At 39.0% G+C, this 72089-nt stretch overlaps 1 protein-coding gene across 1 annotated transcript; it reads left to right on the top strand.

The window, feature by feature from the left end:
• The first annotated feature begins 20344 nt into the window (after window positions 1–20344).
• LOC145106037 (uncharacterized) lies at window positions 20345–21907 on the top strand. Its single transcript, XM_079043084.1, has 3 exons — window positions 20345–20700; window positions 20815–21263; window positions 21531–21907. Exons 1-3 carry the CDS (start codon window positions 20345–20347, stop codon window positions 21905–21907), a joined length of 1182 nt encoding a protein of 393 aa, XP_078899210.1.
• The last annotated feature ends 50182 nt before the right edge of the window (window positions 21908–72089 follow it).

Here is a 72089-nt window from a genome sequence, read left to right on the forward strand (position 1 = left end):
ACTTATTCTTTTATACAAATTGGGCCGTAAACTACCCTAAAGGCCCAATGGGCCGAAAACTTCTTTATGGACCTAATAATTTCGAACCAAGATAAGAAGTGGGCCAATTCAAATTACCTCCTTCCTCCTAGCCCAAATATCGGCCCAAGTATATATATAAAAAAAGGGAAAAGAAGTAATATGGGGAGAGTTGACTTTGGGAGGTGTCACCTCCATATTACCTTTCATATCTCCATGCATGATCGAACATACATCCACAATAGTCATTTCAATCCTTTATCTCCTCTCTCTTCTCTTATTCACGGCCGAAGGAAGGAACACACACACAAACCATTTCAAAACTCTCTCTAAGTATAACACATTCAAGAACACCCTCCCCTCTCATCAAGAATTTTCGAGAACTAGAAGCTTTTCAAGGAGGTTTCAACCAAAAATCACATCAAGTTGCACTCTAGTGGTAAGATCTCACAAATCTAAGTAGCATACTTTCTTTTGAACTCATTCATCCTTCTTACCACCCTAATTTCATGGTTATGCACTCTAGTAAACCCGTCCAAGTTCGAAATCCACACAAGGTGTTGCTAGGACCAAAAATCTTCTTCACGTCTTCTTCAAAACCGAAACAACTAAGCAAGGTATACCCCCTTGTTTTTTAGTTTTTACTTGTTTTTGGGGGAGAATACAAGTATTATGTGATGATCTATGTGTGTTTGCATGTTATATGTGGTTTCTTTAGTTTTTGGTTGTGATATTATGAAATGCTTGTTATATTTCGAGATCTAAAGTAAAAAGGGTGAAAGAATCATAAACAAAAACATAATAAACAACATACATCATAGATCTAAGGGTCCTTAAGTTTAAAAAGTGAAAAACAAAACCAAAGAACCTCACAAGTGTCATTTTTGCAAAAATAACAAAGATTGGGTGTAAATTGTAAATTGTCAGTTTTATGGGGGTTATAAGGTGTTTATTTGTATAAAAGCTGATTTTATGTAAATAATACTTTTCAAAGGGGTCAAAAACATAAATTTTAGCTTATTGGGCCTCACGAGTTTTGGGCCCAAGGTTGCGAAAAAATGAAGTTTTGAGGGGCTGAATTGGAAAACTTAACAAACTATGAGTCTAAAACGTAAATAAACTTTTTAAGGGGTTAAAAATGAGTTTATTACCAAATTGGACTAAAAATGCAAAGTTTTTGATTTTGGGATCAAAATTGTAAAACTTACGGAAATTGGGCCAAAACTGTAAAGTTTTTACAAATAAAGGCTGGAAATGACAACTAAAATAGTTTTGGACTGAAATTACTATTCAAATAAAGTTTGGGTGGAAAAATGTCAAGAAAAATGGTTTAAGGACCAAAAATGTCAATTTTCATAAAAAGGGACTAAAAGTGCCATTTTTAAAGAAAAAGGGGCCAAAATGGTCAATCTAAATATCTTTGGGCCAAATAAACAATTATGAATGTTTGGGTTAAAAATATAAAATTTATAACGCATGGCTTTAAAAATATATTTATATAACGAAAAGCTTCGTTATAAATCAAGCGTTAAGATATTTCTTTAACATTGCAAATAGACATTTAGCATACAACAAATACCAACAATACGAACTTAAACTCGATAAAATATAAGCGATTCAATGGTTGGGCCCAAATACCTTCTATTCATGCTATTGGGCCTTTGTGGCCCAATATCATGATTATTGGGCCCAATATAATTATACATGTTTATTGGGCCTCAGGTGACCCAATTACATGTCTAATGGACCCTCAATGGCTTTTATATGCTATTAGGCCGTAGTGGCCCATTTGCATTGCTAGTAAGGTCCAAATCAATCATAATGTGTGATGAGCTAATGTGTCCGTCGCATACTCGACAGCCTATAATAACATACGTGATTAATGGGCCCCCGTAGTCCTCTTCTCTTTGTCTGTTAGGCTTACCCTTTTATTCAAGTAAACATTAATCAGGTTGTTAATCAAGGTTATTCAATTTCATTGGATTTCGTGAGTAATAACGGGCGACACCAATAAGTGTCGGTCGTAGTCTGTAGTTATAATCAAAGTCTCCTGGAGGGAGAGCGAGAGTTTGTGTATAGATCTATACGGGGGTGACTCCCCCACACCTAAGCTGTTCGCTACAGTTAGACTCGGCCAGTCTAGGGTGACAAAATCTTAAATTCAATACCGGCTTTCACTAGAATGCCAAGACAGACGAAATAGTCATTATTATGCATGGTTATAACGACTCACATAGAGATGCAATACCCAATGATAACAATCAAGGAGTAGAAGGATCAGAAATGGTCCTGACCTTGGGTCAAGGCGAAGCAGCCCAAGACCCGACGGTTGTTACTGGTACGTTCCCACTTAACAACTCTTTCGCTTACCTCTTATTCAATAGTGAAGTTGAGCGAAGCTTCGTTAGTAACAAATTCGAGCACTTACTAAAACAATAACCCCAGAAGCTAAACGAAGCCTTTACAGTGGACATGGCTAATGGGAAAAACCGAATCAACCAAAGATATTTATGTAGGGTACACCATAACACTAAACAACCATTCATTTCAAATGGATTTAATGTCAATAAATATTAGGAGTTTTGACGTGATAATCGGCATGGATGGGTTAAGCCCCCACCATGCTGATGCTATGTGTCGCAAGAAGGCCGTTTGCCTTCACCTCTCCAATCACGAAACTCTAATAATCTATGGTGATAAACATGGCACCAAATCCTCGTCCTATCTCGTGCATCAAGGCATAGAAGTGCCTGCACCAGAAGAACTACGTTTTCCTCGCTCATGTTGTGGACAAGACCAAGGAAGAAGTAAGCATACAAGGTACTCCAGTAGCATGTGATTTTCCGGATGTATTTCCCGAAGAACTTTTGGGAATATCCCAGAGAGACAGGTCGAATTTCGAATCGACCTCATACCGGGAACCACATCAATTGCCAATTCACCCTATAGGTTGACTCCCGCCGAAATTCAGAAGTTATCCAGTCAATTAAGAAAATTTTTGAGAAAGGATCCATCGGACCAAACTTTTCGCCCTGGGAAGCTTCGGTCTTGTTCGTCAAGAAGACGGATCCTTCAGAAGGTGCAACGATTTTAGGAAATTGAATAAGCTCACTATCAAAAACCGATACCCACTTCCTTGGACCGACGACCTATTTGACCAGCCCCAAGGAGCTAGTTGCTTCTCCAAAATAGATTTAAGAACCGGTTATCATCAGCTCCGAGTCCGAGAAAAGGACATTCCAATAACTGCTTTCCAAATTCGTCACGACCATTTCAAAGTAGTCGTGATACCCTTCGGTCTAAAGAATGCTCCCACAGTATTCGTAAACCCTATGAACCGAGTTTTCCCCAATCATTCCTAGTCATCCTTTTTAATTATTTTCATCGATAGCATACTCATCTGCTCATGAAACAAGAACAAACACTGTCAACACCTACGACCGACTTTGGAGACATCAAAGCCGAAGAATATCGCGAAAGAAGCACTGCGTGGATCGAGATAACGAAATTACTCCAAGATTTTTACAGTCACTTTGGAAGGCTATAGGAATACAGCTAGTCATGAGCATTTCTTACCACCCTCAAACCAATAGCCAAAGCGAACGGACCATTCAACCACTCGAAGTCATGCTCCAAGTATGGGTGTTTGAATTCAGCAAGTCATGGGATACCCGGTTGCCCTTGATTAAATTCTCATACAATAACAGCTATTGTATGAGCATCAAGGTTGCTCCTTTCGAAGCTCTTTATGGTCGTAAATGCAGATCACTCGTCAGTACTCTCACGGGACCAGAAAACCATTCGCGAAACGACAGAGAAGATAATCCAAATCAGAACTCGACTTCAAGCATCACGAGACAGACAGAAGAGTTATGCTGACAAATAACGAAAACCTCTGGAATTCCAAGTCGGAGGTTGGGTACTATTGAAAGTCTTTCCCTAGAAAGGAATGATTAGCTTTAGGAAACGGGAAAACTGAACCAGCGATACATTGGACCGTTCGAGATTCTTGCCCGGATTGGTCCAATGGCTTATAGGCTGCAGCTGCTTGTAGAGCTCAACAACATACACCCCGTGTTCCACATCTCGAATTTGAAAAAGTGCTTATCAGATGAAATTCTCATGGTACCTTTGAAAGAGATTGAAGTAGACAAGAATCTCCTATTCGTCGAAGAACCAGTTGAGATAAAGGATCGGGAAGTGAAGTATACGAAGCAAAGCCGCATTCTGATTGTGAAGGTTCGATGGAACGCCAAGCGTAGATCGGAATTCACATGTGAACGCGAAGACCAGATGAAGCAGAAGTACCCTCACCTATTCTCTCATTCATGATCCTATCTTTCGAAAGAATTTCGGGACGAAATTCCCTCTAACTGGGGGATGATGTCACAACTGGCATTTTGCTAGGAAATTCTATTCCCATGTAAACATCATCCATTGTAAAATCCTATACTCTATTCTCGTTTAAATACGTCTCATATGTTCAAATAAGGGTTGGAAACCCTAGAAATCCCGACTCAAGTTCATTATGGACTAGGATTTCCTTATTGGGCCTAATGGACCAATAAGCTTCCAATTTGACTATTTTGGGCTTAGGACCCTTAAATGGGCTCTAATTGAACCGACCTTCATGAAACTTAACATTTTGGGCCATAATGGGCCTAAAATAAATTTTTTTAACCTTAATGGGCCATAAACCCACTCTTTTTACCATTTTGGGCCGTGAACCTTCCACAGGCCCAATAGGCCGAAAAATAATTATTTGGGCCACATGATTTCGAACAAAGGAAAGAAATGGGCCAAATTTTATTCACCTCTTTCCTTGTAGCCCATTTTCGGCCCATACTTGTGAAAAAAAAAGGGAAATGGATAATTAATCCTAACTTTGCCACCTCAATGTTGCATGGTGGTCATCCATGCACAATAACCACCATACAACAAGGTAAGTTCATGTATCTAGGCAAGAAAATCCTTTCTCCCTCTCCCCTCTTTAAGCTCACGTCCATAAGGCCTTTCCACCTTCACTCTTCATTTCCAAATCCAACATTTCCTCTTAAGACTCAAAGAAATCCTCCCAAAATTCTCTTCCAAATTTCATGAGTTGTATGTGTGTGATCAAGAACACTTCATCAAAGTTCCTCAATCTTGGTAAGTCTTTGCTTAAATCTATGGTTTTACTCCAAGATTACATCAATCTCTCCTTAAACCCATCTCATTTCGTGATCCATACTCTTAAAATTCATAGATTTCGAAAATCCCCTCAAGGAGTTGCTAAGGCCGAATTCTTCTCTTTAATCTTCATCAAAACCGAAATCCAAACCCAAGGTGAGTTCATACCCTTTTGTTTTCAGTTTTTACTTGTTTTTAGGGGAGAATACAAGTTGATTTGTGTAGATCTATGTGTATATGCATGATTATGTGTGTTTTCTTGAATCATTTGGTGATTATGTGTTGCTTACTTCATAAGTCTAAGAATATGTTAAGAATATGGAGTTTACCACTTGGATCTTCATAAGAACCTTGAGAAAAATATGTGTTATCACATATAATACATGTAAACTTGTAGATCTGGGATTTATACACTTAAAATAGCAAAAACAAGTGTTGTGAACAAACATGAATAACTTATACTAAAAAAATCAGCTTTGACAGGAAAGTTTTAGCCTAATCTCGAACTGTTTTGACCCTCTTAATGGAAGTATTTTTCAAAACTGTTTTACATGGATAAAGTTCAGATTTATACCTTTAAAATGACTACTCTCACGTTTTCATACGATTTTTCTACAATTGTTGGCGAATTTTACAAAACTGTCTATCATATTTGAAATAATTTCGGACCAGCCTGTGAAGGTGAGCAAATTCACACTTGTTAGAAGCCATCATAAATTATGAGAAACATTGTGAAAAAATTAGACAAAATTTCCAAACTTCCAGAATTTACGGATCCAAATTTCGACTGACGATGATTTTTCTACGAATTTTCCAACAACTAGGTCAGAAAAGCCCAAAACCAGAAAAATGTGTGTTTTCACAAAAATCAAGTCAAAAATGATATTTTTGACAAAAATGGGTTTAAAATGTTATTTTTACCACAAACTAGTCACCAACACAAGTTTTTAACAAAATGGAGACTAAAGTGTTATTCTTACAAAAATTGGGCCTTAATTGTAAATTTTTTGCTTATTGGGCCAAGAACGTCATTTTTACAAAAAGTGGGCTTTTATGCGATTTTAGTGAATACTTGAACCAAAACCAACGATAAACTAACAAACGAATTCATTTGATCATTTTCTAAGTTATTGGGCCTTAGTGGCCCATTTTTATGTGTGATAGGTCCTGTGTACTATTTATATGTTTATTGGGCCTCATTGACCCATTAACATGTGCGACGGACCTTGGATACTATTTGTGCGCTATTTGGGCATGTGAATACCTTACATGTGAAATGGGCCCTAGTTGTCCTTTCATATATATATATATATATATATATATATATATATATATATATATATATATATATATATATATATATATATATATATATATATATATATATATATATATATATATATATATTTCGGGCCCATGTTATATAATTTCATTCCAATTTGGGCCTTTAAATGATTTACATGTTTAGCGATGCCTTAGTGGTTCACTTACATGGTTCATTGGGCCTGGAATGAGATTATACCTTTCTTCGCGTAAATTCGATTAAGGATCTAGTGAGTTTTGTCGGTTGGCACCTATTAAGTGTACGATCGTAGCCTATAGTTATAACCAGAGTCTCTTGGAGGGAGAGTGGGGATTTGTGTATAGATCTATACGGGGATGACACCCCACACCTGAGCTGTTCGCTACAGTTAGACTAACTCAGTCTAGGGTGACGAAAACCTTATAATCAAAAATCAAAACCGGCGTCCAACAACGCCAAGACAGGCGAAATTGTCATTATTTAGTATGGTATGACGGCTCACTTAGAGGAATTAACGTTATGAAGTTTACGGAAGACCATTCACTTTTCTCTTGGATTACTCGGAAACATTCTCGTACTGGTACTCAACCTCGGGGGTTGGTTTGGCAGCTTTCTCTTTTACAGACAACATCGGGTTGCCTGGGAACATTCTCTTTACATGCTCTTTACATTCTCTCTACATTCTCTTTACCCTTTTAGTCAAATAAACAATAACATACATGCATTAGTACAAGATCTGACACAAACACACTAAACAGTTTGCAGAAAATATAGGATTTTCTGGTGGTTTTCAAAGTTATACAAATCATTTTCACAAACATGCTTATGAACTCACCAACATTTTTATGTTGACCGTTTTTCAAAATAACTTGTATTCTCAGGAAACCGTTGAAGCAGGATGAACGAAACAAACTAATGGATATTGTGTTATATTTTGTTTCATCATACTCTTACTATTTTGGCATGTAATATTCAAATACAATACTCGATGTAAACAATGAATGTTGTTATATTACATGTGTGATGATGATGATGTTATGTTTCATTGATATTCACTGTAATGATATTTCAAGATGAAGTCACGCACAAGCCCCCGGACGTTTCCGCCGTCTGGTTCGGGGGTGTGACACAGTCTAGGGTGACAAAATCTTAAATTCAATACCGGCTTTCACTAGAATGCCAAGACAGACGAAATATTCATTATTATGCATGGTTATAACGACTCACATAGAGATCCAATAGCATCTAAGTAATCATGGGAAATCATATTTATTCGTTGTGACGATACAATAATACAAAACGATCATACTATTTATATCGAAAAACATCGGGTTTTCCGGGGGAACAACATCATTCACTTTCACTTTCGATAACTATAATGCAAGAATTCATTATGAGAAACATATTACTTTTACACGTTCTGAAATCATTCACGCATATACTTATGGATCATCACACCTATTTCGTAAACAATTGTCTTTTCGGAAAATATCGGATTTTCTGGGTTTTACAAACTACACAGAACATTTTCATATCAAACCTGCTTATGAACTCACCAACATTATATATGTCGACCGTTTTCAAAATAACTTATATTCTCAGGTAACAGATAAGCTGAAGAAAATTACCAAGTGTGTTAGCATGTTATGTTTTGTGACTCTCAAACAGTTTATGCTATGGATTATGTAATGTAAACAATGTACTGGATGTGAACAATGACGATTGTAATGTATTAATGCATGGGGATGTTTATGTTATGTTTCATGTATATTCATTGTGATGATATTTCAATTTAAGTCACACGAGCCCTCGAACGTTTCCGCCGTCTGGTTCGGGGGTGTGACAGGTTGGTGTCAGAGCTCTGTTTATAGTGAACTGGCATATCTAACCACACATTGATATGCAACTATAAACCCAAAGAGGGACTAAATAACTATGAACAAAACAAATAAAATATACTAATAAACACTCTTACTTGTGCGACTTAGAAAAATGAGCATAATAACAAATCAAAGAAGATGATTGGGAAAACCTGACGTCTCGGTTAAGCCAGAACTGTTTACAGTGGTATTAGGGATAAATGTAGCCTGATCAACTGCATTTCTTTAGAATACAACTATCACATGCCCTGGGGCGATCCCGATGGTCAGTAAACCTAAGGCATACCCTCTTGCTAAACAAGAAGAGAACATCAATCCAACTTTATAACAACTAAAAATATCTTAGGAATAATGATAGTTTCTTTATATACCCTCCTTACATGTTCCTCATCACAGTCACCATGGAAGAGGAGCATCAAGGCATTCAGTTTCACCAGGTCTTGGTGGACCACGAAATGATTGAAAACGACCCCAAGGAAGGACAAAGGGCAGCTCACGACATTGGGGCCGACGAGTACACGGACACGGACTACGAGTTTGATGGGACCGATGATGACATGGAGGAGGAAAGGGACACAGACGAAGCCTCCATCACACCACCTACCGACGAGATACATCAGGACCACCCTGCCCCACCAGGAAATCCCGTGGGAGAGGATCGTTCTCCGGAGGCTGAGGCTGCCGCACTACGGCAACATCTATTTGCCATGGAAGCACGAGCAGTGCAGGCTAAACTGGAAAGGGATGAAGTCATTGGAGAGATGACTGAGATGGCCCAGTTGTTAGCACAACATTTCGGAATATAATTTCGCTACCACCGTTGGACGCCTCCTAGTGTGTTTAGGACCAGTTTTACCCTACTGGTGCTATGTTCTCTTATGCTTACCATGTTATGTACTACCGACTCCATGTTTAAGTGATTACACTACTCATAGAGTCGTTATGCTGCCGAACTTTGTACCCTTATGTATGCTCCTTAGAGCAAATCTTCATGTATCAAAGTGCGGATTTTATTAGTGGAAAATATTATGTGTTTTATCGTGATGTTGTTATCTGCTATGTGTTTTATACTCTTATTGCTTGGTATAAATATATGGAATCACTTAAATGCAAATTCGACTCACGAAATTCCCAACTTAATACAATACGTACTCAACATCTTTCTGTTCTATAACAGCAAGATGCCAAAAGACCAAACCGTAGAAACAATCAACCATCGACACCACCGGAAATCAACTCAGCTGTGTTTCAAGCAGCTGTATTTGCTGCAGTCACAGCAGCAATGGCGCAAATCCACAATGGGAACAATGGTGGAGGAAACGGGCAGGGGGCCGGAAGTTCAAACAACGGGATGAACCAAGGACCCACCAAGACATGCTCTTACAAAGATTTGACCAACGCCAAACCACGGACCTTTAATGGCACAGGGGGAATGATAAACCTGAAGAGATGGATTGAAAAGGTGGAATCGGTGTTCGAGATATGCGGATGCCCTGAAGAAGTCAAGGTGAAGTTTGCAGCATGTACATTTGTTGATCAAGCTCTCACCTGGTGGAATGGACATGTGGAGGCTATGACTCTTCCGGTGGCTAATGCCATGCCATGGACGGAATTAAAGGAAATGTTGATGGCTGAATACTGCCCGCGTGGCGAGGTTCAGAAAATGGAGCAAGAGTTATGGAACCTCACTATCCGAAACTCCGACATCGATGCCTACATATCAAGGTTTAGCGAACTATCTCTGTTGTGCCTTGGCATGATTACTTCGGAAGGGAAGAAAATCGAACAATTCATTTGGGGATTAACTTCCCCAATTCAAGGAAACGTGATTGCTGCGAATCCTAAAATCTTTGACAGTGCCAAGAGGTTGGCCAATAAGCTATACGACCACAACAACAAGAAGGCGAGAAGGTAGGGGAAACTGAAAGCAAGAAGGAGAGTGACAACAAGAAAGGAAAGAATAACAAGAAGAAGGGACGACAAGGCCCAGAGTCGTCAAAGAAACAACAAGCAGTGACAGTTCATGCTGCAACCACCCAAGTTCCCTCCGCACCACATGCTCCAGCCTCATCCACCCTAAGTGCCCCTAAGCAGTATTCTGGGAATCTCCCAAAGTGCAACAAGTGCAATCTCCATCACAATGGTGAATGCAGGGAGATACATTGTACTAGTTGCAACCGAAAGGGTAACACGACAAAATACTGTAGGACCTATCCTCCCCAGAACCAGCAACAAGGAAACAACAACGACAACCGCAACAACAACAACAACAACAACAACAACAACAACAAAACTAACAACAACGGCAACAATGCTGGGGCTAGCCACACCTGTTATGGATGTGGAAGGACTGGGCATTTCCGTCGAAACTGCCGCAATGTCAACAATCAAGGGAATGGAGGAGCAGGGAGAGTGCTGACCATGGGTCAAGGAGAAGCGGTTCAGGATCCCGCTGTTGTCACTGGTACGTTTCTCCTTAACCACACATATGCATGCATTCTGTTTGATACCGGGGCAGAGCGAAGTTTTGTAAGTAATAAATTCAAACATTTGCTAAAACAACAACCCCAGAAGCTTAATGAAACCTTTACGGTGGAAATGGCTAATGGGAAAACAAAATCAACTGGGGAGATCTACGTAGGATGTACCCTAACCTTAAATCACCACGCCTTTCAAATAAACTTGATGCATGTAACTATTAGGAGTTTTGATTTGATTATCGGCATGGATTGGTTGAGCCCCCATCATGCCAAAATTATGTGTCGCGAGAAGGTCGTTCGCCTTCATCTCCCTAACCACGAAACCCTAATTATATACGGAGACAAACCCAGTACGAACCTTCATATTATCTCGTGTATTAAGGCACATAAGTGCCTACAAAATAAGGACTTGGCGTTTCTGGCTCACATAGTGGATAAGTCCAAGGAAGAGGTCAATATTCGAGACATCCCAGTGGCTTGCGATTTCCCGGATGTCTTTCCTGAAGATCTTCCGGGGATACCCCCAGAAAGACAAGTCGAGTTCCGAATTGACCTTGTGCCAGGAGCTACACCCATTTCCAAATCACCCTATAGGTTGGCTCCTGCAGAGATGCAAGAACTGTCAAGCCAACTCAACGAACTCTTGAGCAAAGGATTCATCCGACCTAGCTTCTCACCCTGGGGAGCTCCGGTCCTCTTTGTTAAGAAAAAGGACGGATCCTTTAGGATGTGTATCGATTATAGAGAACTGAATAAGCTCACTATCAAGAATCGCTACCCACTTCCATGAATCGACGATCTATTCGACCAGCTTCAAGGAGCAAACTACTTCTCTAAGATCGATTTGCGATCCGGCTACCACCAACTCAAGGTCTGGGAAGAGGATATCCCCACAACCGCTTTCCGAACCTGCTATGGACATTATGAATTTGTTGTAATGCCCTTCAGTCCAACGAATGCCCCTGCCGCATTCATGGACCTGATGAATCGAGTCTGCCGACCATTCCTCGACAACTTTGTCATCGTTTTCATCGACGATATCCTGGTCTATTCACGAAGCGAAGAGGAACATAGTCGACTTCTCCGACAAATCCTAGAAACCCTGTGAGCTGAAAAGTTGTACGCAAAACTCTCTAAGTGTGAGTTCTGGCTCCGTAGCGTAAACTTTTTAGGGCATGTCGTCAGCCAAGAAGGGATACATCTGGACCCTTCTAAGATTAAAGCCATTGAAGGATGGGCAGTCCCAACGACACCCACAGAAATTCGTCAATTTATGGGTCTTGCAGGCTATTACAAAAGATTCATTCAGAACTTCTCCAGAACAGCCAAGCCACTTACCATGCTTACACAAAAAGGCGTACCATTTGAATGGACAGAAAAGCAGGAGGTTGCCTTCCGAACTCTGAAACGAGCTCTCTGTAGTGCACCAGTACTATCATTACCAGAGGGGACTGAGGACTTCGTAGTTTACTGCGATGCTTCGAATCAGGGTTTAGGCTGTGTACTCATGCAGTGTGGGAAGGTGATAGCTTATGCATCCCGACAACTAAAGACACATGAGGTGAATTATACCACCCATGATCTCAAATTGGGAGTCGTGGTCTTTGCTTTGAAGATTTGGAGGCACTACCTTTATGGTACGAAGTGCACCATTTTCACTGACCACAAGAGTCTCCAACACATTTTAAATCAAAAGGAGTTAAACATGAGGCAGCGAAGATGGGTTGAGCTGCTAAACAATTATGAGTGCGAAATCAAGTACCACCCAGGCAAGGCTAACGTGGTAGCTGATGCCTTGAGTCGAAAAGAATACTCAAATCGTCGGGTGAAAACTCTTTCAATAACCATTCAATCCCATCTGTCCTCACAAATCAAAGCAGCCCAGTTCGATGCCATGAAGACAGAATACAGAACAAGCGAAGCGTTACGTGGAATGGAAAAGAACTTCGAAGTCAAGAAGGATGGAACATATTATTTCATGAACCGAATTTGGGTCCCTAAACTTGGAGGATTCAGAGAGGTAGTCATGAATGAGGCTCATAAGACACGATACTCCATCCATCCGGGTTCAGATAAGATGTACCTGGATATCAAGCAATATTATTGGTGGCCAAACATGAAGGCAGAGATTGCCACTTACGTTAGTAAGTGCCTCACTTGTGCTAAAGTGAAGGTAGAGTACCAAAAGCCCTCGGGACTATTACAACAGCCGGTAATACCCGAGTGGAAATGGGAAAGGATTACCATGGACTTTGTGACCAAATTACCCAAGACAACCGATAGAATGGATGCCATATGGGTAATCGTTGATAGGTTGACAAAATCCCCCCATTTCCTGCCAACAAAGGAGACATACAAGATGAAGCAAAATTACCCTCACCTATTCTCGCATTCTCAAATCTAGCTCCAAAAAGAATTTCAGGACGAAATTCCCTCTAACGGGGGGATGATGTCACAACTAGCAAATTTGGCTAGGAAGTTCTATCCTTATGTAAGCATTATCAAGGGCAACAAGTGTAACCATGACTTGAAAACATGATGTTTATTCAATAACAACAAAATTCCATCAAACACTCTATACAAACACTTCAAATAGTCAACCAAAGATTGGAAACCCTAAAAATCCCGGTTTAAGTCCAATAAGGACTAGGATTTTCTTATTGGGCCTAATGGACCAATAAGTCTCCAATTTGACTAGTTTGGGCTTAGAACTCGTAATTGGTATCTAATTCAACCCACTTTCATGAAACTTAACATTTTGGACCATAATAGGCCTAAAATGGATTAGTTTACCTTTAATGGGCCTTGTTGGGCCATAACAAATCCAATAAGCCCTAATGGGCCATAAAACTCATTCTCTTATGCAAATTGGGCCGTAAACTACCTTAAAGGCCCAATGGGCCGAAAACTTCTTTATGGACCTAATAATTTCGAACCAAGATAAGAAGTGGGCCAAATCAAATTACCTCCTTCCTCCTAGCCAAAATATCGGCCCAAGTATATATATAAAAAAAGGGAAAAGAAGTAATATGGGGAGAGTTGACTTTGGGAGGTGCCACCTCCATATTACCCTTCATATCTCCATGCATGATCCAACATACATCCACAATAGTCATTTCAACCCTTTCTCTCCTCTCTTTTCTCTTATTCACGGCCGAAGGAAGGAACACACACACAAACCATTTCAAAACTCTCTCTAAGTATAACACATTCAAGAACACCCTCCCCTCTCATCAAGAATTTTCGAGAACTAGAAGCTTTTCAAGGAGGTTTCAACCAAAAATCATATCAAGTTGCACTCTAGTGGTAAGATCTCACAAATCTAAGTAGCATACTTTCTTTTGAACTCAATCATCCTTCTTACCACCCTAATTTCGTGGTTATGCACTCTAGTAAACCCATCCAAGTTCGAAATCCACACAAGGTGTTGCTAGGACCAAAAATCTTATTCACATCTTCTTCAAAACCGAAACAACTAAGCAAGGTGAGTTCATACCCCCTTGTTTTCGGTTTTTACTTGTTTTTGGGGGAGAATACAAGTATTATGATGATCTATGTGTGTTTGCATGTTATATGTGGTTTCTTTAGTTTTTGGTTGTGATATTATGAAATGCTTGTTATATTTCAAAATCTAAAGTAAAAAGGGGTGAAAGAATCATAAACAAAAACATAATAAACAACATACATCATAGATCTAAGGGTCCTTAAGTTTAAAAAGTGAAAAACAAAACCAAAGAACCTTACAAGTGTCATTTTTGCAAAAATAACAAAGATTGGGTGTAAATTGTAAATTGTCGGTTTTATGGGGGTTATAAGGTGTTTATTTGTATAAAAGCTGATTTTATGTAAATAATACTTTTCAAAGGGGTCAAAAACATAAATTTTAGCTTATTGGGCTTAAAATTGGGCCTCACGAGTTTTGGGCCCAAGGTTGCGAAAAAATGAAGTTTTGAGGGGCTGAATTGGAAAACTTAACAAACTATGAGTCTAAAACGTAAATAAACTTTTCCAAGGGTTAAAAATGAGTTTATTACCAAATTGGACTAAAAATGCAAAGTTTTTTATTTTCGGGTCAAAATTGTAAAACTTACGGAAATTGGGCCAAAACTGTAAAATTTTTACAAATAAAGGCTGGAAATGAGAACTAAAATAGTTTTGGACTGAAATTACTATTCAAATAAACTTTGGGTGGAAAAATGTCAAGAAAAATTGTTTAAGGACCAAAAATGTCAATTTTCATAAAAAGGGACTAAAAGTGCCATTTTTAAAGAAAAAGGGGCCAAAATGGTCAATCTAAATATCTCTGGGCCAAATAAACAATTATGAATGTTTGGGTTAAAAATATAAAATTTATAACGCATGGCTTTAAAAATATATTTATATAACGAAAAGCTTTGTTATAAATCAAGCGTTAAGATATTTCTTTAACATTGCAAATAGACATTTAACATACAACAAATACCAACAATACGAACTTAAACTCGATAAAACATAAGCGATTGAATGGTTGGGCCCAAATACCTTCTATTCGTGCTATTGGGCCAAAGGCCCAATATCATGATTATTGGGCCCAATATAATTATACATGTTTATTGGGCCTCAGGTGACCCAATTACATGCCTAATGGACCCTCAATGACTTTTACATGCTATCAGGCCGTAGTGGCCCATTTGCATTGCTAGTAAGGTCCAAATCAATCATAATGTGTGATGAGCTAACGTGTCCGTCGCATTCTCGACAGCCTATAATAACATACGTGATTAATGGCCCCCGTAGTCCTCTTCTCTTCGTCTGTTAGGCTTACCCTTTTATTCAAGTAAACATAAATCAGGTTGTTAATCAAGGTTATTCAATTTCATTGGATTTAGTGAGTAATAACGGGCGACACCAATAAGTGTCGGTCGTAGTCTGTAGTTATAATCAAAGTCTCCTGGAGGGAGAGCGAGAGTTTGTGTATAGATCTATACGGGGGTGACTCCCCCACACCTAAGCTGTTCGCTACAGTTAGACTCGGCCAGTCTAGGGTGACAAAATCTTAAATTCAATACCGGATTTCACTAGAATGCCAAGACAAACGAAATAGTCATTATTATGCATGGTTATAACGACTCACATAGAGATCCAATTCCATCTAAGTAATCATGAGAAATCATATTTATTCGTTGTGACGATACAATAATACAAAATGATCATACTATTTATATCGGAAAACATCGGGTTTTCCAGGGGAACAACATCATTTACTTTCACTTTCGATAACTATAATGCAGGAATTCATTATGAGAAACATATTACTTTTACACGTTCTGAAATCATTCACGCATATACTTATGGATCATCACACCTATTTCGTAAACAATTGTCTTTTCAGAAAATATCGGATTTTCTGGGTTTTACAAACTACACAAAACATTTTCATATCAAACCTGCTTATGAACTCACCAACATTATATATGTTGACCGTTTTCAAAATAACTTGTATTCTCAGGTAACAGATAAGCTGAAGAAAATTACCAAGTGTGTTAGGATGTTATGTTTTGTGACTCTCAAACAATTTATGCTATGGATTATGTAATGTAAACAATGTACTGGATGTGAACAATGACGATTGTAATGTATTAATGCATGTGGATGTTTATGTTATGTTTCATGTATATTCATTGTGATGATATTTCAATTTAAGTCACACGAGCCCTCAGACGTTTCCGCCGTCTGGTTCGGGGTATGACATTTAAACATGCCATTGAATTGTTCAATGAATCTCAAAGTATCTAGGAGTTTCAATTCACTTAAAACCTAAAACTCTTTTTCGTTTTTCATGGTGGAAATTGGTAAATCGTCATTTACCTACCTTCAAATATTTTGCAGTTTGGATTACGACATCCCTCTTCCAAATTGTAAAATATTGTGTTGGGTCCTAGCATTAATATTTCATTTGGGTGTTATATTAAGGACTTAAATCAACTAACTTGAATTTCTCCCGTGTAGATGTCTGGTTCAGACAACTATGGTCTACCCAATTCTTTTAAAACAAAATTTTCTCTCGAAGATGATACTTCACTTCCTCCACCTCCTCCAATCATTCTCCCTGACCCACAAGATCGAAGACTTGAAAAGTTCAGGATCACTCAATCCCTATTGGATAGTAAACACAAAGATGGAAAGCCTATATGTTCTCATGTCTTGGACATGAAGCGGCATATTGACATGCTAAGGATGTTGGGTGTCGTCTTCCCAAGGAAGTTGGCTATTGACTGGGTCCTTCAGTCACTTCCCGAGTCATATAGTGAGTTCGTTAAAGACTACTATGTGACAGATCACAACATGACCCTAATTGATCTTACCTATTTGCTAATTGCTGCCGAATCAGCAATGATTTGGCGCAATGGTCAAGCAAATCTGATTGGAAGGTCTACATCCCAAGCTGACATGGACATCCCAGAAAATATTCCTTCTCCTAAAGGAAAGGAATCGGGCATGGTCAAAAGTTTTGATCATAAGAGAAAGGCCAAATCTGAGACTGCTCCATGTGAGCCTGTGTGTTTCTATTGCCAAAGACAGGGACATTGGAATCAAAGCTGCCCAGACTACCTGAGTAGTTTAATCAGATTGTATGGTTCTGCTTCAGGTAAGTCTACTATCTAACTCTATTAAGTTCCTAATTGTTGATTCTTAATACATGATGTGACAAGGTTGCATTTTGATGTTTTGTAGGATCATGCAAAGGGAAGGAAGCTTAAAGGAAGAGTATGTTGAATCTGATCACGAAGATGGATTTCAATCGCATGGTTCGAAGATCGGATTTTTGAGCTGCTGCTTAGAGTTATGATAGATTGCTAGGAAATATGTAATAGCATAGTTTTCATTTGTAATTGCTTTGTAAGGAAAAGTTTTTTCCGCATTTTATAAATAAAGAAAAGTTTTTTATTTTTGTCTTATTTTAAGTTTCCTTACAATGGATTTTGTGAAATTTGTTGTTTATATGTTTCCATTGATAGCAATATTGGAAAATAGATTTGATTCTTTCATTTGTGGTAGTGTCAAAATTTACCAAATAAGGAAAGATTCTCATCACCCAAATTTCAGTTGGATAGAAACTTGGAATCATGCAAATTGAATTGTATGATGAATGAGAATTTTCATCTTTGGGAAATTAAGACTAATTCCTTGTTCACATGTATATGTGAGTCAAGTGAAGGACTAGGGAATCGAGTACACTGGGTGTGCGCTGGTCAAGATCCGCCACAAAGATCGATAAGACTATTCATCATGATTTACTAAAGTTTAGTAAACATGGTTATGCTTACAAGTTTAAGTATAATTCTGAAACATTGGAAAAAGGTTCAATGTATGGCAGAATGAATGAGAAGAATCAAATTAGGCAGAAAGATAAAAGTTTCTCCAATCTGAAAAGATGGGAGAGTACTTTAGTATCATGTTTGATGATCATCTTAATGGTTATGGAAAACCATATCACAATTGATTCTATAAGGACATCTTAGTGCATTTGCATGACTAAGAATCGTGAATTGTTGAAATGGTTAAATCAATTAAGGTGAATCATACTTCGTTCCAAAAACAAGTCTTAGAGTCATACTCCAAGATTGAGCCTTGAGTGACATCAAATTAAGAAAGGTTTAAAACACTCATCAAATGTAGAGTAAAATGTTTTCTACTCTTGTACATTTGAAATTGGTAAGTTGTGATGTTTTGGATAAAACAAAGACCAACTAAGGCCAATTGAGTGAAGTGTTTGTCTTGATAAGAATCCGCACTAACTCTTGAATATTCGATTTGTCAAGGAATGATTTATGACAAGAGAATCTTATATGTCAAGAGGTCAGTGGGAGTCTTAAAGATTTTGACAAGTTTCAAGAACTAATCAAGAATAAACCTATTGTTAAACACTAGCACACGACTTGAGGTTTGTGACCTATCGTGTTGACATATTCTTGTTTATGTGCTCATTCCAGTTAAAGTTCACTATGCATATGAGTTCTGAGAGTTCTTAATTGGTTGCATAACAACCTGGAAGCAATGGTAGGCCCTTGTGCTGCCAGGTGGCAAGAACTTAAGAATGAACAAGTTCAGTCCATATGAGTTTGGATTTGTCACTAACCTTGTCTTGTGATTATGGTATTGACAAATTCACGTGGATAGGAACACATACACCATAAAATGTAAGTGTCATAAGGTTTCTCTCCGATTCATGAAAATGATGGTGAGGAAACGCTTTCATTAAGTAGATTTTAAGTATTTAGCAATTTTGATACTTTCATTTCTCAAATTCGATTATGATTACGACATCCCTCTTCATAGTTCGAATTGTGAGAAATGGCAAAGGTCTAAACAATTGAGACTATGATTACGAAATACCTCTTCATAGTTCTAAAATTGTTTAGATACACATGTGAGCTATCTAAGAGAAGGTGTATGAGTTTAAGAAGTTTTGATAAAGTCTTATCAAAGCATCTCGTATCAGAAATCTGAACTTTGGTAAGAAATTCAATAACGTATTGATTTCTAGAAGTCCAGCTAATTTCTGGGTACATGTCAAAGCTAGTGGGAGCATAATTTTTATGCTAGTAAAATAATAATTATTATGCAAGTGGGAGCATATTCAATTATGGTAAGTATTGCAAGTTAGCAATGTTAATTATAGAAAACAAAAGTTTCAATTCGCTTTGAAAAGTTGTTTTGCTATAATTAAGGGAGAGGATTTTATACTTCATTCCAATTCTACAAGCTTAGTGATAGTTTATTTTATTTGCTTCTTTTCATAGTTTATTTTTTAGTAAAAATCTTCTCATTTTAGTTAATCTTCATGCATATTTTCTCTTTTTATTATTTTTCTCCTTTACCGGGTGCTTTCCAGTCTTTTGAGCTTATTTGCAGGATTTTTCAAAGACTAATTGTTATTGGAGATATGGAAGGAGTGAGGGACTTTTGGAGGCTTGCGGTTTGCTTGTGGACTTGTTTATTGTCATATTTACATTCTAGCTAGTTTTAATTTTGTCAAACAATCAAAAAGAATTAAACCCCCCTGTTTTACTTTTACTTTTGTTTTACAAGTACTTGAACGAGTGATTTACATAGAGATTTAAATCGAGCCAATCTCTGTGGATACGATCCCTTTACCACTGTACACTATTTTAGTGTGTAATATTTAGGGTTATTAATTTTGTTGGCCTCGACAACCACCAAATTTTGGCGCCGTTGTCGGGGATTGGTTTCTTTTTAATCAATTTGTTTCTCTATGCCCAGATCTCAACGTACAGGTGCTTTGATTTATAACCTGGAAATTGAAAGAAGCAAGGCGTTTGGCGAAGGCAAAACGAGTTGAACGTGGTCAAACTTCCAACCCTCACGGGAACCCGGAGGTTGAAACCGCTTCCTCAAGTGACACGGAACCCGATTCAAGTCCCGACTCTCGCCAAGAAATTCCCGAAACACCACCCCTACAACAAAATCCACCCATTATTGAACCAATTGCAATGGCGGACGGAGGGGAAGTTGCCGAGAGAACTTTGAGGCAAATGATGGAAACCGATGTTACCCAAACTCCAACCGGTATCAATTACCCCGTATTGGAAGGAGGCTCAGAATTGAAGTCAATTTTAGTCCATCACCTCCCAACTTTTCATGGATTGGAGAATGAAGACCCTCATAAGCATTTGAAGATGTTCCACATTATTTGCACTAGTATTAAGCCACAAAGTTTAACCGATGACCAAATCAAGCTAAGGGCATTCCCCTTTTCATTGGCCGATAGAGCAAAGGATTGGTTATTCTATCTTCCCCCGGGGTCGATCAACTCATGGACCGATATGGCAAGAGCTTTGCTTGACAAGTTCTATCCCGCTTCAAGAGTATCAAGACTTAGAAATGAGATTTGTGGAATCCGCCAAGGTCAAAATGAGACTTTTCATGATTATTGGGAGAGGTTCAACAACTTGTGCTATAGTTGCCCACAACACCAAATCCCAGAGAAACTCCTTATTCAACACTTCTATGAGGGATTGCTACCAATGGAGAGAAGACTAGTTGATGCCTCAAGTGGTGGAGATGTCTTTAGCAAAACTCCACAACAAACAAGACAACTCTTCAACACCATAGCCGCAAATTCACAACATTTTGGCGCGCGTCAAGATATGAAAAGAGACACACAACACAAATTCAATGAAGTGGGATCATCAAATCTCGAGTCTCAAATCAAAGATTTAACCTCCGTTGTCCAAAAGTTAGCCATGGGACAAACTCCACAAGTGATGGTTTGTGGGATATGTGCAACAATGGGACATCCTACGGATATGTGTCCCATTCTTCAAGAAGATGCGGAACATGTGAATGCCACGGGAGAGTTCCAAAACTACCACATCAAGCCATCCGGTTACCAAAATGCATATAATTCAAGTTGGAAGCCAAATCCCAATATGAGCTACAACCCAAGACCATTGCCTCAAAATGCATTGGTTAGACCTTCCTATCCACCACCACAACCTCATTACCAACATCCACAACCACACTATCAATCCAAACCACACCCTCCACATCACCAACAACCTCCTCAATCGCAACCAAGTAGCTCCGGAATGTCTCTTGAAGACATTGTCAAATCCCTAGCCACTAGTACCCAACAATTCCAAAAAGAGACAAGAACTAGTATCTCCAACCTTGAAGCACAAATGGGAGATATAGTTACATACATAAGCAAGTTGGAGTCCCGTGGAAAGTTGCCTTCTCAAACCGAAAAGAACCTAAATGTCAATGTGCTGACCTTGAGAAATGGTAAACAAGCCGGAGAAAGTAGTTCAAAGAAGAAGCCAAGGGATGAAGAGGAAGAAATAGAGGTCATTCCCATTGAAGATCCCATTGTCAAGAATGTCACACAAGCCGGAATTACAAAGAAGACTACCCCTCTAGTGACTCCAATAGCTACTCAACCGCCATTCCCCTCCCGACTTGCAACTTCAAAGAAGAATATGGAGGAGAAAGAGATTTTGGACACCTTTCGAAAGGTGGAAGTAAATATCCCTCTACTTGATGCAATCAAGTAAATCCCTAGGTATGCAAAGTTTTTTAAAGAATTTTGTACCAACAAGAGGAAGTTGAAAGGAAATGAAAAAATTTCGATGAATAAAAATGCATCCGCGGTTTTGCAAAGGAAGCTTCCACCTAAGTGCAAAGATACGGGAATGTTTACGGTTCCTTGCAAGATAGGAGATGTCACTTTTAGTAGTTCCATGCTTGATCTTGGTGCTTCTATTAATGTCATGCCCTATTCGGTATATCAATCATTGAATGTTGGCCCTTTAAGTGAAACCGGTGTCATAATCTCTTATGCAGATAAATCAAGTGTCTTTCCTAGAGGTGTTTTGGAAGATGTCTTAGTGCAAGTGAACCAATTGGTCTTCCCGGCGGATTTCTATGTGATTGATCTAGATGAGCAAGTGTCCTCCAAGTCGGCTCTAATTTTGCTTGGGAGACCATTTTTGAAGACGGCTAGAACAAAGATTGATGTGTATGCGGAAAGCTTAACGATGGAGTTTGATGGTGAAACAATAAGTTTTAATATCTACGATGCTATGAGATATCCTAGTGATGTTTCATCTTTGTGTTTTGTTGATGTTATTGAACCATTAACCCAAGAGTTGTTCGAGTTGTCTAATGGTGACATGTTGGAGATGATTTTAAGCAAAGGGTTTGATTGTGGAAAATTAGCCAAGAAGTTGAAGCTCTACTCACTAGACCCCGAAGTTGAAAGATTGGTTAACAATTTGGAGATCAAGGAAACCACTCAATATAGTGTGAAGCAAATTGAATTACCTCAAACTCATGCAAGATTTCCTCCCTCCCTCGTTCAACCCCCGGAATTGGAATTAAAGGTCCTTCCGCAACATTTGAAGTATGCGTACTTGGGAAACAACAAGACTCTTCCGGTCATCATTTCAACTCACTTAACCGAGTGTGAAGAAGAGAAACTCCTCAAAGTATTGAAGGAACATAAAGAAGCAATGGGTTGGATGATTGCGGATATCAAAGGATTGAGCCCCTCCACTTGCATGCACAAAATTTTGATGGAGGATGAATGCAAGACGAGCCGAGACGCGCAAAGAAGGTTGAACCCGCCTATGATGGAAGTTGTGAAGAAAGAGATTTTGAAGCTCCTTGATGAGGGGATGATCTATCCAATCTCGGATAGCAAATGGGTGAGCCCGGTGCAAGTCGTTCCAAAGAAGACAGGAATCACAGTTGTCAAGAACAACAAAGGTATGATGGTCCCCACCCGCGTGCAAAATGGGTGGAGAGTATGTATTGACTACCGCAAACTCAATACAAGCACAAGAAAATATCATTTTCCATTGCCTTTCATCGACCAAATGTTAGAAAGGTTGGCCGGGAAATCTCATTATTGTTGTCTAGACGGGTACTCCGGTTTTCACCAAATCCCGGTGGCACCGAAAGACCAAGAAAAGACAACATTTACATGTCCATTTGGCACTTTTGCATACCGGAGAATGCCATTTGGATTGTGTAACGCCCCTGCCACTTTCCAACGTTGCATGGTTAGTATCTTTTCCGAATATGTCGAAAACATAATTGAAGTTTTCATGGATGATTTTACAGTATATGGAAACTCCTTTCAAGAGTGTTTGACCAATCTCACCAAAATTTTAAAAAGATGCATTGAAACAAATTTGGTTTTAAACTTTGAAAAATGTCATTTTATGGTGAGTCAAGGTCTTATTTTGGGTCACATTGTGTCAAAGAAAGGTATTGAGGTAGATAAGGCCAAGATTGATGTTATTCAAAGCTTACCTTACCCGACTTGTGTTCGGGAAGTTCGTTCTTTTTTGGGCCATGCAGGTTTCTACCGGAGATTCATCAAAGATTTTTCAAAGATAACAAGACCAATGTGCCAACTCTTGTAAAAGGATGTTGATTTCGAGTTCAATGAGGCGTGCAAAGAAGCTTTCGACAAGCTCAAAGAGTTGCTTAGATCCGCCCCCATCATGCAAGCACCAAATTGGGATCTCCGATTTGAGATCATGTGTGATGCAAGCAACTATGCAATAGGCGTCGTTTTGGGTCAAAAGAATGGACGAGCCTCCCATGTGATCTACTATGCATCGAGAACACTAGACAATGCCCAAAGCAACTACTCTACTACGGAGAAGTAGCTATTGGCCATAGTGTTCGCCTTGGAGAAATTTAGACAATACCTACTTGGTACCAAGGTCATTGTGTATTCGGATCACCCAGCTCTTAAGTACTTGATGACGAAGAAAGATGCAAAGCCTAGACTCATCCGTTGGATTTTATTATTACAAGAATTTGATTTGGAAATCCGGGACAAGAGTGGATGTGAGAATCTTGTTGCCGACCACCTAAGCCGGATCACTTCAAATGAAACACCTTTCCCGTTGAGGGACGAGTTTCCGGATGAGCATCTCTTTTCCCTTACTCAATCTACTCCTTGGTATGCCGATATCGTTAACTTTTTGGTCACAAAGAGGTATCCCGACACATTTTCACGTGCTCAAAAAGACAAGTTGAAAAGTGATGCAAAATACTATGTGTGGGATGAACCTTATTTGTGGAAACATTGTCCCGATCAAATCATTAGGCGATGTGTGACCCAACAAGAGCATCAATGCATTTTACAATTATGTCATGAATTTGCTTGTGGCGGACACTTCGGACCTAGCCGGACCCTGAGAAAGGTCCTTGAATGTGGACTATTTTGGCCAACTATGTCACGCGATTGCTATATGTTTTGTAAAAGTTGTGAAAGGTGCCAAAGGACGGGAAACATTTCGCAAAAGAACCAAATGCCACAAAATCCAATCCTTGTTTGTGAAAATTTTGACGTATGGGGGATTGATTTCATGGGCCCATTTCCCATTTCGTTTGGCAACGTTTACATCTTGCTCGCGGTTGACTATGTTTCTAAGTGGGTTGAGGCCAAAGCCACAAGATCGGATGATGCCAAAACAGTTATTGACTTTTTAAAATCTAATGTCTTTATGAGATTTGGTGTGCCTACGGCTTTGATTAGTGATCGAGGGACTCATTTCTGCAACAAGATGATGAAGGCCTTGCTAAAAAAGTACAACATGACCCATCGTGTCTCTACCGCCTACCACCCTCAAACGAATGGTCAAGCAGAGGTTTCGAATCGCGAGGTGAAGAGTATTCTTGAGAAAACCGTGAATCCTTCAAGAAAAGATTGGAGTTCAAGGCTTGATGATGCATTGTGGGCCTATCGAACCGCGTATAAGACCCCGATAGGAATGTCTCCATTTAGGTTGGTTTTTAGAAAACCATGTCATCTTCCCGTGGAATTGGAACACCATGCATTTTGGGCGGTCAAGCAATGCAACTTCAACATCGATGAGGCGGGACGACATAGGAAGCTTCAACTTCAAGAGTTGGAGGAGTTAACAAATGACTCCTATGAGAACTCAATAATTTACAAGGAGAAAACGAAGCTTTTCCATGACAAGTCCATTACCCGCAAGCATTTTGAGCCGGGACATAGAGTTTTGCTTTACCACTCGAGATTGAAATTATTTCCCAGAAAGTTGAGGTCAAGATGGATGGGTCCATTTGTTGTGCTAAAAGTCTTTGAGCACGGAGCGGTTGAGATCCAGAGTGAAGAAACGGGGCAAATCTTTAAAGTCAATGGACATCGTTTGAAACCTTTCTATGAAGGTTTTAACGCAAATGTCTTAGATGTCATCCAATTGCATGTCCCGGTATACTGAAATCGAAAGGGAAGGACGTATCGCCAAAGACGTTAAAGAAGGGCATTTTTAGAAAACTTAAAGTTTTCATTGTTTCTAATCTCGAATAAATGTCTTAGATAGATCATTTTTGCATTTAACATTTCTTCTTCATCCTTCTTGCGGTACAAAAGTGTTGGATTTTAAGACCCGGTGTTCGTTTTGGTCAAAGGGCGAAAATTGAGAAAATTGCTGCAGCATTCACGCGGACCGCGTGTACTCAAGGGCCTGTCCGCGTTAATAAAGAAATGGTCCGCGTGTGGTTCCCTAAAGTGTCCGCGTCCATCTTCAGAAAACAGAAGGATTTCAGGCTTATTCACGCGGACCGCGTGTACTCGCAAGTCCGTCCGCGTGGGTTATTAAAACGGACCGCGTACCATCTCCGAGTTCGACCACGTGTAAATAATGCAAAGCAGAATAGTTCCAGGTTTATTCACGCGAACCGCGTGTACTCGCAGATGCGTCCGCGTGACATGTTGACTTCCGTTGATCGCGTCTTGACCAGGTTTGACCGCAACTTAAACTCAATAACACTCCAGCCGGCCCTTCTTCCTTCCCACTTCTTTTTCTTCCTTTCCCCTAACCTCCATTAGAGCTCCTCCACCTTCAGACTAAAACTCAGTTTCCCGTCAAACCGCCGGTCGGAATTTCGTGAAACCACCGCCATTCTCTCCCATTTTTCGAGCTCTACAAACCCCACCAAAAATCTGGTCCGATCTGTTGCTGCAATTATGGGCGCCACCACCACTCAACCGCCACTTTCTGGCCGTTTTCCGGCCATCTCCGGCCACCTCTCGCGATCCCGAAACCACCATTGTGCTCCTCTTGGACAAGGCTACAACCCCACCAAAAATATCTCTCAAAGCTCACCGGAATTTCAAGCCGTTGCCGGATTTCTCGGGTTTTCGCGGTAGAATGCTTCTCACGGGATATTGAACAAAGCTTTAAGCTTGGGGTGGAGAGTTGCAAGATTTTCAAATCCCAAATTTTCGCGCGCAAAATTTTCAAATTTCAAAGAACGGGTACATTCTTTCCTTGACTTATATGCATGTTTTAGAAAAACAATTTGTTTGGTATTGCATCTATTGAGTCTAGTAAACGTTTCTTGCAAAGTCCCAGCTAGAAATCAAAATGATGCACCCGACATTCCAAGATTTCAGGATGCCAAGGCGGCCGAAAACTACATGGAAAGCCTGTCTAGAAAGGTTGCATCCACCAAATTTATGTATATGCAACTGTTCATTTTCTTTAATTGTTAAAAAGCTTATGCTTACACAATTTCATATACATATACGTACACATTTTATATGCATGTATTGATGGGTTTTATAGGTTATAAATCAAAGCATGAGGAGAAATAACTTAACCCTTACGTTCACATGCGACCTATTTGGATCTAAGTTTTCTCTATTCATAGCTTTCATCTATGAACATCAAGAACCCTAAAAAACCCTAGGTAATTTCGAAATTACAAGAAATTTAGGGTTTACATACCTTTTGATTATTATAGCAAATAATCAAACCAATTCGTCTATTCATATGTCTTGGAAAGCAAGCCCCAGAAATCCAATGCCTCTAATGGTTTATACCCAAACCCTAACAATTAGAACACTTGAGGAGAGAGGAGAGGGAGTTGGAATTTTGTTATTCCTTTGGTATAAGTGATAGACGAAAATGAGGACTCCCAAGGGTCCTATTTATAGCTAATAGGAAATCCCTATAAACCTTAATATGAAATAAAATGATATTATTTCAAATTCGGAATTATCTAGTTTCCTAATAATCCACATTATCCACATGGAGCATTCTAGAAACCCTAGTGTTAGGGCCAGTATCCTCAAAGCATTTAGGATCCTCAGACCTCATCAGATATTTCGGATCCTCAACTATCTCAGGATCCCGACTATTACCGTTATTATTATTACTAACATTTATAACGGTTATATTTTGTTCTTAATTAACACATGTGCAGAAATACTCAAGAGAAGACTTATTCTCAACAGAGAGTTGTCTCAAATATGCTAAAGACCCAGAATATCAAGTCAAACAACGTTCACTGTGCTGAAAGAGGACTCAGCGAGTTCCCAGTGGACTCGGCGAGTCCACTGTCCAGAAAGCAGAAAATCGATTTTTTTATCTTTTGAAAGCAAGTAGCATCAAGTATATTGGAAAACAACCCTAGACTATGATACTACTGATGAGTTTTGAGCATTCTAACACTCCTATGGTGTACATGCAACCCTAGATGCTTTGGATCTATGTTTTCTCTAATATACATGCAAACTATGTTTTTCCAAAGCATCATCCTAACTAGCATACAATGGAGTCTCTTTACTACAAAATTCTAGTTAGATGACATACGTTTTGTTGTAGCTGGAAACCTTGGACCTTTAAGAACTTAGCACCAATAGTATGAATGCCTCAAATTGAATCACAACACACCTTTGGACAAAGGATGACTTTTGAGATAATATACTTGCACCAAAATCGGCTCCATGCTCTCCAAGAACACTAGTGTATGTAGTCACCAATTTTGGATGCTAAGGGCTTCTTATATAGTGTGGCAAGATTAGGGTTACACCATGTAAACCCTAATGTGCATGACCTTCCATATTCCTTAGGATCCATGGATTTAAAACCTCCATGGATCATCCATGGATTGTCACATGGGTTTAGCCCAACCTAAGGAATCATGGATCATTGGCCCACACCATAAGAATGAATGATTTACCAAATCTACCCCTTATATTTATTTAGTCTCTTTTGATCACAAAATTAATTCTTGATCAATACTAATTAAATAATATGAATTCATATTAATATATTAGAACTTATAATATATTAATAAATCATAAATAACCTCTTCTCAAAAGTCCATCCTATCAAATTGTCCTGGTGATATGCAACCCAAATGGACCATGCTACTCTCGAGTCAAGTACATACCAATTATAGTTATGGGCTTAGACACCTAATCCAACAGTCTCCCACTTGGATAAGTCTAATAACTATTATTGCAAGTACGACTCCACAACCCGACTAGCAATCGTAGCTCTTAAAAGCCGTTGTCGAACTCTGACCTAGTCAATGACGCATCCATTAGATAAGGGATCATATATTCCTCCATTCTAGATATCGTATGGACTGAGACATGGATTTTAATCATTCTCTCTGTCCATCTGTTGTTTCCCGATTTCTGATTTATGACGACTGAGTAATTGACCAAATCAAATCAGTCCAGGCTTGGCCAAGCACTTAGGTTTGTCATCACTAAATCATCGAGGGGCCCCACAGATATCGCTTTTATCCCTCCAAGGGTAAAAGGAATGGATAAACTTCGACTCATATGCTTGCTCTATCTACTCATCAAATCACACACAACGATATGTTTTATAACACCGACTTACCGGTGTGTTTACATATCATCAATGTGCAACCGACTTGTAGACTGCAACTCATATCTCTCCGTTTCAAGAATATAAGATATTATCATCTCAAGATCACCCGTGATAAAATCCATGAAGTGATTCAGATGAGCGTGGGTTGAATCCAATACTCGAATCCTATTCTAGGAGTACTCATGAACACTGAAGCTCTGTCTAAAACACCTAGACAAACTATAGACCCATTCATGATAGTCTTGCCTCAATACCTACTTCCAAAGTATGATCGACTGTGGATGGTTTGAATAACCTAGTTATTCGGGAAGTCAAAACATGCAAAGTGAAACACAATAATAATACTAATCTTATATGGCCCAAAACTTTTGAGTATATTGATTACCCATTATTCATTGTATAATGTTTCGAATAATCAACTTAATACTTGAATTAAAACAATAGTTATGCCATGCTCCAAGAATGCACACTATGTTTGTCTATGGTCCTTACTTTGTGAAATAGATTAATTGAAAAACATTTCAATGATGCTCATTTCACAATTCCAAATCTTTATCGTAAATATAAGAATTTCAAATTCTTATCACTGCTAGGAAGTGTTAGATTCTAAACTATCATGCAATGATTCTTTTGTAGTGTCTAGGTACCAAAAGTCACTGAGACTTGACCAACAATATTACAAAATATTCCTTTGGAGATTGTTACAAGACAATTCCATGGAAATGAAGTCTCAAATTCAAGGTACATTCCTTTGAACATGCTTCTTCCTCATCTATTCTTAAACTCCCAATATGGAAACATTCCATATTTGCCATACGACAACTCATTATTAATAGACTCATTTCTATTCATAATAATGTCAATATGGTCCATCCATTACCATATTTCCATCTGTCCTTAAGACCCTGATAGGAATGTCTCCATTTAGGTTGGTTTTTGGAAAACCATGTCATCTTCCCGTGGAATTGGAACACCATGCATTTTGGGCGGTCAAGCAATGCAACTTCAACATCGATGAGGCGGGACGACATAGGAAGCTTCAACTTCAAGAGTTGGAGGAGTTAAGAAATGACTCCTATGAGAACTCAATAATTTACAAGGAGAAAACGAAGCTTTTCCATGACAAGTCCATTACCCGCAAGCATTTTGAGTCGGGACATAGAGTTTTGCTTTACCACTCGAGATTGAAATTATTTCCCAGAAAGTTGAGGTCATGATGGATGGGTCCATTTGTTGTGCTAAAAGTCTTTGAGCACGGAGCGGTTGAGATCCAGAGTGAAGAAACGGGGCAAATCTTTAAATTCAATGGACATCGTTTGAAACCTTTCTATGAAGGTTTTAACGCAAATGTCTTAGATGTCATCCAATTGGATGTCCCGGGATACTGAAATCGAAAGGGAAGGACGTATCGCCAAAGACGTTAAAGAAGGGCATTTTTGGAAAACTTAAAGTTTTCATTGTTTCTAATCCCGAATAAATGTCTTAGATAGATCATTTTTGCATTTAACATTTCTTCTTCATCCTTCTTGCGGTACAAAAGTGTTGGATTTTAAGACCCGATGTTCGTTTTGGTCAAAGGGCGAAAATTGAGAAAATTGTTGCAGTATTCACGCGGACCGCGTGTACTCGAGGGCCTGTCCGCTTTAATAAAGAAATGGTCTGCGTGTGGTTCCCTAAAGTGTCTGTGTCCATCTTCAGAAAACAGAAGGATTTCAGGCTTATTCACGCGGACCGCGTGTACTCGCAAGTCCTTCCGCATGGGTTATTAAAACGGACCGCGTACCATCTCCGAGTTCGACCGCGTGTAAATAATGCAAAGCAGAATAGTTCCAGGTTTATTCACGCGGACCGCGTGTACTCGCAGACGCGTCCGCGTGACATGTTGACTTCCGTTGATCGCGTCTTGACCAGGTTTGGCCGCAACTTAAACTCAATAACACTCCAGCCGGCCCTTCTTCCTTCCCACTTCTTCTTCTTCTTTTCCGCTAACCTCCATTAGAGCTCCTCCACCTTCAAACTAAAACTCAGTTTCCCGTCAAACCGCCGGTCGGAATTTCGTGAAACCACCGCCATTCTCTCCCATTTCTCGAGCTCTACAAACCCCACCAAAAATCCGGTCCGATCTGTTGCTGCAATTATGGGCACCACCACCACTCAACCGCTACTTTCTGGCCGTTTTCCGGCCAACTCCGGCCACCCCTCGCGATTCCGACACCACCATTGTGCTCCTCTTGGACAAGGCTACAAACCCCACCAAAAATATCTCTCAAAGCTCACCGAAATTTCAAGCCGTTGCTGGATTTCTCAGGTTTTCGCGGTAGAATGCTTCTCACGAGATATTGAACAAAGCTTTAAGCTTGGGGTGGAGAGTTGCAAGATTTTCAAATCCCGAATTTCCGCGCGTAAAATTTTCAAATTTCAAAGAACGGGTACATTCTTTCCTTGACTTATATGCATGTTTTAGAACAACAATTTGTATGGTATTACATCTATTGAGTCTAGGAAACGTATCTTGCATTGATTTTTTGAATTGTTTTATAAGTCTATAGGGAGTCGGTTGGGAAATTGAATTGAAAACATCATTTGTTGGGATTGGATTCGTGTAGTTGTTGTTCTTTCAGGTAGACCATGTCCACGTCTAGATAACGCCCGGCTGCCGCCCGAGGCAAAGTCCCAGCTCGAAATCAAAATGATGCACCCGACATTCCAAGATTTCGGGATGTTAAGGCGGCCGAAAACTACATGAAAAGCCTGTCTAGAAAGGTTGCATCCACCAAAATTTATGTGCAAATCCACGCTTATCTCATTAGGGGTTCTTGAGGGATCACCCAATTGTTCCGTAACATCGGGTGGGAAAACCTTCTCAATCTCATGGCGCACACTTACGAGCTCCCTACTAGAGAGTTTCTTGCCGATTGCGGGTAAGATAGCGAAAAGAAAAAAAAGCCGCATTCCAACTTCTGGGGGACGGAAGTTATATTGATTTTGCAACAATAAACGACATCTTGGGCTTACCTTCTTCGAACACATCCACGGTTTTCGACATCTTACCTGCCGAGTTCAACCATGAGACCTTTTGGACGGAGATCACCGGGGGTATCTTTTCATGTGTTGGTCGGGATAAAGCAACCTCCATCATTCACTCGTGCCTCCGTATTGCCCATCACATCTTGGTGTGCACTGTCTTTGCCCGAAAAGAAGCCGGTCAGGTCACAAAAAATGAGCTTTTCTTCCTTTGGTTCATGACGCGACGTGAAAACCCACCAATCCCGGACTTTGCTTCGTTTTTTTTCCATAAATGCGCACTCATGAGAACCAAAGCGTCCGGTGATATTTGCATTGGTGGATTTGTCACCCTTTTAGCCCGCGGTCTTGACATCGAGCTCCCAGAAGAATACCAACCTGTTGACAATGAAACTCTTTTCGATGAGCGTGTTCTCACAAACATGCATCACATCCGCCGAAGGAACAGGAACAGTTTCACATGGTATTGTCCTCAAGGGGTCAGATATCTCATTCTTCCCGACCCTCGAGTCATCAACTTCACCTTCCACGATCGCACTCAGTGGAGACTCGCGAGGACCATCATTCAGTCAGTCAATGAGGATGCGCTCCAGGATCAAAATGATGACGATATGCATGTGGATGACGAGCCCGGCGATGAGCCCACCCATGGTCCACAGCACGCCCAGCCCCAAGCACCTCCCGGATATTACCCGTTTCCCCCCAATTTTGCCGAACGGTTCGAGACTCTTTGCGTCTCCAACCAAATCATGTCCCAGCAGATGCACCATATGTGGGGGTGGCACCAATCCCAAAACCATTTCCAGAACTTCCCACTTCCTCCTCCCTATCCATACCCACCACCCACCCACACTTATCCACCTCCACTTTACCCTTACCCCTACCCCCAATACCCATATCCTCCTCCCGATCCCCCGGTCTAGGTACTTTCACCTCACCCCAAGAATTGAGGACAATGCTTATTTCTAAGCTTGGGGTGGGGTATTCCCTTTTCTTTTTAATTTATCATGCATTTTAATTAGGCTTCATAGCATTTTAGTCTTAAATTGCATTCATTCATTTTTTTAAAAAAAATTCCAAAAAGATTTTATTTTCTTCTTTTTCACTTTTATTTTTGCATGGCATTTAGTCTAGGGCATAGGCATTCATGAATTTTTGTTATCTCTTTATTCTCATCTCCGAACATCTTTACTTGAAAGACACGACACACCTTAAATATAATTCTTTTGGAAACTCACATAACAAATAAGAATCGTTCTTAGGGACTTTCAGTTGTTGCTTCTTCTCTTATATATACGTGGGGAGAGAGTGCAAGTAGTTGTGCATATGAATCAACCCATGTCAAGTGTGGCATAAGTAGGGGGACAACTTAGCCCCGTGCCGACTAGTCCCTCACCTGAATTTTCCTCACAAGCCACAATCAAACCCCAAATAAAGGAATAAAAACTAGATTGTGCTATTTTGAGATCTCTAGTGTCTAACCGCTACAATTCACATCATATCTCACTACCTCATAATTTAGACACATTTTTTCCACTTGATCTCGAATTAGCCTTAGTATAGTTGTGCTCGTTTGGCCTCTTGTTTGGGTTAGACTTAGATTCTACTTATAATCGTATATAGTTTTGTATTTTTACTTTCAGGCTATACTTGTAAAACTCCTGTGCTAAACCAAAAAAGTGAGCCTAAACAAAAAAAAAAAAAAAAAAAAAAAAAGAGAGATAGAGAAAGAGAGACAACTACCCCTTTTCCAGTTTTGTTTTGTTTTATGAGTCAAAAGTAAATTGTTTCAAAAGTGTCGTTCAAAAAGTTTTGCGTCAATCTACCAAAAAAAAAAAAAACTAAAAATTAATAATAATAATAATAAAAAAATTCAATAAAGTCTAGTATTTAGTTTGTGCACTTGAAATTTCATATGTAACCATTTTGTTTGGAGAAGTCAAAATTTTGATATTTCGTGGAATTTGAACCTTATGTTTGTTGGTTCTAGTCTTTAGAAGTCTATATATATATATATATATATATATATATATATATATATATATATATATATATATATATATATATGGTTTTAAAAAGTCGGATATTATCGCAACCATAAAATGTGAATGTATTTATATATTTTTAGTGTTTTCCTCTTTGTGTCTTAAGTTATTGTATTTGTAACATGTCTTTGGGGTTTTGTTGTCCAAAAAAAAACGGGGGGCCGGGCCACGGAGTTGTATCAATTTGTTTGCTTTTGTAAATGTTTAGTTTTTCGGATTCTAGCTCATGTAATTAGTTTCTAGTTTGATGTTCTTCTAGTTAGATATCATTTTTGTTGGCAACTACGATGATGCCTTTTCTCATCACGTGCTCGATTCTTCACTTTATATGATCTTGTTTTGGTGGAAGCACTTATTCTTCTAGATGATGATGGTTTGCCAACCTTTGTACATAGCTCGTTCCTTGCCATTTTCGGCCCGAGTTATCTTTTTGCTAGGTTTTATTTCTTGGCGTGGGGTTAAAGTTGTGAGGAGTGAGGAACATTCTAACCGAGGGACACTTCCTTATGGCTAGTGGGCTAGATCGGACCACGAAACAATGTCACATAAACCATACTAGTGAAGTATGCATGCTCGTTTTGCATATTGATCAACATGTATCCCTTGCTAGAAATGTAACAAAGGCTCGTCCCTTAATGTGGTTCTTACCCCTAAAAAATGGATTATATGTTTTTATTTTAAGGGCGTGTTGTGAAGTTCTACCTAGGATGTTCATTCCTTTTTCTTTTTAAGATAGTTCATCCCAAGTTCATTTTAGTCTTGTCTTACTTGAGGACAAGTAAGGTTTAAGCTTGGGGTGATTTGATAGTTTATTTTATTTGCTTCTTTTCATAGTTTATTTTTTAGTAAAAATCATCTCATTTTAGTTAATCTTCATGCATATTTTCTCTTTTTATTATTTTTCTCCTTTAACGGGTGCTTTCCAGTCTTTTGAGCTTATTTGCATGATTTTTCGAAGACTAATGGTTGTTGGAGATATGGAAGGAGTGCAGGACTTTTGGAGGCTTGTGGTTTGCTTGTGGACTTGAAGTGGTGCGATTGAGCTTGGTGTCAGCATAAACAAGAAATCAAGTTGGACTTAATTTTTGAGCGAGAATGATGATGAGGCGACACGGACTCGAGCTATGGAAGATTGAAGGAGCATTGGACCAATCATTGGAGGCTTTGGAATGGCACAATTGGGCTCTCAAGAGTTATGTGTAACACTCGGTTTATTTATTAAATAAATAAACAAAATAATAAATGAATGGTAGCCCTAAAATAAATAATTATATATGCAGGGTGTTGGTTTCGAGGAGTTAATTGGCACAATTCAGAAGTTGGGGGTTAAAAGTATAAGTTCTGGACTCATTTTATAATTATTTATGAAGGCAGGGACTAAATGGTAACTTCTGGGACTTCATTTGAAGAGATTTTGGGGCTAAGGGGTTGTCTGGTAAATTAGGAATCGAATTTGTGAAGAATTATGGAAGCAGGGGTTAAATTGGTAAATTATGCACCTAAGTTGTAATAGATTTTTAATGTTGGGGGCTAAAAGGTAAAATATGGATCTTCTTTGAAATGGGTTTTGAAGAGGAGGGGGCCGTTTGGTAATTTTCGGATTTAGTTTGAAAAAAGAAGGTGATGGAGGGGCTGGAAGTGCCATTATGGCAAAGTTCTAATGGGAGAGGTATTTAAGGGTTAAGAAACCCTAACCCTAAAACCATGTGTATCAGCCGCACCCTCTCCATGTTCGGTTACCAGCCGCCACTCCCATTTCTTCATCTCCGGCGCCGCTGCTCGCTGCCGTCGAAGTCGCAACACCTTGTTGAAGCTCTTGCTGCTGACGACCATGAGGGCCACCGGGAAACGAAGATAGGTGGGTTGCTGCCACCGTGTGCTTGCTAGACCGCTCCACAATCGTTGCAGCCACCTCCTTTCCGCCATCTCAGCGTCGTTTCCCTAGTACTGCGCCCAAGCCACCGGTCTGATGGGTTTTGAGCATTCTAACACTTCCTAAGTGTACATGCAACCCTAATAACCTTGAATCTATGTTTTCTCTATATACATACAAATTTCTTTTTCAAGGTTATTTCCTAACTAGCATGGCATGGGGATTACATAAAACATAAAACTAGTAGAAATACATACCTTGTTGTTGCTTGGATTCCTTCAAGACTTTGTGAGCCTAGCACCCCAAATGTTGTGCCTCAAATGCTTCACACAACACCACAAGACTTGGAATAACTTGAGAGAATACTTCTAGCACTCAAAATTGGTTATGCCCTCTCTAGTAACACTAGGTCTACTAGGTCCACTTTTTGCTAGCCATAGGGTTCCTTTTATAGTGTTGTCACAATTAGGGTTTACACATGAATGCCCTTAATTGTCATGACTCTTGATTTCCCATGACCCATGGATTTGTAACTCCCATGGACTATCCATGGAGCTCCATATGGTTACATCCATAACCCATAAACCATGGATCATTAATCCACCATAAAAGAATTGATGATTGTCATAATCAACCCTATATATTTAATTAGTCTCACTTTGATCACCAAATTAATACTAGATTAATACTTGATCAATACTAATTAAATAATACTATTATTAATATATTAGAACTTATAATATATTAATAATCATAAGTACCTTATTCTCTCATTTAGTCTATCCAAGTATTGCAATGCCATGCAACCCAAATGGACCATGCCGGGTCGGGTCAAGTACATACCAAATAAAGTTATGGACTTAGACACTATATCCAACAGTCTCCCACTTGGATAAGTCTAATAACTATATTTGCAAATATGACTTCAAAATCCGACTAGCAATCGTAGCTCTTTCAAAGTCTCTCGGAACTAAGATGATGATGATACGCCATTTAAGATAAGTGATCATATAATCCTCTGTTCTCATGATATCAGCCGGACAAACACATGGAACATGGTCTTACTTATTGTCCAACATTTGTTTCTCGATCTCTGATTTGTTTCGACATAGAACTAAATTGAACACATCAATTAGGTTCTGACCGGGCCCGGTACATAGGTCAAAACCAAATCATCGAGGGGCCCAGATATCGCTTTTATTTCTAGAAGGAACATATAAACTTCGACTGATATGCTTGTACTAACTACTTGTTGAGTTATTCACAAAGGCACGTTTTATAACATCGAGTTACCAATGCGTTTTCGTACAATCAATGAATAACCAACTCATAGTCAACAACTCATATCTCTAGGTTTGAAGATTTATATGATATTACCTTCTCACGATCACTCGAGATAAATTCCATGAAGTGATGCAAGTGAGCGTGGGTTGGATCCAATACTCAGCCCTTATGAGTACTCATGAATGTTGTAGCAACCATTGCATTGTCCAAAGCACTTTTAGACAAATCATACAAGCCAAATTCATGACAGTCTTAAATCAATACTTACTTCCAAAGTTTGACTGACTGTGGATGGTTTGAATAATAACATAATTATTCTGGAAGTAAAAACATGCAAAATTGAAACATAGTAAACAATCAACACAAGATAGTAACACCTTACTCATAAATAAATAACAACTTTTATTTATCATCAGATGTCAATTACATTTTACAAGTTTCAGGAATCTAATTATTGAAACTAATATCATCCCTCAGCCCAATGCGCCTCGCATGCTGTAAATGCTTAACCCTGCTCAGTCCCTTCGTGAGGGGATCTGCCGGGTTCTCATTTGATGATACCCTCTTAGCCACGAGGAGTCCTTCTTCTATTCGATGTCTGATGAAATGGTATTTTCTGTCAATGTGCCTAGATCTCCCGTGATCTCTTGGTTCCTTAGCCAAAGCAACCGCACTTTCATTGTCACAGAAAATTTCCATTGGCTCCTTTATAGCTGGTACAACTCCAAGGTCTCCGATGAAGTTCTTTAGCCATATCGACTCCTTAGCTGCTTCACTTGCTGCTATGTACTCTGATTCACAAGTAGAATCAGCTACTGTCTCCTGCTTGGAACTTTTCCAAGTAATTGCCCCTCCATTTAGGATAAAGACCCAGCCTGACTGAGAGCGGAAATTATCCCTATCAGTCTGGAAGCTAGCATCGCTATATCCTTCCACTCTCAAGTCATCACTGCCTCCGAGGGTAAGGACCCAATCTTTAGTCCTCCGCAGATACTTGAGAATGTTCTTTACCGCTGTCCAGTGTGCTTTGCCAGGGTTCCCTTGATATCTACTGACCATGCTCAAAGCAAAGGCCACATCAGGGCGAGTACAAGTCATAGCATACATGATCGAGCCCACAGCAGAAGCATATGGTATATGACTCATTTCAGCTATCTCAGCCTCTGTACTCGGACTTTGAGTTTTACTCAGCTTGGCATTACTCTGGATTGGTAATTCTCCTTTCTTGGAATCTTGCATACTGAACCTCTTCAGCACCTTATCCAAGTAAGTACTTTGACTAAGTCCAATTAGTCTCTTACTCCTATCTCTCAATATCCTTATCCCTAGGATATAGGCAGCTTCTCCAAGATCCTTCATAGCGAAACACTTCCCAAGCCAGGACTTAACCTCCTGCAAGGTTGGGACGTCGTTTCCTATGAGAAGTATGTCATCCACATACAACACCAAGAAGCTAACTATGCTCCCACTAGCCCTGACATACACACAAGACTCATCCTCACTCCTAGAAAAGCCAAACTCTTTGACTTTCTCATCAAAGCAAAGATTCCATCTGCGAGATGCTTGTTTCAATCCATAAATGGATTTATCAAGCTTACACACTCTATTAGGGTATCTTGTATCGACAAAACCCTCTGGTTGAGCCATGTAAACATCCTCAGCCAACTTTTCATTAAGGAAAGCGGTTTTGACATCCATTTGCCATATTTCATAATCATGAAATGCAGCTATGGCTAACAATACTCTAATAGACTTAATCTTAGCTACTGGTGAGAAGGTCTCATCATAGTCAACTCCCGGAGTTTGAGTAAAGCCCTTCGCAACCAGTCGCGCTTTATAAGTGTGTACCTTCCCATCCATGTCGGTCTTCTTCTTGAAGATCCATTTGCACCCAACCGTCTTACAACCTGGTACATTGTCAACCAAGTTCCAAACTTGATTGTCATACATGGACTGAATCTCGCTGTCCATAGCCTCCTTCCATTTAGCAGACTCAGGGCCTGCCATGGCTTCCCTGTAGTTATTAGGTTCATCCAAATCTATTAGTGTACTATCACTAATAAATGTATCACCTTCAGTGGTGATGTGATAACCATAATAAAAATCAGGTGTGTTCCTCTCCCTAGTGGAACGTCTTGGAGGTACAGACTCATCTATCAGATCAACAGGAGTTTCCTCCTCTGGTTGGTCGATAGCATTTGAGGTTCCTTCACCACTTGACTCTTGAAGCTCTTCAAGGTCAATTTGCCTCCCACTGTCCCCTTGGCTTATGAATTCTCTCTCACGAAAGACTCCTCTTCTTGCTACAAAAACCACATTATCACTGGGTCTGTAGAAGAGGTAACCAAAGGATCTCTGTGGGTAGCCGATGAAAATACACCTCACTTCGAGGTTCAAGCTTATCATGAGTCTCACGCCTCACGAAAGCTTCACAACCCCAAATTTTGATGTGGTCCAAATTGGGAACTTTCCCAGTCCACATCTCGTGAGGTGTTTTGGCAACCTTTTTAGTAGGGACTAGATTAAGGATATGGGCGGCAGTCTCTAAGGCATACCCCCAGAAACAGATTGGTAACGAAGCTCGACTCATCATGGAACGAACCATATCCAACAAGGTTCGATTGCGCCTCTCAGCTACACCATTCAACTGTGGTGTTCTGGGAGGTGTCAATTGTGAGACAATCCCACATTCCTTAAGATAGTCAAGGAACTCAATGCTAAGATACTCTCCTCCTCGATCGGATCGGAGCATCTTGATGTTCCTGCCCAATTGATTCTCAACTTCCTGCTTAAACTCTTTGAACTTTTCAAAGGTTTCTGACTTATGCTTGATTAAGTAAATATATCCATATCTACTATAATCATCAGTAAAAGTCACATAATAGCGATTAGCATCCCTTGTAGCAACTCCGAAGGGCCCACACACATCCGTGTGTACAAGGTCCAACAAACCTTCACCCCTATCACAAGTACCTGTGAAGGGTGACTTTGTCATTTTTCCAAGTAAACAAGACTCACAACTATCATCTGACTTGAGGTCAAATGATTCCAAGACTCCAGCCTTTTGGAGTTGGCCTATGCGCTTCTTGTTAACATGTCCAAGACGACAATGCCACAAGGATGCTTTATCCAAGCTATCTGAAGAATCAATATACAACACATTATTTCCTAGATTGTCTACAACATTCACGGCTTCATATACACCATCACAAGGTAATGCTTTAAAGTAAAATACATCATTGTAATAAACATTAATAGCACCATTTTTATTATCAAATGAAAATGTAAAACCTTGTTTGTACAAGCCATGAAAGGAAATAATATTTCTCGCCATTTCGGGCGAGTAACAACACTTATTCAAATCTAACATTAACCCATTATCAAGCAATAAAGAATAAACTCCTATCTTGGTAACAGGTGATGCTTTCCTGTTGCCCATGACTAAGTTTATCTTCCCATGCTCCACTTGCTCACTTCTTCTTAGTGCCTGCAAATCAGTACAGATGTGAATACCACAACCTGTATCAAGCACCCAAGAATTAGCATTAGATGAGTTATTAGACAATATTGTGTAAATACCTGCATGGGTGGGTTTAACCTTCCCATCCTTTAGATCTTGCAGATATTTGGGGCAGCTTCGCTTGAAGTGTCCCTTATCCTGGCAATAGAAGCACTGTGCTTCCTTTGGGTTTGAAGAAGGAGTAATGGGACCTTTCTTTGTCCTACTTGAAGAGGAACCATCAAGAGTCTTACCCTTGGTACCCTTCGAAGGGCTTTTCCTCTTCTTACCCTTTCCCTGCCCAATAGCCAGAACAGGGGCTGTTGAAGGAGTAGAAGTAGCAACCGCTTTACCCTTAAGGCCATTTTCAGCTGTCCTTAAGAGTCCTTGAAGTTTGCTAAGTGTGACTTCCTCCTTGTTCATATGATAAGTCATACGAAACTGATCATAACTTGGAGGTAAGGAATGGATAATGATGTCAATCGCCATTTCCTCAGGAAAGTCAACATTTAGCTTCAGCAACCGGTCAACGAACCTTTGCATCTTCTGCAAGTGACCGGTGATGGGTTCACCATCCTTCATCCTTGCGGTTATCATGGAGGAGATGATTTCATACCTCTCCTGACGCGCACTCTGATGGTACCTTTCCATCAGATCCAGGTGCATCTCATAGGGGTAGAAATCTTCATAGGATTTTTGAAGTTCAGGAGTCATGGTGGCCATCATGATGCATGCTACTTTAGTAGCATCCTTTTCATGTGCAACAAACTCCGCAAACTCTTCAGGAGTAGCAGTGGCTTCATTCACAACCTTAAGCTCCTTATCGAGGACATATTCTTTGTCCTCGTAGCGGGTAATCATTCTGATGTTTCTGATCCACTCATTGAAATTGGATCCATCAAAGATGACCTTACCACACAAGTTCATAAGGGAAAAGGAGCCTGTTGGGTTTGAGCCAGAAGCATTGTTGGAAGACATCTGAAAGGAAAGAAAGACAAGTTTCATTAGATTAGGAATCCTTAATAATTCACCCAAATGAAATATTAAGGCTAGGATCCAACAAACTATTTATAGTTGGAAGAGGGATGCCGTAATCCATACTATAAAATATTTGAAGGTAGGTAAATGACGATTACCAATTTCCACCATAAGAACGAAAAATTTTATTATTAGGTTTTATTGGTTTTGAAACTCCTAGATCTTTTGAGATACATTGAACTTTTCAATGGCATGTTTGAATCTCGATTGTGCCCTCTCAAGTTTGTGATTGGGATGCCGAGGATCACAAACAAGGTGTGAATAACCATACAAATTGACTTGGTACCCTTAACAATATTACCTAATCGATGTGTCGGTTAACCACACACGCTCCACCGATCTATAATAAGGTCAAGTTACCCTTTGCCACTCTTACTAGTCCATGTTAGTGTGCCGGTTAACCACACACGCTCCACTAACGACTTGGTAAGGTACAAAGTGTAATTTTATGGGCTAGCACCAATTTCACATTTTCCTAAAGTAACTAAGATTGGGAATTTATAATGTATAGTTACTTTATAATTCATTATACTTTTAACGAGTATTTAAAGTCGTATCCTACCCGTTCGGCTAACGACCCTCCACCGATCAAGGAAGCGGTGGGTGAGAGTGGACACCCATTAAGTCACCATTTTATAGGCAACAACCTTTTACCCCCCTTATAGACCGGCTTCGTGAATGAGGCCTACTAACGGTAAGAATGACATATTCTTATACATATCTATATAATAAAATTATAATAATAGTATAAGTGTTGATTTTTAAACTTTTTAAAAATCTAAGGTTTAATTTGGAATAAAAGTATTAAAGTGTAAGACTTTTCAAATTCCAAAACTTGAGGGCAAGATTTGAAACTATTCCAAGTCTCTTCAATTTGTAACTTATGAGTTTTAATGGTTCATAAAAATGAAGACTCTTCATTTTATGAAACTTCTTTAGTTCTTTAATCATAATTAAAAGAAGTGACTCTTGGTTATCCATAACTTGAGGACAAGTTATGGACACCATCATAGCCATTAAGATCATGAATTAAACACACATGGTGGTTACACATAATTCCTATGATCTTCTAAAAACTCATAAGAACACAAATTCATGTCAAGCAATTTCAAGAAATCATATAAACATATACAATACTTGAAAATTGATAAAAGTCATGTAAAATGGGTTAACATAATCATTATCATTTTGAAAAACAGATTTTACAAGTCCAAAACAGATTGGGATAATGATCTTAATCCATTTCCAGCAACAAAACTCGAAAAAACTGCCCAACACGCTCCTACTCGCCGAGTGCACTATTCTACTCGGTGAGTAGAATGAATTTGTTCATGGACTCGGCGAGTCCTCCCCATGGACTCGGCGAGTTCAGCCGTCAGAGTGCAGAATTTTCGATTTTTAAACAGTTTTGCATCAAGTATACAGAAAACAATCCTAGGCTCTGATACCACTGATGGGTTTTGAGCATTCTAACACTTCCTAAGTGTACATGCAACCCTAATAACCTTGAATCTATGTTTTCTCTATATACATGCAAATTTCTTTTTCAAGGTTATTTCCTAACTAGCATGGCATGGGGATTACATAAAACATAAAACTAGTAGAAATACATACCTTGTTGTTGCTTGGATTCCTTCAAGACTTTGTGAGCCTAGCACCCCAAATGTTGTGCCTCAAATGCTTCACACAACACCACAAGACTTGGAATAACTTGAGAGAATACTTCTAGCACTCAAAATTGGTTATGCCCTCTCTAGTAACACTAGGTCTACTAGGTCCACTTTTTGCTAGCCATAGGGTTCCTTTTATAGTGTTGTCACAATTAGGGTTTACACATGAATGCCCTTAATTGTCATGACTCTTGATTTCCCATGACCCATGGATTTGTAACTCCCATGGACTATCCATGGAGCTCCATATGGTTACATCCATAACCCATAAACCATGGATCATTAATCCACCATAAAAGAATTGATGATTGTCATAATCAACCCTATATATTTAATTAGTCTCACTTTGATCACCAAATTAATACTAGATTAATACTTGATCAATACTAATTAAATAATACTATTATTAATATATTAGAACTTATAATATATTAATAATCATAAGTACCTTATTCTCTCATTTAGTCTATCCAAGTATTGCAATGCCATGTAACCCAAATGGACCATGCCGGGTCGGGTCAAGTACATACCAAATAAAGTTATGGACTTAGACACTATATCCAACACGGTCGTCGTTGCTTCACCGACCTTATGCCTTCTCCAGTCGCCACTGTTGCATCTCCGCCGCTACCCTCTCGCTTCCGTTCGAGATACCGTCGCCATTTGTGTACTCAAGTGGTTGTTCCACTCGCTTCAGTCGCCGCCATGTGGATGTGCCGCCGACGATTCTGCTGGACGCTGCTGCCTCCGACGAGAACAAGGGTGCCGCCGGAATAGCCTTGACTGCCGTTCCTGTTTCATTCCGCCACCACCAGCCACCGTGGGAGGTGGTTATGGACGTATTCGTGGGTGTGTGTGGTGTTGCTGCGTGTTGGAAGCTAAAGGAACCGCTGCCACAACCATGAGGTGGTGGCTGCCGCCTCATGTCGCCGTGTACCACCGCAGGTGGGTGTACTTTTGTGTGTATAGTAATTAGATTAGGGTGTGTGCGTGTTAATCGGTTGGGTATTGTAATTGTAACAAATCTGAATAGTGAAGAAAATCCATCACCACCACCGTCAGGTGGTGGCTGCGCCTCCTGCCGCCACCGGGAGCCGTGTCGGGTGGCGGTGTGCTTTGCCTGGTTGTGTTGACTAGTTTGGGGTGCTAGAAACCCTAATGGGCCCAAGGAAGCCCTAATGGGCCCAATGAAGCCTAATGGGCTTAATAATATTCTATTGGGCTTAATAGGCCCAATAAAGCCCTAATTGATCTAAAAGCCCAACAAATTAATAAATGGGCTAGTATTGTTGGATTAATGTCTAAGTTCATAACTATAATTGGTAAGACTTGACCCGACCCGACCCGGCATGGTCCATTTGGGTTGCATGGCATCATGCATTTGGATAGACTAAAATGAGAGAAATAACACTTAAGGTTTATTAATATATTATAAGTTCTAATATATTAATAAGGTTATTTAATTAGTATTGATCAAGAATTAATTTAGAATTAATTAAGTGATCAAAAGGAGACTAATTAAATATATGGGGTGATTGTGTAAATCATTCATTCTTTTATATGTGGGCTTGTGATCCAAGATTCCTTATGTTGGACTAAGACCATGGGGTGACCCATGGATACTCCATGGAGGTTAAAATCCATGGAGCATAAGGAATGGGTAAAGTTATGAGTTACATGGTGTAACCCTAATAGCCACCATATAAAAGAATCCCATGGCTCAAGAAATCGGCGACTATGTGTGTAAAGGAAGGGCTAGCCGATTTTATGAAGTGTTCCAATTTCTCTCAAGTCATTCCATGTGCATTTGATGTTGTGTGAACCATTTGAGGTGTCACACTTGGGGCACTATGCACTCAAGCTTCATGAAGACATTCTACATCAAAGAGGTATGTAATTCTAACTTGATATGTTCATATGAATCAATGTTATTATGCTAGTTAGGATGAATACCTTGGAAAGTTCATATTTGCATGTATAATATAGAAAACATAGATCTAAGGTATTTAGGGTTGCATGTACACTTAGGAGTGTTAGAATGCTCAAAAACCCAACAGTGGTATCAGAGCCTAGGCTTGTTTTCAATTATACTTGATGCAAATTGCTGAAAAATGCTGAAAAAGTTGAATTTCGGGCATTCTGGGCACTGGACTCGCCGAGTCCACTGATGAACTCGCCGAGTCCATGAAGAAAATCATCCTACTCGTCGAGTAGGTTGATACACTCGACAAGTAGGAGCCCCAGACAGCATATTTTCGATTTTTTTGGCTAGAAATGGACTAGGAACATTACCCTAAGATGTTTTTGAACTTATAAACTTGCTTTTGATATGGTAATGTTCATACTAATCCAATATCAAAGAGATAATTGTCAATAGATTCATGTTTTGTATTAGTTTAGTGATTAGGCTAATTACATGAAAAAGTTTGATTTGAATTATCTTGTTCTTATGAGTTGCTTAGATTAATAGAAAAGTTAATTGATTATGTGTTTTCAATCCATTTTAATCTAAGAGATGATTCTAAAATGTGTTTGTGTAACTTGTCCTCAAGTTACATGAAAAGTCACATTAAAGTTTCTTAAAACTCATAAAAGTTGGCAAAGGTTACAAAATGAAGAGTCTTGTCTTCATTTAATGGTTTTATGACTCCATAACTTGTCCTCAAGTTATGGAGGTTCAAGAGTCACTTCATTAAGTAATAAAATGTGTAACCTTAATTAGTTCCATAAGTTACAAAAATAAAGAAAAGTTATATTCTTTCATTAGTTTAAAGTCTTCCATAACTTGTCCTCAAGTTATGGAACTTGAAGAGTTTTTTTAATTAAAACTACTTTAAACACATAAGTTATGGAATTAATTAGTTTTGAATAGTTTCAAAACTTGCCCTCAGGTTTTGGAATTTGAAAAGTTTTCTCTTATGAATACTTTAATTCCAAGTTAAGCCCTTAGAATTTTAAAAGTTAAAGTTCAACCCTTATACTTTATAATATTATAAGTTAATAATATATATATATATATATATATATATATATATATATGTATATATATATATATAAGAGAAAGTCAGTCTTACCGTTAGTAGGCCTCATTCACGAAGCCGGTCTATAAGGGGGGTATAAGGTTACTGCCTATAAAATGGCAGTTTAATGGGTGTCCACTCTCACCCACCGCTTCCTTGACTGGTGGAGGGTCGTTAGCCGAACGGGTAGGACAAGGACTATAATTCTCCCTTCATTAAAAGTATTAATGATAAATACTAAGTAACTAAACATTTATAAATTCCCAATCTTAGTTACTTAGGAAAATGTGAATTTGGTGCTAACCCATGGAATTACACTTTGCACTTTGTTTAAGTCGGTTAGTGGAGCGTGTGTGGTTAAGCGGCACACTAACTCGTATTTAACAAGGTAGGAAAAGGGTAACTTAATGTTTATCATAGTATCGATGGAGTGTGTGTGGTAAACCGGCACATCGATTGAGGGGTAAACACTTAAGGGTACCAAGTATATTTGCATGGTTATTCACACCTTGTTTTGTGATCCTCAGCATCCCAGTCACAAAACCTGAAGGGCACACTCGAGATTGAAACATGCCATTGAACAGTTCAATGAATCTCAAAAGAATCTAGGAGTTTCAAAACCAATTAAAACCTAATAATACATTTCGTTTATCTTGGTGGAAATTGGTGAATCGTCATTCACCTACCTTCAAATATTTTATAGCTTGGATTACGGCATCCCTCTTCCAAGTTATAAAAGTATTGTGTTGGGTCCTAGCCTTAATATTTCATATTGGGTGTTATATTAAGGACTTTAAATCAACTATCTTGAATATCTCCCAAAAGATGATCTTCCCAAATCTCTTGAAACAAGTTTTCCTAAAATGAAGATGATGTCCCATGGAAATCATACTTCTTTCACCTCCTCCAATTATTCTCCCTAACCCACAAGTTCCTGAAAAATTTAAGGTCACTCAAGCCCGATTGGCAAGCAAAGGTCTATGTGTGATCACATCTCGGAGATGTAGTCACATATTGACAAGCCGGGAGAGTTGGGTGTCAAAGTCTAGAGGAAGCTGATGATCAATCACTTTCTAAGTCACATAGTGAGTTCCTTTGGGACTCCTATGAAACAGACTATGACAAGACCCTTAATGATCTTATCTATTTGCTAAGATCAACTTCTTAAAACTTTATGGACATTGACAATGATAACATTGGATATCCAGTAAAGCTCTCTCTTCCCAATGGAAAGGGATCGGCCATAGTCAACTCGGTTGACCAAATGGTAAAGAGAAAGGCTAAGTCTGAGATAGTCCCATTATCAAGGGTCCATTGCCAAAGAAATGGGCATTGGTTGCGAAGCTGCCAAATTTACCTAAGGATGTTAAAGTCAATAAGTTTGACTCTACTTCAGGTAAAGTCCACTATCTAACTCTGCTAAGTTTCTATTATGAGATTCTTGATACATGATGTGACTGGGTCACATGGTGATGTTTTAAGAATCAAAGAAGAAGTGAAGAAACTTAAAGAAAGAATATGCTAAATCTGATCGCGTAAATGGATTTCTATCACATAGTTTGAAGATCGGATTCTTGAGCTACTTCTTAGGAGTTATGATATTTTGCTTAGGAATAGATAACAACAAGTTTTCATATGGATTGTAAGGATGAGTTTTTCCGCAAAGTTTTAAAATAAAAGGTAAATCTTTTGATTTTATTTATTTTAAAATATCCTTACAATGGCATTTGTGAAAAACTGTGTTGTTTATAAGATTCCATTAAGAGCAAGAGTGGAAATATGAATTTGATTCTTTCATTTGTGGTAGTGTCTAAATTTACCAAATAAGGAAAGATTCTCATCACCCAAGTTTTAATTGGACCGAAACTTGGAATCATGCAATTTGTAGAGCATGATGAATGAGAACCTTCAAGCATTGGAAAAATTAAGACTAACTACTTGTTCACGTGGATGTGTGAGTCAAGTAACGGACTAAGGGATCGAGTACACATTCTTGTGCACTGATTAAGTCCACCACAAAAGATCGATAAGACTATTCGTCATGATTTACTAAAGTTTAGTAAATATGGTTATACTTACAGGCTTAAGTATAATTCTGAAGCATTGGAAAAAAAATTCAGTGTATGGCGGAACGAATGAGAAGAATCAAATTAGTATCATGTTATATAATCATCTTAATGATCTTAATGATTAAGAGACCTTATCACAATTCATCCTCTAAGTGCATTCTGGTAGCTAAGAAGAGGAGTTATGAATTGTTGAAGTGGTTAAATCAAGAAGATGAGTCATATTTCATTCCAAAACAATTCTTAGAGTCATACTCCAAGATTGTAACTTGAGTGACATGTCTTAAAGAAGGTTTAAAAACACTTGTCAAATGTAAGAGTAAAAGGTTTCTACTCTTGTACATTTGAAATTGGTAAGTTGTGATGTTTTGGATAAAACAAAGACCAACTAAGGCCAATTGTGTGAAGTGTTTGTCTTGATTAGAATCCACACTATCTCTTGAATATTTGACAAGAGAGTCTTATATGTCAAGAGGACAGTGGGAGTCTTAAAAGGTCTTGAAAGTCTCAAGAACTAATCAAGAGTAAAACCTAAAGTTCTTCACTAGCACACGACTTGAGGTTTATAACCTATCGTGTTGACTATTTCTGTGTCCATTCCAATTAAAGTTGGCTTTGCATATGAGTTCTTAGAGTTCTCAATTGGTTGCACAGCAACTTGGAAGCAATGGCAGACCCTTGAGCTGCCAGATGGCAAGAAATTAAGATTGAGTTCAGTCCATATGAGTTTGAATTTGTCATTATCCTTGTCTTGTGACTATGGTTTTGACAATTCACATGGATAAGAACACATACACCATTAAATCTAAGTGTCATAAGGTTTCTCCCCGATTCATGAAAATGATGGTGAGGAAACACTTTCACTAAGTAGATTTTAGCTAGATAGCAATTGTGATATTTGCATTCTCAAAGTCGTTAGTGGAGCATGTGTGGTTAACCGGCACACTAACATGCACTTGTGAGAAGTGGCAAAGGTCTAAACAATTGAGACTATGATTACGGCATCCCTTTTCATAGTTCTTAAAATTGTTTAAACACACAAGTGTGCTATCTAAGGCAAGGTGTATGATTTTGATAAAGTTTTATCAAAGCAATCTAGTATCAGAAATATGAACTTTGGTAAGAAAATCAATAAAGTATTGTTTTTCTAGAAGTTCAGCTGATTTCTGAGTACATGTCAAAGCTAGTGGGAGCATAAGTGTTATGCTAATAATCATCGTGTTAGTGGGAGCATGATAATTATGATAAAGGTTGCAAGTTAGCAATGTTAATTATAGAAAACAAAAGGTTTCAATTGGGAAAAAGTTGTTTTGCTATAATTAAGGGAGAGGAAATTATACTTCATCTCAAATCTAAAAGTTTAGATTGAGGTTTTAAATCGTATTTAGTCAAGGATATATATATATATATATATATATATATATATATATATATATATATATATATATATATATATATATATATATGAATTTCATGTTGGAATGGCTCAACATAAGGAAATTCTATATATGGGTCCATTATTTGCGTTCTAAAATTCGATTATGATTACGGCATCCCTTTTCATAATCTGAATTATGAGAACTTGGCAAATTGAAATGGAAATATTATAGCAAAAGACTGGTTTAGTCTTTATGTGAGACATCATGAATCGTGTCCCATATGCTTCGGATATAGGATCGATTACATGTGCTATATTCATCCTTTCTAAAATTTTCCAAATGTCTGGGGCATTAAGAAGGGAAAAGGTCTACGACTGGATATGACTAAAATGATTAAGCAATTGTCAAGGACAATCTAAGGTTTACCAAAGATTGGTTGCTCAAGGACAGTTGGAAGTATAGTGTTAATTCTGGAAGGACCATATTGACATAATCTGTAAGGAGGCAACTCTTGTTCAGAAGTGATAGTCAAAATGGAATATGGAAATGTTTCAAAGTTAGACATTATTCAATCTGTGTAAGATTACGAAACTTAATGCAAGAAGGATGTTTCCAAGGAGTTGATCTCCTTGGAATGCTCTGTAACGTTTGTTGTCAAGTCCTTGTGACTTTGTGCATAATCATTACAAGAGGATCAATGCATATAAGTTTAGAATCTAACAGATTTCAGTAAATGGCATGAATTTGGAATTCTTGCATTTGCAGTAAGGATTTGGGACTGTGAAAAGAGAATCATTGAAGTTATGTTCAATTGATCTATTTCACAAAGTAAAGATCATAGACAAACATAGTATGCATACTTGGTGTATAGCATGACTAGTGTTTAGAAAACATAGTGTACATGCTTGGAGCATGGGACAACTATTGTTTTAATTCAAGTATAAAGTTGATAGTTTGAAACAGTATACAATGAATAATGTGTAATCATATGGTGATAAATAAAAGGTGTTTTATTTATATTCATAAGTTCTGAGACCATATTGGATTCGATTATTATTGTTTTTCACTTTGCATGTTTTGACTTCCAGAATAACTAGGTCATTCTTCCTGAATGATTAAGTTATTCAAACCATCCACAGTCGGTCATATGTTGGAAGTAGATATGAATCAAGACTGTCATGGGTTGGGCTTGTAGAGGTCTAAGATGTGGGACAAGGTGGTGCTACAACACTCATGAGTGCTCATAAGTTCTGAGTATTGGATTCAACCCGCGCTCATTGGAATCACTTCATGGATTTTATCACGAGTGATCATGAGACGATAATATCTTATATTCTTCAAACCTAGAGATATGAGTTGTTACTATGAGTTGGTTATACATTGATTGCACGAGAACGCATTGGTAACTCGATGTTATAAAACGTGCCTTTGTGTATGATTCAACAAGTAGTAGAACAAGCCATATGAGTCGAAGTTTATCCATTCCTTTTACCTTCGGGATAAAAGTGATATCTGTGGGCCCCTCGATGATTTGGTGATGACAAATGTAAGTGCTCGGTCGGGCCTGGACTGATTTGATTTATTCAATTAGTCAGTCGTCATAAATCGGAAATCGGGAACAACAAATGGACAGAGAGAATGATTATAATCCATGTCTCAGTCCATATGATATCTAGAATGGAGGAATATATGATCCCTTATCTAATGGACAAGTCATTGACAAAGGTCAGAGATCATCGGCAAGGTCAGAGTTCGACAAAAGCTTTTGAGAGCTACGATTGCCAGTCGGTTCTTGAAGTCGTACGCAATAATAGTTTTAGACTTATCCAAGTGGGAGACTGTTGGATTAATGTCTAAGTCCATAACTATAATTGGTAAGACTTGACCCGACCCGGCATGGTCCATTTGGGTTGCATGGCATCATGCATTTGGATAGACTAAAATGAGAGAAATAACACTTAAGGTTTATTAATATATTATAAGTTCTAATATATTAATAAGGTTATTTAATTAGTATTGATCAAGAATTAATTTGGAATTAATTAAGTGATCAAAAGGAGACTAATTAAATATATGGGGTGATTGTGTAAATCATTCATTATTTTATATGTGGGCTTGTGATCCAAGATTCCTTATGTTGGACTAAGTCCATGGGGTGACCCATGGATACTCCATGGAGGTTGAAGTCCATGGAGCATAAGGAATGGGTAATGTTATGAGTTACATGGTGTAACCCTAATAGCCACCATATAAAAGAATCCCATGGCTCAAGAAATCGGCGACTATGTGTGTAAAGGAAGGGCTAGCCGATTTTATGAAGTGTTCGAATTTCTCTCAAGTCATTCCATGTGCATTTGATGTTGTGTGAACCATTTGAGGTGTCACACTTGGGGCACTAGGCACTCAAGCTTCATGAAGACATTCTACATCAAAGAGGTATGTAATTCTAATTTGATACGTTCATATGAATCAATGTTATTATGCTAGTTAGGATGAATACCTTGGAAAGTTCATATTTGCATGTATAATAGAGAAAACATAGATCCAAGGTATTTAGGGTTGCATGTACACTTAGGAGTGTTAGAATGCTAAAAAACCCAACAAGTATTTGGGTTGGAAACCCTAATTAGGGTTTGGAAAACCCTAATGCCATCAAAACCCTAATTTGGGGAATTAATCGGGACACACGGGAATTATTTAATAACTGGAAATATTAAATAATAATCATTGGCAAGAAATTAATCTAAGTAATATTGGACTTAATGGATTAAGTCCTTAATGGGTTAAGTAGGAAACTTAACCCTAATCATCATTTTATGTGAAACCCTAGTTTCACTTGGGTTTATTATTGGGCCTTTCTATTGAGCCTAAATGATTAAGATAATAATGGACCATCCAAGATCAAGCAAATGGTCTAGAATAAATTAATGGGCCTAGGGTAAGGCCCATGTAAGGGGTTTGGGCCCAATTGGGAAAATTGGGCTATAGTTGGGCCACAGTTTGGGCCGTATTGATTATATGAGGATGAGCCTTAGAATAAGACCATGTATAGGCTTGGGCCCAATTTGGAAAACTAGGCCATGTGTTGGGCTTTGATTCCTAATTGACTTTGGGCCTATGGATTGGGCCTTGGGCTTAAATAAAGCCAAGCCTGGGGCAAAGTAGTAATTATCCAAAGTAGGTACTTATGGTTAGGTAGTGGGACCCAATTATTAATTGGGTGATGTTTTGATGATTGACAGATCGGGAATCTGTCATCCAACAGCTGGGGTTGAGTCTGCAGGACCTCAGCAGTGGGGGATTGAGTCTGCGGGACTTCAGCAGTGTCAGGTGAGTCTTCTCACTATACCTTACCTAGAGTGGTAATTATGTGTGACCAGAAGGTCTTATGTGCTTACACGAGTTATGTGATATTATGCATTTTGTCTATGTGATATTATGCATTTTGTTTATGTGATATATGTTCTTATCTATGTGTTATGTATATGTTGTATGATTTGGGACCGGAAGGTCGATAGAGTTATGGCTGGAAGGCAATCAGAGTTATGGCCGGAAGGCGATCAGAGTTGAGGCCGAAAGGCAAGCCATGGTAGGGCCGGAAGGTCTACCAGAGTTGTAGGACCGGAGGGTCCCACTGAGACACATTGACCGGAAGGTCTTATAGAGCTATAGCCTCGAGTGGCTAATATGTATGTGTGGTATTTTGGGAACTCACTAAGCTTCGTGCTTACGATTTACAGTTTTGGTTTCAGGTACTTTGTTTCAAAGGAAAGGAGCCGGCTTAATCGCAGCGCATCACACTATGTTTTCCGCACACGAGATCCTTAGGATTATACTCTGATATGGTTTTATAATATTATATTTTGATTATTCACACTTTGATTTTATGTAATAACCTAATTAAAAATGAAATTTTTGGCCTTGAATTTTGGGATGTTACAAGTTGGTATCAGAGCCTTGGTTTGAGGGATTCGGGCACACTCACGGGTGTATCTGGACTCAAACTGAGAACTCAGTATGAAAATTTTCAAAAGTAAGATCATTTTATAAAGGAAGTTTGGAAAGAATTTGAAAGGATAAAAGAACTTTGAAAAGAACACGGTGTGTGATGCGTGCAATCAGCCGAGCTCAAGTAAGTTTTCCCAAAGATACCCATATTTGTCATGTTATGTGATATGATATATGAAACTGAGAACTGCATGCTAGATTAGGGCTAAGGATCTAGGAGGATGCCTTGTATGCCTAATATATGATTCTGAGAACTGCATGCTAGATTAGGGCTGAGGATCTAGGAGGATGCCTTATATGCCTGTTGTATGTGCTTGCTGAATTACATGATAGTACTGATCAGTCAGTGATAGGATAGCCTGTTTAGGTTATCCCTGATTGTATGAGACGTTGGAGTTACATGCTAGTATAGATCCCTGATAGGAGGATAAACCGTTTTGATTGGAACATGTTGGTTAGATTTCCCATTGTTTGAATGTTGCTTGCTTTGTGTTTCGAGGGACTCTTGGTAATGTGAGCTAGCTACTAAGTGAATATGCTAAATCGCGAATGGCTATATTCATGAGGTAGCTAGTTGACATTAGTGGGAAGTCCTTTAGCAGCTGAGGACTGGGTGAGTTCGGGAACCTAGGGAAGCCTAGAATATGATTCAATGGATTAGTAGTGAGGTTCAGTGAGACCTGGGTGTTCCAGTTGAGGAAGTGACTTGGAGGATCCGGGAGGATTACTGAGGAAAGTATGGATAGGTGTGGAAGGTAGTATTGGGCCCGTACTACTGAAAGCACAGGATCCATACTCGAATCGGTGAGAGTCTTGGAGAATCTGAGAAGCCTCGGGGAGAAGTTTGTGACCCGGTTTGGGGACCGAGGATGTTCCAGTTGTTGCAGCTTAGCCATTGGCAAGTGAGCTAGTGAGTGTGGCAGGGTGTCAGACCCTGGAGGATATGATTTCCAAGAAGTTGCAGATGCGATATCGATTTGGAGCACCTTGAGGAGAGAGGTGCGTGCTAGGTGCATATAGAAGAGGGTCTCGGGAAGAGACCCATGACTTTTGATCATCGGGCGAAATGACAGCAGGGCTTGAGACAGTGTAGCACGTACAAGAGAGTGCATAAGGGAGTCTGTCACTCCAAGGGTTTAGACTGCTACGGGTGTGGCAAGGTTGGTCATGTCAGCTGAAGGTGATCAGTATTCCTCCAGAAGTAAGCGGATATGTTATCTTTTGCCACTTCAAGGTGGATATTGGGAATCTATATCTCCTTGGAATTGTGAGGGAGCTTGGACAGGACAGATCTCAGGTCAGTTTTATGTTAGTGTTTGGATTATCAAGGATCATATATGACATCCAGCATGCCGAAAGGTCCTTGATGAACCCACAGAGGGACGTATCCTACAGGGTGGGTTCCGCGTGTACCATTATCACCCCGGATCTTTGACGAGATCGGTATAAGAATATTACTCAGAGGACGTTGGGTCAGGATTAGAGCGATAGTTCTCTAGTGAAGTCAGAGTTCAGTGGCTCTATCATTGTTTGGGTATGGTCGTTAGCTGCCTACGAAGGAACTTTGGAGTTCAAGGCACTACCATTACTAGGAGAGGACTAGTAGCATTAAGATAGTGGAGTCAGTTGTGAGTGTTAAATGTATGGGTGTTCGGTCATTGAATGTTCGAGAGAATTGCATTTTTGCATGGGTTGTGCTCGGTTAGAGTTCAGTAATGCTACGAGAATGAAAGTGATAACGAGGATTCGTCAGCCAGAGTGAAGATTAAGGCCTCTGGTTGTCAGCATGGGAAGTGGATTGAGGTGTCAGACTGGACCGGATTTCATGAGTACTCTTGAAGATTTCAAAGGGTGGGCGATCTTAGGATGAAATCGGTGATTGATCGCTAGCATTAGTAAACACAGGGTGTCATCAGTGGGATACTAGGAAGCGAGAAGGATTGGGAGTCCTTCAATTCCCACGAACCATGAAGGCTTAGCTGAAGCTAAGTGGGGGAGAATCGATCAAGCGTCCAGGAGCAGAAGTAGGAGTGAAACTAGGATGAGTTTCATATCCCCGTCAAGGGGGAAAGACGGTCGAGTGGTCGTCTAGGTCGAGGATTGGATGAGTTGGAAGTTCAGTAAACATTCCAACATTGGTTCACGCTTTGCCTTGGCGACAAATAGCAGGTTTTGGGAACCAGGTTAGAGTTCCAGTTGGGGCTCAAGTTCAGTTGAGTGTTAGGTCGAGTGCATATCGACCCGGTCGGGAAGTGTTGTAAGACTACGGGGGTAGCCGTAGCATTTGCTAGTGAACAGATAGCATGGAAAGTGTTGTAAGACTACGGGGGTAGCCGTATCATTCACAAGGGTTGGAAAATAGTGATAGAGTGTCATGAGATTGCGAGTGTAGCCATAGCCTCGCTAGACTGGTTGGTGGCATGAGCGTGTTGAAGGAACGCGGGAGGAATGGTGGTACCCACCAGTTCGAGTGTAGCAGTAAGAATATGGAAATTCACGGATTGGATTTCAAAATTCCCTAGTCGGATTGGATCTGGTTAAGTCAGTGATACGACTGTAGGAGCGCCACTACAGTTGTGGGATCATGGAAGCAATGGACTGTATAAGATTGCTTGTGATATAAGGCTACCATCGGTTAGGTAGCAATCACTTCTAGCCTGTATTTGGTAATGTCGGGATTCGATATATGGACCCGATCGGTTGGATCGGGGGGGGGGGGTAGTTAGAGCCACAGTGGCATGGTAACTAGTGGCAACCAGTTCCAGAGGAGGACTTCGTTCATAAGTCGTGTGAGACGACTAAGTGGGAGTCCTTTGGCTCCGCAGCCTGGCAAGAACTCGATATTTCAGATTACTGATGGATGAATGGAGACCAGGAAGGTCTCGATAGAATTTGGGAAGCTACCATGTAGCAACATATCGCTTCAGGCAGTTCAGTGTCAGGCAGTTCCAGCGTTTTGGGCAGTATTAGTATCTGTGTTTTAGGTTGTAAGTACGGATGAATAGCAGATTGCTTGGGTTATGCTCTATAATTTGCAAGGATATTTGGGTCGGTGACCCTGTTTTATAGTAAGATCTGCGAGTGATCAGAAGATAAGTAGTTAGTTGAGGGATAAATGGATGGGATTCAACGATGATGATTTCGTATGAGTGGTCTGTCAGGGAATCAGACAATCTCAAGACAACAGATTTAGACGTAGTAGATGTGATCTTGTTGTAAGAAGTTCGTTTGTTTTTGGGTTTTAGAACCTTGCGAGGGATGATTTAGAATGCCTTGGAAAGACTGGGGTTATGCTCGGAGTTATGACCGTATTACTATAGTGGTTAGCGTGTAAGGAAGGGTAATGAATGATTTCGAGGACGAAATCTAATTTAAGTGGGGGAGAGTTGTAACACCCGGTTTATTTATTAAATAAATAAACAAAATAATGAATGAATGGTAGCCCTAAAATAAATAATTATATATGCATGGTGTTGGTTTTGAGGAGTTAATTGGCGCAATTCAGAAGTTGGGGGTTAAAAGTATAAGTTCCGGACTCATTTTATAACTATTTATGAAGGCAGGGACTAAATGGTAACTTATGGGACTTCATTTGAAGAGATTTTGGGGCTAAGGGGCTGTCTGGTAAATTAGGAATCGAATTTGTGAAGGATTATGGAAGCAGGGGTTAAATTGGTAAATTCTACACTTAAGTTGTAATATATTTTTAATGTTGGGGGCTAAAAGGTAAAATATGGATCTTCTTTGAAATGGGTTTTGAAGTGGAGGGGGCCATTTGGTAATTTTCGGATTTAGATTGAAAGAAGAAGGTGATGGAGGGGCTGGAAGTGCCATTATGGCAAAGTTCTAATGGGAGCGGTATTTAAGGGTTAAGAAACCCTAACCCTAAAACCATGTGTATCAGCCGCACCCTCTCCATGTTCGGTTACCAGCCACCACTCCCATTTCTTCATCTCCGGCGCCGCTGCTCGTTGTCGTCGAAGTCGCAACACCTTGCTGAAACTCTTGCTGCCGACGACCATGAGGGCCACCGGGAAACAAAGATAGGTGGGTTGCTGCCACCGTGTGCTTGCTAGACCGCTCCACAATCGTTGCCGCCACCTCCTTTCCGCCATCTCAGCGTCGTTTCCCTAGTACTGCGCCCAAGCCACCGGTCGCCGTTGCTTCGCCGACCCCATGCCTTCTCCAGTCGCCACTGTTGCATCTCCGCCGCTGCCCTCTCGCTTCCGTTCGAGATACCGTCGCCATTTGTGTACTCAAGTGGCTGTTCCACTCGCTTCAGTCGCCGCCATGCGGCTGTGCCGCCGACGATGTTGTTGGACGCTGCTGCCTCCGACGAGAACAAGGGTGCCGCCGGAATAGCCTTGACTGCCGTTCCTGTTTCATTCCGCCACCACCAGCCACCGTGGGAGGTGGCTGTGGACGTATTCATGGGTGTGTGTGGTGTTGCTGCGTGTTGGAAGCTAAAGGAACCGCTGCCACCACCGTGAGGTGGTGGCTGCCGCCTCATGCCGCCGTGTACCACCGCGGGTGGGTGTACTTTTGTGTGTATATGTTTTGTAATTAGATTAGGGTGTGTGCGTGTTAATCGGTTGGGTATTGTAATTGTAACAAATCTGAATAGTGAAGAAAATCCATCACCACCACCGTCAGGTGGTGGCTGCCGCCTCCTGCCGCCACCGGGCGCCGTGTCGGGTGGCGGTGTGCTTTGCCTGGTTGTGTTGACTAGTTTGGGGTGCTAGAAACCCTAATGGGCCCAAGGAAGCCCTAATGGGCCCAATGAAGCCTAATAGGCTTAATGAAAACCCTAATGGGCTTAATAATATTCTAGTGGACTTAATAGGCCCAATAAAGCCCTAATTGATCTAAAAGCCCAACAAATTAATAAATGGGCTAGTATTTGGGTTGGAAACCCTAATGCCATCAAAACCCTAATTTGGGGAATTAATCGGGACACACGGGAATTATTTAATAACTGGAGATATTAAATAATAATCATTGGCAAGAAATTAATCTAAGTAATATTGGACTTAATGGATTAAGTCCTTAATGGGTTAAGTAGGAAACTTAACCCTAATCATCATTTTATGTGAAACCCTAGTTTCACTTGGGTTTATTATTGGGCCTTTCTATTGGGCCTAAATGATTAAGATAATAATGGACCATCCAAGATCAAGCAAATGGTCTAGAATAAATTAATGGGCCTAGGGTAAGGCCCATGTAAGGGGTTTGGGCCCAATTGGGAAAATTGGGCCATAGTTGGGCCACAGTTTGGGCCTTAATGATTATATGAGGATGGGCCTTAGAATAAGACCATGTATAGGCTTGGGCCCAATTTGGAAAACTAGGCCATGTGTTGGTCTTTGATTCCTAATTGACTTTGGGCCTATGGATTGGGCCTTGGGCTTAAATAAATCCAAGCCTGGGGCAAAGTAGTAATTATCCAAAGTAGGTACTTATGGTTAGGTAGTGGGACCCAATCATTAATTGGGTGATGTTTTGATGATTGACAGATCAGGAATCTGTCATCCAGCAGCTGGGGTTGAGTCTGTACGACCTCAGTAGTGGGGGATTGAGTCTGCGGGAGTTCAGCAGTGTCAAGTGAGTCTTCTCACTGTACCTTACCTAGAGTGGTAATTATGTGTGACCGGAAGGTCTTATGTGCTTACACGAGTTATGTGATATTATGCATTTTGTCTATGTGATATTATGGATTTTGTTTATGTGATATATGTTCTTATCTATGTGTTATGTATATGTTGTATGATTTGGGACCAGAAGGTCGATAGAGTTATGGCCGGAAGGCAATCAGAGTTATGGCCGGAAGGCGATCAGAGTTGAGGCCGAAAGGCAAGTCATGGTAGGACCGGAAGGCCTACCAGAGTTGTAGGACCGGAGGGTCCCACTGAGACACATTGACCGGAAGGTCTTATAGAGTTATAGCCTCGAGTGGCTAATATGTATGTGTGGTATTTTGGGAACTCACTAAGCTTCGTGCTTACGGTTTACAGTTTTGGTTTCAGGTACTTTGTTTCAAAGGAAAGGAGCCGACTTGATCGCAGCGCATCACAATATGTTTTCCGCACATGAGATCCTTGGGATTATACTCTGATATGGTTTTATAGTATTATATTTTGATTATTCACACTTTGATTTTATGTAATAACCTAATTAAAAATGGAATTTTTGGCCTTGAATTTTGGGATGTTACATTATGCATGTGGGCTGAAGTGTGAATGAGAAGATTGGGCTAGATTGTATTTTAAATGGCCCAAATCCCACAATCAGCGAGACCCACGCGGTCCGCGTGGACCCATACGCGGGCCGCGTGAATTGTGCTTAATTGATCCCGAGTTTTGACTTGTTGACTCTACTTGTGGAAAGTTGGTGGGTAGCTTTTGTGCAACTTTTTGAATCCGGAAATGAGCCTTATTCGCTGGAGTTTTGGGGCATTTTTGATTATCACCTCCTGGAGAAAACCACTCTTTTGCTCTCAAGAACATTGGAGAAGAAGTTGAATAATTGAAGATTGGTGTTATTTTCTTTCCATCTTGCACTTAGAACAATGTTTGGTACCACTAAACTTTCTTTTATTTCCTTTATTTTGGCCATGCTTGGCTAGATTTTCACTTGGTTGATTAGGGTTTAATCCCATGGATGATTGGTTGTTTTGAAGACTATTATTACCTTGTGTTTGAAGTTTATGGAAATGTTCTCTAGTTAAACTTCTTGTTATGTTTGTTTATCTTTGATCATGAGCTTGGATGAGTGAACATATATTTTTGTTGATCAATTTCTTGGTTAAGTAATGGACTTTGAGGTTGGTAAGTAACAAATGGTTTATATGTTTGTTTTCATTTCATTTAAACCATGGGAATGTTTCCTCCATAATGATAATGTAAGCATTTGATTATCTTATGGATTTGGTGACTCTTAGAACTCAAAGTTAATTGATTTTCACAAGATTATATGCTTCATTGATTTTGTGACTTTAATTAAGGGAATGTGTTGGAGCTTCTCTAATCATTTTAATATCTAAGAAGAGTTGAGGTAATTTGTGCTTATGAATTGCTATAGCCAAGTTAAACCAATTCACAAGTGTTACTCCATTTAGTCTAATGATAAGCCAACCATGTCATCCATGTGGAGTATCCCAAAATCAACCAATCTCACTTCATTGAATTTAATCAAATCTTTTACTTGTTTACTTGTCATATTTACATTCTATCTAGTTTTAATTTTGTCAAACAATCAAAAAGAATTAAACCCCCTGTTTTACTTTTACTTTTGTTTTACAAGTACTTGAACGAGTGATTTACATAGAGATTTAAATTGAGCCAATCTCCGTGGATACGATCCCTTTACCACTGTACACTATTTTAGTGTGTAATGTTTAGGGTTATTAATTTTGTTGGCCTCGACAACCACCACTTAGATTGAGATTTTAATCAACTTTAGTCAAGGATATATATGAATGTTATGTTGGAATGGTTCAACATAAGGAAATTCTATATATGGTGCATTCTCAAAATTCGATTATGATTACGGAATCCCTCTTAATAGTTCGAATTGTGAGAACATGGCATATAACATAAAAAATATTGTAGCAAAAGACTGATCAAGTATCATGTCTTTATGTTAGACATTATGAATCGTGTCCTATATGCTTCGGGTATAGGATCGATTGCATATGCTATAATATTCTCGTGTTCTAAATTTTTCCAAATGCCTAGGGCATTAAGAGGGAAAAAGGACTAGAACCGGTTATGACTAAAGATGTTGAGCAACTGTTAAGGACAATCTAAGGTTCGCCAAAGATTGGTCGCTTAAGGACAATTGGAAGTATGGTAATGGAAGGACCATATTGACATTATTATGAATAGACAGGAGTCTATTAATAATGAATTGTCATATGGAAAATATGGAATGTTTCCATATTGGGGGGTTGAAGAATAAATGAGAAAGTTAGAAACTTTTATGCAAGAAGGATGTTCAAAGGAATGTACTTTGAATTCGAGACTTCATTTCCATGGAATTGTCTTGTAACAATCTCCAAAGGAATATTTTGTAATTGGTCAAGTATCTGTTACTTTTGGTACCTAGACATTACAAAAGAAACATTGCATGATAATTTAGAATCTAACACTTTCTAGCAGTGACAAGAATTTGGAATTCTTACACTTGCAATAAGGATTTGGAATTGTGAAATGAACATCATTGAAATGCTTTTCATTTGATCTATCTCACAAAGTAAGGACCATAGACAAACATTGTGTGCATGCTTGGAGCATGGCATAACTATTGTTTAAACAAACATAGTGTGCATGCTTGGAGCATGGCATGACTATGGTTTTAATTCAAGTATTAAGTTGATTATTCGAAACATTATACAATGAATAATGAGTAATCAATATGACTCAAAAGTTTTGGGGCCATATAGGATTAGTATTATTCTTGTGTTTCACTTTGCATGTTTTGACTTCCCGAATAACTAGGTTATTCAAACCATCAACAATCGATCATACTTTGGAAGTAGGTATTGAGGCAAGACTGTCATGAATGGGTCTATAGTTTGTCTGGGACAAAGTGGCTACAGTGTTCATGAGTGCTCCTGGAATAAGATTCGAGTATTGGATTCAACCCACACTCATTTGAATCACTTCATGGATTTTATCACGAGTGATCATGAGACGATAATATCTTATATTATTGAAACGGAGACATGTGAGTTGTAGTTGCGAGTCGGTTGCACATTGACATATATAAACGCACCAGTAACTTGGATGTTATAAAACATATCGTTGTGTGTAATTTGATGAGTAAGTACAAGCGAGCATTTGGGTCGAAGTTTATCCATTCCTTTTACCCTTGGAGGGATAAAAGCGATATATGTGGGCCCCTCGATGATTTAGTGATGACACCCCTAAGTGCTTGTCAAGCCTGGACTGATTTGATTTGTTCAATTAGTAAGTCGTCATAAATCGGAAATCGGGAAACAACAGATGGATAGAGAGAATGATTATAATCCATGTCTCAGTCCATATGATATCTAGAATGGGGGAATATATATATGATCCCTTATCTAATGGACACATCATTTGACTAGGTCAGAGTTCGACAACGACTTTAAGAGATACGATTGCTAGTCAGGATCTTGGAGTCATACTTGAATAATAGTTTTAGACTTATCCAAGTGGGAGACTGTTGGATTAGATGTCTAAGCCCATAACTATTATTGGTATGTACTCGACCCGAGAGTAGCATGGTCGATTTGGGTTGCATGACATCGGAACAATTGGATAGACAAATGAGAAAAGGTTATTTATGATTTATATTAATATATTATAAGTTCTAATATATTAATATGAAATCATATTATTTAATTAGTATTGATCAAGAATTAATTTGAAATTAATTTTGTGATCAAAAGAATCCATTTGGGTTGCATGACATGAATCGTTTGTCAATATCAAAAATGACGTTTGTCACCAGCAAACCTGCCGGTCAAACTGTAGCTAATAGTCAGGGTGTGGGATTGTGAATTCCGTATAGATCTATACACAAACTCACGCTCTCCCTACAGGAGACTCTGGTTCATAAGGCTAGACTTCCTTTGGTACTTAGGTAAGTACACGAAGTCATGTCTCACAAATAGCTTCAAAGAATTTACAAGTAATATTGCGATAACTTTTTTTATAAATAACAAGTAATTTGTAAAAAGATCCATTTGTTCCATAAACTATACTTATTATAGTTTATAAGTTTATTTCCATGTTTTAACGTGGACTTTGTAAACTAGTTCATATGATCCATAAGCTATACCTATTATAGTTTATGAATTGATTTCCATGTTTTAACAAGTTTCACGTTTAAATACATTATAATGGTAAGAAAAACATAATAAATAAATTATATTTTGAAACACAAAATTTCTTGTGTTTTAGTTGTATTCCCCCCCCCCCCCCCTAAAAACATTGAAAAATCTTGGAAATATGGGGGTATGAACTCACCTGATAAGTGGTGATTCGATTGAAGGCTCGATAAAGGATGTTATTTCCACAAGTTAGCTCCCGTAACAAAATCGAGTCCTAATTAGCATTTTATATAATATATGTATACAATTAGTGTATATAAACATAAGAATGATAAGGAAATGGACTAATTTGTAAGTTTAACTTACAAATAAAAGTGTTAGAAGCAAAATGGAAGGCTGCTATGAGTTTACGGCTAGCCCCAAGAGTTCACGGCCCAAGAAGATCTTTGTGTTCTTGGGTTTACGGTTGAGTGTTCTTGATGAAATGAAGAACACTTGAAGATCTAAGCAAGATCCTAAGAAGATTCAAAGGATGAAGGATGATAGTTGAGAGAGAAAAAGGTGTTCACGGTTGGAGTTCTTGAGAGTGAAAGGTGTGTTTTCGGTTGAACTATGAGAGAATGAGGAAAAATTTCGGATATCATGTATATATATGTGTGAGTTTGCGGTTGTAAACGGTTCTCGGCCGTAAACTCAAACCGACAAAGGGTTTGCGGTTGCACTCTAACCGAGGAAGGATAAGGCTGTGAACACTACCCGAGATGATATGGTCCGAGGGTTTGCGGTCCGAGGAGTGAGTTCTCGACTGTCAACGGAGGTTTACGGTTGCGAACCTAGCATGCAGCCGTGAACTTCGTTTGCAGCCCATGCGAGAGTTTGCGGCTCGGATGAAGGTTCTCGGATTTTGTGCATTTCACTTCTAATTTTTGAAACACTTTTACTAACGGGTTTATGCACACTAACATTATTAATTTAACTTAATTAAATTAACAAAATAACTTGATTGACTTTTATTGACCTTGGGTTGACTTTTGTTGACTTTGATTAACTGAAAATAACGGGTTGTTACACCAGCAAGCATAGCAATTAAGGCAGGGGACAGGAAATGTTCTATAAATGAAGGAGAAAAACATGAAGGAAGTGCCCCTGAGCAGCGAGGATCCTGAAACCAAAGTCCTCATAGGATCCTAAATAACCGAGCAAATTGAGCAAGACCTGTTAAACTTCCTTCGAACCAGAAGCAAGACGTTCGCATGGAAACACAAAGATATAAAAGGTATAGACAAGAGTATTATCACTCACAAACTTAATAATATCCTTCTTTCAGGCAGATACATCAAAAGAGAAGGAAGTTTGCACCCGAAAGGAATCAGATCATCCAAGAAGATGTGGAAAAGCTCCTAAAGACATGGATGATCAAGGAAGTGAAGTTCCCGAGATGGCTAGCTAATGTAGTTGTCGTACAGAAGAACGACAAGTGGCGAGTATATGTAAACTACACAGATCTTAACAGTTCTTATCCTAAGGATCCTTTTCCTCTTCCACACATTGACTCCATGATAGATGCAACGGTTGGCCACGAACTCTTAACCTTCATGGATGCTTCAGCAGGATTCCAACAAATCCACATGGAACCATCCGATCAAGAAGATACAGCCTTTATAACACCAACTGGTATATATTGTTACACTACCATGCCTCTTGGTCTTAAAAATGCAGGTGCAACATATCAAAGATTGGTGAACCGGATGTTTAAAGACAAGATGGGGGAGACCATGGAGGTCTACTATAAGTCCCCAATCTGCTTGTGTATCAATCAGATCTGTTTGATGGTGCGGAATCCCAATCAAACGGATGATGCCAGATCAATAGAAAAGAAGGAGAAGAAGAATAACTTGAATCTTGAATGTATTGAAGATATGAATGATGCTCCTTACACAAGATTCTCACACACACTATTCTTCTCCCTAGTTTCTCTCTCTACAATATGCTCTCCCTCTCTAGCCTTACACTCCTTATCTTGTCTACACCCACTCCACACATGCACTCCTCACTATATATAGTAAACATGGGCCGTGAATGGGTTTACGGCCGTAAACCTGTTAACGGCCGTAAACACAGCCGTAAACTCATATACAGCCGTAAACACCAAGTTGTTTACGGTCCTAGACATAAAAATAGCCTTTCCTAGAAAATCAAAGTATAAACCATAATTTTAGACCCAACAATCTCCCCCTTGGTTTATAGCTTTCTTTTCTAACTGACCCAACAAACTCCCCTAAAAAGTAGCCGGCTTTTCTTGTTAATCTTCATTGGGAGCTTTGGTTTCAGCTTTAATCTTCGATATCTTCATGCCTTCAAGATGAACATATGAATCTTAAATAAATGACTTCATCTTGAGCACTTGGGCTTTTCTTCAGAATTTGGCATTGAACGCATGTTGGGTGAGGAGGCTTCTAGAAAGGATTCTTGAAAGATAGCGCTTTCAGCTTGAGAATCTTCAGAGATAATAGAGAACGAAACTTCTAGATCACTTCAGCAGGTACAAGATATCAGCAAATTGATTGAGGAGGTTTCAATGCAACTTGACATATAATCTTCAAGTCAGCTTCACCTTGCTTTTGGGGTTGAAGGATTGATTGTTGAAAGAATAATCTTCATTTCTTGCTCCTTCGAATGAGAATTCTTCGATGCTCACGGATGAAGCCTTGGCTTAGAAATTTTCGATTCAGTCTCCATGAGTCTCATCTATATCTGAATTCACTTTTCAAGACAAAACAAAACTAAAAGAAAACTTAGCACACAATATTTTTCTTTTTTGGATTTTTCATATTTTCTGAAAAAATAAAACAGAAACAAAAATATTTTTGGATTTTTGATTTTCTGAACAAAAAATAAAACAGAAATAACACTATTTTTGGATTTTTAATTTTTTTAATTTTTGTTTGATTTTTGATTTTTCTGATTTTTGTTTGATTTTTTTTTAATTCTCCCCCTCAATTTGTGCATAGAGGAAAACTATGAACAAATTTAACAAAAACAAAAATATTTGGGATCAAAATTGTCAAGCAATTCAATATCGTTTATCAGCACACGCCTGCATGTCTAGATCTGGTCAATCACCGGTATTGTGGTCCACTTAAACACAAAGGATGTTGACAATTTGGACAGATTATAAGTGACAAGTCATCGTGATATATATTCCTAAATGGACATTTAGCTGACGACGACCAAGGATATTGTTGTCCACTTAAATTGAGCAGCAAGATCTACAGACAACCTATTAAATGGTTCAATTTTAGATGTACTAGAACGTGTTTCCCACTTCCCGATATACCCCGGTAATCAAGACCTTCCAAAGAACTCCTTACTTTAGGTGAATAGACAATTATTAAGGAGGAAGTCAGATATAAAAGTGCATATGTTGTATCTCAAGTCGGATGTCTTCCAATCACACAAAGGGGACAACATATGACTAACAGAGATAGAGGGATTGAGATGTAGAATGTTGCATATGCGGTGTCCCGGGTCGGATCTTCCGATCACGCAGAGGGGACAGCATATGGCGAACAGATAGAAAGAATTTCATAGATAAGGAGGTGCGTAGAATTAGAGTTGCATATGTTGCAATCCAGGTCGGATCTCTTCCAATCACGTAGAGGAAGCAACATATGACTGACAGATAGAAAGCAAGAAAATAATTTCCTACAGACCTACTTTATCAGAACCCCCCAGTCGCCCTATCAGAACCAGAATTAAGGACATAACTCCATACATCAAGGAAGAGTTAAGCCACATTTCTATATGCGTATTAATTTAGTGTATCTCGTGGGTTCTCATGTTTATCTCACTGGTCAATCTACCCGAGCGTCGTATGGTCAGTCCAAATGAAACTATCTAAGTTCATATTAGTCAAGTCCTTTCAATTTTCAAACTGAGACTAGTCCTTTTGAATCCTTTGTACCTACCAACACATTGAATACAGAGTCTAGACAATTTGGCTTTAGTGCATTACACGCATCTTAAATTGCCCTTAGCACTATACTTCATATCACTTCCCAAAACAACCTACTAAAGAAATACATATGAAGAAATTAAAGAAAAATGTCTTTGAAATGAAACAGTGTAAGATAAACTCAGGAGTATCGAGAAGAAAAATCAAACTGTAAGTTACCGATTGAATTTGCATCCAGAATGTCTGAGAACAGCACGCATAATCTCAGAATAGATCCGAAAATTCTTCACCTCGTTAAGCACAAACCCCATGAGTGATCCCTTCCTTTCTTCCTTTCCCGCAAAGGACACATACTCTCAAACAATGTTTTGAGTGTTGTACAGTTGAGAGATGCTTCCTATCATGTGCCTGGAACAGCCACTACCAACAAACCTGTGACAACCCGAAATTTCTATTCTGTACAACCATTCACTTCAATAGAAGTCAAAACTGTTTCTGCTAACTTTCAAGCTTTTTGGAATAAGTTTGAGTGTTTTAAGATTAGTACTTCAGGAGATAACAGGAGAGACGATGCCCTAGGGTTTATTGTTCAACAATAATGTTCCAAAACTCCAAGAGTTTGGAGTTTACGGCCTAAACAAGGGTGTTTACGGCCGTAAACCCTAAAAGGGGTATAAATATGACACTTAGTCATATTTTACCACTTTTCACATTTTCAAGATCCAAAACCAAATTCTCTCTCAAGTATCATCCAACATTTCTTCAAGATCTTCAACTTGTAAGTGTTTCTAGCCCTAATAAGTTGATATCTACCCTAATCTAGTGATCTAACATGATTCCATCCGTGAAATCATTCCAAAAGTGTAGATCTTCAAGTTTCACCAAGAACACACACTAGTGTTCTTGGACTTTTAGCACCTTTTCAAGCTTCTACCTAGTAAGTACTCCTACCCTAGTGTATTATAAAACTTGTTACATTTCTAAACATCAAGAAAACACCCAAGAAACACAAGATCAAAGTGTTTATGGTCCAAGATGTTCTTGGACCGTAAACCCTAAAAAGGGTGCCAAAGTGTGCCCTAGTCCCTTCTAAGCCTTGGAAACTAGTCTAGACCCCTTCCTTGTTGTGCTTAGGACTCAAAACAACCAAAAGACCATAAATCATTTGGGTTTACGGCCGTAAACCCAAAGGGAAATGGTCTAAGGACCGTAAACACCCTAAAGGAGTGAAATGGTGCCCTAATCTCTTCCTAAGGCTTAAACATGAAGTAGGAATGCTTCTTGTGATCTTTAAGGCTTCAAAACACGAAATGGTCAAAGAAACATGAGTTTACGGCCGTAAACACATGGGTTTACGACCGTAAACTCAAGGAGTTATGGTCACAAAACCGTAAACTCCAAGGGAGTTTACCCTTAAACCCCAAACTCAATAGCAAGGTCCTACCACCCTTAGATGCAATCCTTATGACTTATAGCACTTAAAACAAGTGTTTTACATGTCTTAGGATGTCTTAAACTTGGTTAATTAGTTGTTTTATGACTAACTGGATACATATATGTGATTATATGTTAACTAGGATCATTGTGTGTGTACAAGTCTTCACTTGACACTTAGGATCCTACATCATTCAGTTCATCCACAACCACCCACTACAGGTGAGTTCATACCCCTTAATCAATCTTTTAAATGATTTTAAATGCTTTTACGGCGGGGGGGGGGGGGGGGGAATACAAGTAGAAAACATGAAGTTATAGAATCAATCACATGTGATTTATAACTGTGTTTTCAACCAACTGATTTTCACATACTTCAGAATGTGTTAAATACAATGGTTTTCAGTTAATTTATACTTTGTTATCAAATGAATCACTTTTGAAATGTTTTATAAAATGACATCAAGTCATATTTATTTATTGTTCAAAACTCTTAAATGTTTTACAAAACCTCTTTCAACTTATTGTTAAAAACCATATCTATACACTTATGTTTCATATACATATGTATTGATATGAAAGCTTTCATTCTTTCTTCAGTTCCAACACTCTTGTGTAGCAAGGGTGTATAAACCTACTTGGACATTCAATTTACATTCAAGTAAACTATTATAGGTATAGTTTAGGGGATACAAATTACTATTCCTATTACAAGGAATTACACAAGAGTCAGTTCATTCATGAGTCTATACTAATACATTACATGCAATATGAAGAGATACTATTACATGGATATCATTACATGGATACTTTTACATGGATTATGTTACATAGATACTATATGATGAGATACTATTACATATTATATGTGTAGATACTATTATATATGTACGGGACTAACCATTCTACACCCAGATGTTAGCTACAGAGGGAAAATGCACATCGACGGATGTCTACGGTTAATACTATTCGGCAATTACTCTGCCGTGTTTATCCTAGTACCAAAGGATAATATTTAAATGATTATATAATTTCCCTTTTACTTTTATTTTGTGACACATTCACATAAACGATGAGGTAGACTATATATTTATAATAATAGTCGCACATGGGAAAAACTTTCATTTATACAGAAAGGCAACCTTCAAGCATTCGGGTCTTGGTAGAAGACTACTTTTTATACTAGTAGGAAATATGGGATTTTCTAGGGTTTTCACACTTATACTAAATGTTTCATCAAATATTTACAAGTCTTTCATAACAGCTTTTCAAATCAATGACACCATAATACTTATGAATTCACCAGCTTTATGCTGATCTACACTTTCAAAATAACTTGTATTCTCAGGTCACCAGTAGACAGGTACGGTGACCAGGTTTTGAGAAGACGGAGCACAGACAAGACTCGTCTTTTATTTTGATTACATATTTTGGTGTCTTATTACTATGAAAGAACACTCATGTATTAAAACTTTACTTTTAATGCAATCGATGATGTTGTTGCTTGTTTACTACTTTGCACTGTTATGATACTTTACATGACGTCCTCCACCCCTGAACGTTTCCGCCGTTCTTGGTTTCGGGGTGTGACAGATTGGTATCAGAGCTTTGTTTATAGTGAATTGAGTATATCAACCCATAAAAGATATACTAACTATAAATACAATGGGATTAAAATACTCTGACTAAGAGTTTATACTTTTAAATAATAAAATATTTAATTCAGTATACATGCCTGCATTCATACTAAAATCAGTGTCACAATGACAAAAACAAAAGTATTACGATTGTTGGATATCACAGGTAAGCTCGGGGATGTATGGTCAGTCCTGGGAGTGGCATAGCCTGATCAACTATGTTGGTCCGAGGAATGATTAGCATATGCCCAAGAATGGTTGTGATATGGCAACAAGTCTAAAAACTTACCAACATTACCACAATGAAATACCATAGGGGTATTTGGTGTTACTATAATTACTTATTTGAGAACTAAAAGGTCTTTATCAATAGGTCAATAGTTGCTGAGTGGATACACTAAGATTATATGTATCTAGGACGTCATAGACTTAGAATCTGTGAATCTTTGCTTTACTTCTTGTCCTTGTTTGGTTGTAGGCTTAGAGTTAGGGTCACTTATTCGAAGGTCTATCCTGTCCTGAGTACATATAACTGGTATGCACTAAACAAGTATTGAAGTAACTGATAAAGATCATCTTATAATTATCTTAGTTAGTACGTCTATTAATTTCTTCTTATATCCCTTTTCTCGTGTAGATATCATGGCTGGATTCCATCCCCACGGTGACCCGTACTACCCTAACCACGGCAATGTTGGATGGCTCGGAGAAGAGCCAGAGAATGATCACCCAATTCCTTTGGATGATCACGAAGCTGAAGGCTTTTTTGATAGTTCTGACTCAAAACTAGAAGTCAACAATCTACCCCCAGCTGCTCAAAACCCAAACCTGAACCCTCGTCCAGCATTTCAAGGACCCACACCTCTGTGGGCCACAAACTTGAATAGATGGAGTCAGGAACAGAGTCAACCCATCCTCTACAATGGAGACAGAAGCTTCTACAAACTCACTGAGGGAGGTTCAGCTGACAGGGTCCTACCCATCATGGTTTGTAGGATTTCCCGGAACACCGAACAGGGTCGAGCTGCTATCGACCGAGTCATGGAGATTGACGCCAACTCTGGCGTTAACACGGTCCGTATTCGCCAACTAGAGTCTGCTCATGAAAGGACTCTGGTCCACAATGCAGCTCTGCAGAGAGAACTTGCTGGAACCCAAGCTGAAGTCAGGGAACTTCGAGCTCAGCAAGTAAGATCTGACAGGCGTGTGAGGGACATAGAACGCCTTCTGTCGGAATCAAGAACTCACTCTAGTAGTTCTCGTCGCCGATAGAATCTCATCGACTTCTCTTTTGGATATAACCTAGTTGTG

The sequence above is a fragment of the Lactuca virosa genome, chromosome 4 (assembly GCF_052849685.1).
Source record: "Lactuca virosa cultivar CGN04683 chromosome 4, Lactuca_virosa_CGN04683_v6, whole genome shotgun sequence".
Taxonomy (NCBI): Eukaryota; Viridiplantae; Streptophyta; class Magnoliopsida; order Asterales; family Asteraceae; genus Lactuca; species Lactuca virosa.

Coding starts and splice junctions, on each gene's coding strand:
- LOC145106037 (XM_079043084.1), top strand. CDS start 20,345: ATGGCGGACGGAGGGGAAGTTGCCGAGAGAACTTTGAGGCAAATGATG. Junction 20,701..20,814: donor GCAAGAGCTTTGCTTGACAA/GTTCTATCCCGC, acceptor CTTGTGCTATAG/TTGCCCACAACACCAAATCC. Junction 21,264..21,530: donor CCAAAATGCATATAATTCAA/GTTGGAAGCCAA, acceptor CCAACCTTGAAG/CACAAATGGGAGATATAGTT.